The 71,278-nt window shown below is 44.1% G+C and overlaps 2 protein-coding genes and 1 long non-coding RNA gene across 6 annotated transcripts in view; all 3 read left to right on the forward strand.

Annotated features, from left to right (window-relative positions):
• Positions 1-1,150: 1,150 nt before the first annotated feature.
• LOC115900850 lies at positions 1,151-6,936 on the forward strand. The gene is made up of 6 exons (XR_004060500.1): positions 1,151-1,274; positions 3,336-3,374; positions 4,099-4,136; positions 4,351-4,472; positions 5,382-5,439; positions 6,330-6,936. It is a non-coding gene; the product is annotated as an uncharacterized LOC115900850 (long non-coding RNA).
• Positions 6,937-13,497: 6,561 nt separating this feature from the next.
• Positions 13,498-36,383, forward strand: ZNF875 (zinc finger protein 875). Of its 2 annotated transcripts, none has more exons than XM_010385656.2 (5): positions 13,498-13,654; positions 14,046-14,133; positions 25,747-25,873; positions 26,333-26,428; positions 34,046-36,383. In XM_010385656.2, exons 2-5 carry the CDS (start codon positions 14,101-14,103, stop codon positions 35,710-35,712), a joined length of 1,923 nt encoding a protein of 640 aa, XP_010383958.2. In that variant the 5' UTR covers positions 13,498-13,654; positions 14,046-14,100; the 3' UTR covers positions 35,713-36,383. The 2 variants fall into 2 exon arrangements, with proteins under 2 accessions (XP_010383958.2, XP_030798859.1); XM_030942999.1 differs by having other exon boundaries at positions 34,049-36,383.
• A 13,141-nt stretch (positions 36,384-49,524) lies between these two features.
• The window catches only part of ZNF527 (zinc finger protein 527), a 23,911-nt gene continuing 2,157 nt past the window's right edge, over positions 49,525-71,278 (forward strand). Inside the window, exons 1-4 of one of the 3 annotated variants that reach the window (XM_010385655.2) lie at positions 49,525-49,698; positions 54,478-54,549; positions 59,698-59,824; positions 61,239-61,334. In XM_010385655.2, coding sequence (XP_010383957.2) covers positions 49,546-49,698; positions 54,478-54,549; positions 59,698-59,824; positions 61,239-61,334 — 448 coding nt within the window. In that variant the 5' untranslated portion in view covers positions 49,525-49,545. Of the gene's footprint in view, positions 49,699-54,447; positions 54,550-59,697; positions 59,825-61,238; positions 61,335-71,278 lie in introns of those variants that run through there. The other 2 variants (XM_030943000.1, XM_030943001.1) reach the window with 2 other exon arrangements.

Here is a 71,278-nt window from a genome sequence, read left to right on the forward strand (position 1 = left end):
TGTTTTCCAAGCACAAATTTAATTTTTTTTTATCTTAACTAAGCACTTACCACACATGTGGCTGTACCTTGAGCTTGTTCAACGAACAAGACTAGCAGAAATTTATTTTTCCTCTTTACACTGTCACACCTAGATTTGTTCTTACCATAGATCTTAGCAACCTCAGCACACGACTTATTTTCCTTATTCAGTGAAGAATTTTCACATTTTCACTTAAAGAAAACACTTTAGGGCTCCTGTTCTGCATATCTAAATTGGCAGCATCACTACTCTTGCATTTTAGGGCCATCATTAGGTAAAATTAGAGTCACTTAAACACAAGCACTGTGATACTGCTGCAGTCATTCTGATAACCAAGTTGGCTACTCACGGACTATGGGTAGCGCATACAGCATGCATCTGCTGAACAAAGGGATTGTTCATATCCCAGGCAGAACAAAGCAGGACAGTGAGATATTTCATCACGCTACTCAGAACAGCCCACAATTTAAAGCTTATGAATTGTTTCTTTCGGGAATCTTGCATTTAATATTTTCAGACCACAATTTACTGTGGGTAACTGAAACTGTGGGAAGTAGAACCGTGGATAAAAGGGGACTACTGTATATCTTTCTGTATGTGTGCAAATACATGAATCGTGGAGAACATCATGGGAAGATGCTCATCATCTTGTTAACTCGTTATTTCAAGAGTGGAACTGGAGGGGGAATACTGCCTTTCTTTTATATTTATTTGTAATATTTCATTTTCATTATGAAAATGTGTTATTTTAGTATTTTTAAATATTAATAAAGACAGGCAAAAAAATATGTAATTTTAATTCAAGCTGAAATCTTCAAGGCAATCGTATATAATTAAATAGATAGAGCAAAGAGAACATTTTAAATTCCTGAAGGGAAAGGGGAAAAGAAAGCACAATGTAAAAACCAAGTGAGTCTAAAAGCAACAATGTATCATAATGCCTAAATTCGTGGGACCAATTCCAATCCAGTCCAAGAAAGCAGACACTGGCGACCAACATTCCCTTTCAGGCCCCTACAGGGTCAAGAGAGTGCTCCTGGAATAGATTGAGAAACTCGAGCAGGCTAAGTGAGGTGCCAGGAATAAAGACACCGCCTGACTGACACATTCTCCACTCTCCCTACACTCGCTCCTCTCCCCACCGCGCTTCCATCAGGCTCCAACTCTGCCCTCTTCCCAAGAGCCTCAGATTGAAACCTTGCAAGGAAGACACCGATTTCTCAGTCACAGGCTTGGTAACCCGAGCGGCAAAGGTAAATGATCTCGTGCTCCCCCTACTCCCCGCTACTCCCCTTCCCACTGCTGCCTAGCACCTGCCCCCTCCTCCATAATTTGAACTGTCGTCCCAGGACTTGGAGGCGGGTGGGCCCAAGCGCTTCTTAATGGCCAATATGGAGCAAACCTCCCCTATCTTGCACATCCATTGGCTAAAAGATCTGTCTACTTAAGTCTGACTACCACTTTCCCTTCTTTCTGTGTTGCCTGAATTCGGACTGTCTGCCTATTAACAGCTGGTCGCGTTTCCCATTGGTCACTGTTTCTGGAAGCCCGCCCCCAGGTATCCAGGAGCCCACCGCACACTGGGTCAGAAGCCGCCATCCAGGCGCACAGCGGGAATCGTGGCTCAGCAACTTTGGGGTGTGCGGCCGAGCGCCTGCCTAACATGGGACGCTGGAGGGTCAGCGTCGGGGAGTCCTGGCCTTCAGTCGGCCATCGCCACGGCAGAAACTGGGGCCCAGGCTGCGTCCAGGCCCTTTCCCGGCCGTCCACAGGTCTCATGGGCGCCCGGACTGGGTCTGATGTAGTTTCACGACCTCTGACCCATAGGATCTAGAGATTAAAGGTATAAAAACGGGGACTTTTCAGCCCACTCAGGTAAAACACCCTTTTATTTTTCAGCAGGTGTTTTGTTGCAGAATGCCCCGAGGGGAGGGAGTGACTGCCGGGTTTAGGTTTATTAAATAAAATAAACTCCTGGTTTACATTATGTTTATAATATGGCTCCCCGACCTTTAAAAAATCCCACTTTTTGCCAGTTGTATTATTTAGTGGGATATGTTCGATAAGGACAGCCAGTTAAAATGGCTTTTTGTTGTTGTTGTTGTTGTTACTAAATAAGCCAATTTTTAGTTTTGATTGTCCTAACAGCAACTTCTCAGGCTTAATGAAACACTTATTTTGAGACGTTTCTGTGAAAGGCATAGCAAGTTACTTTGGAATTGTTTTAAAGGAATTAAATTCCTGGTTTTGGTACCTTAGTAGCAGTTTCTCCCCCAATTTCTTTAAAATCTTATTTTTGGGGCACGTATAATATATAGAGTAACTTTTGTGAAAGAAACAGCCAGCTAAGGAGGTTTTGGGATTTCCTTTATGAAATATAATCCTAGTTTTGATTTTTTTTTTTTTTTTTTTTTTTTGAGACAGAGTCTCGCTCTGTTGCCAGTCTGGAGTGCAGTGGCATGATCTCGGCTCATTGCAACCTCTACCTCCCGGATTCACGTGATTCTCCTACCTCAGCCTCCTGAGTAGGTGGGATTACAGGCGCGTGCCACCACACCCAGCTAACTTTTGTATTTTTAGTAGAGATGGGGTTTCACCATGTTGGCCAGGATAATCTTGATCTCTTGACCTCATGGTTCGCCCGCCTCGGCCTCCCAAAGTGGGTTTTGATTTTTTTTATAATGGTAATGATTCTGTCTTCGTAACTCCTTTAAAATCTTAGTTGGTGGGCTGGGCGCGGTGGCTCACACCTGTAATCCTAGCACTTTAGGAGGCTGAGGCGGGTGGATCACTTGAGGTCAGGTGTTCGAGACTAGCCTGGCCAACATAGTGAAACCCTGTCTCTACTGAAAATACAAAAATTAGCCGGGCATGGTGGCGGGCGCCTGTAATCTCAGCTACTCAAGAGGCTGAAGCAGGAGAATCCCTTGAACCTGGGAGGCAGAGGTTTCAGTGAGCTGAGCTGAAGTTGTGCCACTGCACTCCAGCCTGGGCATAGAGCGAGACTCAGTCTAAAAAATATATATATATACACACACACACACACAGAGACACACATATATACATATAATATATATATATTATATATATATATAATTTTTTTTTCTTCAAATCCTTGTAAACCAGATTTTGGACTCACTTTGCAGGCTTTGCCAAATGGCCTTTTTACCCTCATGTATATTGCATTTTCTTTGGATATTCTGATGAATTCTCAAGGGGATTGTATTCCTGTATTTTACCATTCATGAGTTTAGAAGTGTGTTTACTTTCCTGAGTTTTCATTTTCTTTTTCTTCTGTTGTATGTAATTTACAGAACAAATACCCACCAGAACGGATAACTTGGATGTGGAAAGTGAGTTTCTTTGCGCTTATCAAGTGAGGGTGATTTTTAGTCAATGAGCATTCGGTATATGCCTGGGAAACCAACAGCCGCTATTTAGATTCAGAGCCAGCCTTTATCAGCTTTCTGATGCCAAACCCATCAGTTAAATATACAAACTTCTCTGTATATTTAATTCATCGTTAGGAAAATGGCGGCACCGAGGGTGACTGATTTCCAAGTTTACATCGGTTGCCCCAGGGGTAGTGCCTGGCTCCCATCTGGTCCTTACTGCTCTAACTTTGCCCTGTTAATTGAAGGAATGCTGCTATAAACATTTCCGGGACTGTTGCTGTCATTTACTGTCCCCATACTTTATAGAGAAGCCCATATTGTCAGCCTCTTCTTCTGCTTTCTGTCATTTCTAAACCACCTCACCCGAACTGGTGTAAATTTCATTGTGCGTGAGTTTGCACAGATGTAATTTGGCCTACATGTCTTCTCAAAGCCTAATGTCCACCTCCCACCTCCACTAGGATCTGGAGTCTCAGGACCCACTACCTCTGCCACCCACTGCAAGCTTGAACATTTCATGGTGGACACCCCTCCCTGACTTTGTATTAAAGTGGATTCTTTTGAGTCTTTTTCTCTGTGTGACTACTGTGCGTGGAGCCAGTGGGATTTGCCCTGTGATCCTGAAGGAGGGTCACAAGAGGCCAGACATCGTCAGGCAAATCTTATTTTTTTGTTCTTGTAGGTCCAGATTTTGGATGAATCTCTCTAGAGGTTGAACAGGTAAGGCTCACCTTTCAATAGTTACACCAAGAAAGGCCTAGCTGATGACTTAAGCTATGGTTTTGGGCTGCACGAGAGTGGTCAGGCGGACAGTGGGGAAGTCTACACATAACCCAAAGGGAAAAGAGAAAAGGCCCCTGAGAAACCAGGGCAAAGTCCCACAGTGTCTCTTTCCACTGGTGTGTGGGTTACCTTCCCACTATGTCCCCCAAAGGACATGAGGCCACAGACTGCAGTGCCCGTGAACAGAGGAGCTGTGGAGATGGAAGTTTGATCGGTCCCTTCAAACGCACACTCCGGTGCATGTGCGCCTCTTCTGATGCAGCGCCCCAATGGGTAAGCTCTGGGCTTTTCCACACAGTGGATTAGGAGTGGAAACATTCTGTCTGTTTCATGCTTGATGGTTTGGTTGTGACCTGATGTCATGGTGGTAATAGAGGCAATGATCCCAACAGCTTAGAACCATTCAGCTTGGCCAGGCCTGGTGGCTCACGCCTGTAATCCCAGCACTTTGGGAGGCTGAGGTGGGTGTATCACCTGAGGTCAGGAGTTTGAGAGTAGGCTGGCCTACATGGCAAAACCCCATCTCTACTAAAAATACAAAAATTAGCCAGGTGTAGTGGCGCACGCCTGTAATCCCAGCTACTTGGGAGGCTGAGGCAGGAGAATTGCTTGAACCCAGGAGGTGGCGATTTCAGTGAGCTGAGATCTTGCCGTTGTACTCCAGCCTGGGCAACGTAGCAAGACTCTGTCTCAAAAAAAAAAAAAATTGTTCAGCTTGTGGGTAGGTATTTGGGAAACAGTATATGTATTACCTAGTCTTAGTTATCTGCAGTGGTTTTTTTTTTTTTTTTTTTTGAGACAGAGTCTCGCTCTGTCGCCCGGGCTGGAGTGCAGTGGCTAGTTTTCAGCTCACTGCAAGCTCCGCCTCCCGGGTTTACGCCATTCTCCTGCCTCAGCCTCCGAGTAGCTGGGACTACAGGCGCCCGCCACCTCGCCCGGCTAGTTTTTTGTATTTTTTTAGTAGAGACGGGGTTTCACCGTGTTAGCCAGGATGGTCTTGATCTCCTGACCTCGTGATCCGCCCGTCTCGGCCTCCCAAAGTGCTGGGATTACAGGCTTGAGCCACCGCGCCTGGCCATCTGCAGTGGTTTTGTTATCTTTTGCATAAACTGCTGAGAATGTTTAATAATTGTAGATGATAGATCACTAGTCACTCTAAAATCTTCCCATTTCTTGGTCTAGAGCTGGGGCTGGATCCCTCAGCAACGAGGAGACCTGAAAACCAGAGGAAAAAAAGCAGGTACTCCCTGTAAACCACTCATCTGTGCTCTCTTCCAATTTATTCTCCTTTTGTTTACATAATTTTAAGGGGCTATAATCATCTTGTTTAGACCTCAGGATATAAAATGACACACCTGTAGACCTCCAGCCGTATCCCAAGGTTGTCTGTTTTTTTTGTTTTGTTTTGTTTTTTTAATTACTGCCAGGTTTCTTTTTTTTTTTTTTTTTTTTGAGAAGGAGTCTCACTCTGTCACCCAGCCTGGAGTGCAGTGGCCAGATCTCAGCTCACTGCAAACTCCGCCTCCCGGGTTTACGCCATTCTCCTGCCTCAGCCTCCCGAGTAGCTGGGACTACAGGCGCCCGCCACCTCGCCCGGCTAGTTTTTTGTATTTTTTTAGTAGAGACGGGGTTTCACCGTGTTAGCCAGGATGGTCTCGATCTCCTGACCTCGTGATCCGCCCGTCTCGGCCTCCCAAAGTGCTGGGATTACAGGCTTGAGCCACCGTGCCCGGCCGGCTACTGCCAGGTTTCAATTGTAGATAACCCCTAAGGAAATATTCCAGATTCCCTGAGTAGTTTCCAGGCTAAAGGCCTATAGGCTTCTTCTGTTTTTAGGAGGCGTTGCCATCAGAGAAAGACCTGATTTTGGATTTTTAGCTTTAATGCTTGCGAAAAGCTATAAAAATAATTTTCTACCCCTAGCTTTAAAGTACTGTTAGTGATAAATTAAAATTCCTTCTGAAGGATTAAACTGCCATTTCAGTTACCCTAATTCCAAACATTTTGGTTGTTAGAATTTTCTTTAATGTTCATAAAGAAGTGTTTTATATTTTCCATCGAGATTCATTCTCTTTAGCAGGTCATTTTGAGCTTTACTTTCTTAAATACTCAAATTTGGTTTTTCCTCAGACTTCTCTCTGCTACGGATTTCTAACTTAACAAGAAAGGCAACTTTTCATCAAAAAGGGCAAAGAACAGAGGGGACAGTAGAGGGCACCTTCAAACCCAGCATGGAAATAAGGTTCCTGCTTCGAAATGAAGCATCACAGCAAGCTCAGGTTTTTGATTTGGGCCCTCATTTCTCTTATAATTTGAACTTGTATTAGAGAGAAAGGGCCTGTTTCTTAAGCCAGCCGGTTTTCATACTGGATATTTATATATCATTTCATTTGTTCCTAAGTGTATTTCTCATTTCTGTTATGATTTGTTCTGTGGGTTGTCAGTGACTTAGCGGTATGTTTTTCACATGTTTATAAAGCTGAATAGTTCTGTGTGTCAGCTCAGCACCCCTAGTGTCAGCCATGCTCCTCTCCTGCTGTGCATAGATAGGGTCTGTCTACACCCGAATCTCCTGGGTTCCCGCTGTCAGCACCTGAAGGTACCCACCAGATGTGTCTGTCACTTCCCTCCGTCCACCTCTCTTGTGGTTCTCGTATTTCTGCCTCCCCAGAGACCATTTCTCTCTAGAGCAGTAGTTTCCAGTAGAAATACAATGCCAGACACATAGTCATTTTAGATTTTCTAGTACTCACTTTAGAAAAGTTAAAAAGAGGCTGGGTGTGGTGGCTCATGCCTGTAATCCCAGCACTTTGGGAGGCCAAGCTGATCCACCTGCCTTGGCCTCCCAAAGTGCTGGGATTACAGGTGTGAGCCACCGTGCCCAGACCTTTTTTTTTTTTTTTTAAGATAGGGTGATAGGGTCTCACTCTGTTGCCCAGGTTGGAGTGCAGTGAGTGGTATGATCTCGTCTCACTGCAACCTCTGCCTCCCAGGTTCCAGTGATTCTCCCACCTCAGCTTCCCTAGTAGCTGGGACTACAGGTGCTCACCACCATACCTGGCTAATTTTTGTATTTTTTGTATAGATAGGGTTTCACCATGTTGTCCAGGCTGGTCTCGAACTCCTGACGTCAAGTGATCCATCTGGCTTGGCCTCCCAAAGTGCTGGGATTATAGGTATGAGGCACTGCGGCTGGCCTTAGCAGTCTTTCAAGTGTTCAGCAGCCGCGTGTGGCACGTGGCTGCCTTATTGGACAGCACAGCTCTGGAGGGTGATTTTATGTACATCCCCACTGCTCTCTCTTCCTCCTTTATTCCCATCTACTTTCACACCCCCAATGTCTATTGGAGGGAGTCTATTGGGCGTGTGGAGCCTTTCCTGTCCCTAGCATGGATAACATCAGCAGGTGATGATGAAAGTGATAAATAGTATTCTCATCACAAAAAAAAGGTCAAGTATTTGAGGTAATGGGTGGGTTAATTTGATTTCATCATTCCACACTGTAATGAAAAATCATATCATCATTTTGTACCCCATAAATATATACAATTTAGAAGATAGATAAAGATCAGCCAAAAAAATTCTCTGAAATATTTTCGAACAAACATATACAATTTATGGAGTATAATATAATTTGTCAGTATATATATTTTCTTAATGGGGAGTCAGTTAATACAGGAAACAGCCCCTTGAAAGGGAGATACCCCCACACCCCTGGAGGGAGACTATTACCTCCCTCTCTCCTCTTTCTGTCTCATATTCCTTTAATTTGGAGAATCATTTCCAATTCCTTAACATCCTGCTCTGATTTTTTTTCTGTCTTACATTCAAGGGTCACAGTTTTCCTCTCACCCTCATTTCCATCTTTTCCCATAAGATGTGACGTGCCTTTTTGTCTTGGTTGGGCATTTATTTGCAATACAAGAATGATTGTTTTCTTTGATACATTAGTGACTTACTTTTCCTATTAAAATATATCTTTCTTAACAGAATTCCAAATTAATTCTAGAATTAAACTAGACAGCATATTTTTAAAGGTGTGTATAGAGCTCCTTATGTTTCTTCCTTGATTTTTAAAATAACATATTTACGTGTATATATTTTAGGATATAAGATCTCACTCTATGTGTTGCTTTGATTCATGGAACATTTTTGGTGATTATTTTTATTTTCTGTGTATTTTAGTGTTTCCATTAAACTATATTCTCATGTCAAAAATGAAAATTTATTTTTGCAAATTTCTATCTGAGTGATGGAATTATTTTAGTGTAGGAAAGGTTCATAAGGAATGGGTGTAGTGTTCTTTGTGTAATGTGTAATGCAGGAATGTAAAGTGTAATGTAGGAAAGTGTTCTTTCCTATGCTCAAATGGAAAATAATGAGGGGACACGATGTTAGAGCTGCAGGGAGAAGGGGTGGAAAAGAGGGATTCCAGAGTGCCAGGCACGCAGATTTTCTGGAAGGTTTCCATGAGGAGTGCTGTGGTTTGAGTGTGTTCCCTGAAGTTCATGTATGGGAAACTCAACCCCTGATGCAACAGCGATGACCAATGCAGCCTTTAAGAAGTGATTAGGTCGTGAAGGCTCGTTGACTTCACAGTGTCAATGCAGTTTGTCTCTACTGGGTGATGCATGCATATACATGTTTATGTGAACATATGAAGTCTGCATGTGTGGGCGAACTCTCCACATCATGTCATTTATTGTCCATCATTACATATCTGTGGGGTCTAGCACATTCCTCTACCTTATTTTCTGTCATTGTACCTACTTCTACCTGAACACGTATTAAATATCTTATTAAAAATACACAAATAAATTACGTTTCCTCGGTGTTTTTTTTCCCCCTCACATCGGGCCCTCTTCAGTGGATTTCAGTGTGGTACACACAGGTCTCAGGACCTTCTGGGAAGTTCCAACTTTTCCTGGATGCTCTCTCTCTCTGGCCAGCTCAGGCTGGAGCAGTGGGTGTTGGTGCCATCCTGTGGCTATAGGTGATAAGCCAGGCTGTGTTTTGACTGACCCCTAGTCTTGAACCCTGGAGTTCTCACATGCATTGATTTAAATGCTGTGTCTTTCTAAGGGCAGATTGTGCCCATTTTCCTTCTCTCCCTCCCAAGGCGCTGTTTCCTGTGTTTATTGACTTAGCGTTTAAAAAAATTATGTATATTGATGAATTACATTGTACTCCATAAATTGTATATGTTTGAAAAATAAAGAATATTTTTTCAATTTTTTGGCTGATTTTTATCTATCTTTTAAATTGTATATATTTATGGGGTACAAAATAATGTTATGATTTTTCAATACAATGTGGAATGATTAAGTCAAATTATCCTATCCGTTACCTCAAATACTTGACTTTTTTTTGTGATGAGAATGCTGTTTATCACTTTCACGCATCAGCTCCTGATGTCTTCCATGCTAGGGACAGGAAAGGCTCCACACTTGACTTTCCCTCCTGTTTTCTTTTTCTTTTTTTTTTTTTTTTTTTGAGACGGAGTCTCGCTCTGTCGCCCAGGCTGGAGTGCAGCGGCCGGATCTCAGCTCACTGCAAGCTTCGCCTCCCGAGTTTACGCCATTCTCCTGCCTCAGCCTCCTGAGTAGCTGGGACTACAGGCGCCCGCCACCTGGCCCGGCTAGTTTTTTGTATTTTTTAGTAGAGACGGGGTTTCACCGTGTTAGCCAGGATGGTCTCGATCTGCTGACCTCGTGATCCGCCCGTCTCGGCCTCCCAAAGTGCTGGGATTACAGGCTTGAGCCACCGCGCCCGGCCTCCCTCCTGTTTTCTTAGCCGCTATCAACCCTTGAATGTACCCTCCAGGATTGTCTGTCACCTTTTACACCTAGCCTGATCCTTGTGCACCCATGTTCCTCCCAGGGACTGTACTTAGGGAGTGACTTTATGCACAGAGTTCACATGCTCTTCCTGCCTCCTTCATCCCTATAATCCCCCATCTCAGCCCCATCTGATTATTTCTTCCCTCTCTCCTATACTGTTACGCTGTTGGTTTTCTAACCTGAAGGGTAACTGCTTACTCATTAGTTTTTTTGCCTTAATTTCTAAGTCATAGGCTACTTTCAGGCTAAAAGTTGTCCTCCTGTCATGGTTTCAGTCTCATTCTGTAAGTCTTGGTTTTCAGTTTTATTCATTTGAAATTAATCTTTAATAACTTTTTTGATTCATTGGTGTCAGAGTAATTCCCTCTCTTCCCACCACACCACCCTCTGTCCCCAAGATTCTGGAGGTTCTTCCCTTTTTGTGATCATTTTTACTTAAACCTTTGAGTTTTTCAAATTAGAAGTTTCTTCTATAAATGTATATAGAGCTTGGCCGGGTGCAGTGGCTCACGCCTGTAATCCCAGCACTTTGGGAGGCCGAGGTGGGTGGATCACGAGGTCAGGAGATCAATACCATCCTGGCTAACACGGTGAAACCCCGTCTCTACTAAAAATACAAAAAAATTAGCCGAGATGGCACCAGTGCACTCCAGCCTGGGCGACAGAGCGAGACTCTGTCTCAAAAAAAAAAAAAAAAAAAAAAAAAAATTGGTATGTAGAGCTAATAACTCCTTGCTTTTTTTTTTTAAATTCACTCTTGTTGCCAAGGCTGGAGTGCAATGGTGCAATCTCGGCTCTTGGCTCACTGCAACCTCCGCCTCCTGGGTTTTAATTGGCTCTCCTGCCTCACCCTCCCGAGTAGCTGGGATTACAGGCACTGACCTCGACACCCAGCTAATTTTTGTATTTTTAATAGAGTTGGAGTTTTGCCATGTTGGCCAGGCTCGTCTCAAACTCCTGACCTCAGGTGATCTGCCTGCCGGCCTTGGCCTCCCAAAGTTGATATGTTTGGAACTGAGGTAGCCTCATTCCACAGCTTTAGATCTGAAGTATTTTAACTATTGCTTCTTCCAGTGTATTTTCTGGTTTGCAGGGAAGTTTCTTTAACTCATCAGTGACACAGTGGTTTGTATGGCTTTTAATTTCAAAGAATATTTTTTTTTCTTTCTTTCTTTTTTTTTTTTTTTTGAGACGGAGTCTCGGAGTCTCGCTCTGTTGCCCAGGCTGGAGTGCAGTGGCCGGTTCTCAGCTCACTGCAAGCTCCGCATCCCGGGTTTACGCCATTCTCCTGCCTCAGCCTCCCGAGTAGCTGGGACTACAGGCGCCCGCCACCTTGCCCGGCTAGCTTTTTGTATTTTTTAGTAGAGACGGGGTTTCACCGTGTTAGCCAGGATGGTCTCGATCTCCTGACCTCGTGATCCGCCCGTCTTGGCCTCCCAAAGTGCTGGGATTACAGGCTTGAGCCACCGCACCCGGCCAAAGAATATTTTTTCAATTTACTTTTTTGTTTTTTGCTAATTTTTATTTATGTTAATTTTAACTAGACATGTTCCCTTAATGGGCATGACTAGATTTTTTTTCCCCACTGCATTTATAATTTAGATGGATTTTCACATCTCAAGCCAGTTAAGAGTGGAAAATAGGACTCCTTAAAGCACAGATATGACAAGTGGTTAAGATTTACGAGGGTAACTCAGGTGAGAGTGTATCATTGTACTTGGCACACAGCACTCAGTAACTGTCACCTTTGATTTAAATGAATGCAGCTGTAAATGCTTTCTTTGGTGTCTTGTTGATGTTTGTTAATTTCTGTAGAGTTTGATACAGCTCCTTTCACTGTTTATCACTTGACCCTATCACTTGAGAGTCCCCTTATCACTTGACCTGCTGTTATATTATGTTTGATTTATTACAAATACCCCATCAGCCTGGGTCTCTGTTTACTCCCTTTGTACACCTACATCTAAACATAGGGATTTGGATCATCTCAGGATCCCACATCCTCACTGCATCTCCACCCCCACCCCTACCACATCTTTCTGAAGTTTTCTAGTCCCTCCTTTTCATTTCTGCTCCTTAAAGCCCAGCCCCATGCCTAACTTTGGTTCCCACCAAGTTCTGTTACAAGCATTCTACATTTATAGATATTAAATCTTTGGCCAGGTCATTTACCTGGGCTGGAATAAGGCTCTTGGCTGATCCTCCTTCCTAAACACCCACCCAATGGGAGAGGCTGATATTCAACATGCAAACCTTGTTTTTTACTTCTCCAGGCAAAGGGATGTTGGAAGACATTCTGGAGGGAGTGGGGTGTGAAGATTTACAAATAATCTTTGAATATCTGCTTCATGATAGGTCTTGGAGGTGCCTTGTGGGTATGGCTTTGGAGGGATGGTTATGAGGAAATTGTGGATATTAAGGAAGTCAGGAAAGGAAAAGATCACTCACTCACAACTCAACAATTCAGAGAAAACTCATAAGGGACTTTCTGGCTGCTTGATGCCCAGAAGCCAGGCCCTCACTTCTGTAAATGCTGGGGACTGTGGATACAGAATTTAAAGAGCCACCAAAAAAAAAAAAAAAAAAAAAAAAAAAAAAAAAAAAAAAAAAAACCCTCAGTAATCAAGATAAACAGTATTTTAATGTAATATCTTTAAAAATAAAATCAAAGCAAAAAGAAAACACCCCCGTTGAACAAAACAGTCAGAATTATGCCTCCTTTCCAACACCGCCCCACCTCCACCCCACCCTCCAGAAGTTTCCTCCAAGCAGCACCTGTACCCCAGCCTCCAATAAAAACTTCGGGAATTTCCCGATCAAGCCTCGGATCCTCACCACCACCAGGGGATCTTTTGCTGTTCACCCCAAGTTCAGTCTGCATCCCCTGAAATCCTAGGGACACGCGACCAGTCTCCCCCATCTCCATTCCGGGAGTTTGCCCAAAGCCAATCCCGCTGTCCCCCGAAAATAGCCTTGGGGTTCCCTGTCCTGGTACACCCTCCTACTCTAGGGGACAAAGGGCCGGTGTCGCCTCCAAGCTGGGAGTTCCCGCAAAGCATCTGTCTCTCCCTGAGCCGCGCCTGTCCCAACCTGGCACCTGCTCGGGAAAGGGCGCATCAGGGCGGAGACTTGGGTAGTGAGTGCAGCTGACCTGCACCTGAAGGTCAGTGCACACTGGCCACCCGCAGAGCGCTGGGACCACATTTTCCAGAATCCTTCGGCCGTCCCGCGATGCTCTCGAGGTCAGCAGATCTCGTTGGCTTACAGAGGATGAACTTGTCAACGTCACTTGGGCATCTTAACAGTGGGCTCCTAAACTGGGTTGTGTGCGCTGTGCAGATGTCAGAGGCACCCTGTGTGGTGGGCAAAGCCAACTACTTCTCAGCCTCTCTAGCTTCGAAACTACAATCCCCAGGGGCCTCTGCGGTCACTTCCGCCCCCCTCCCTATCCTCCTCAATGTGTAGCGTTGACGTCAGAAGCACGTCCGGTCGGTGGGCCCGGCGCGTTAGGTTGGTTGGGATCCGGGAAGGCCTCCCTCTTCAGGTCTTTCCCACCCCTCTGCATCTTGTTACCTGACTTTCAGCTTCAAGATCAGCAGTGTGCACCCGCGTTCCGTGAGTGCCCTATAAGCAGTCAGCATGCCCCTCTGCGTGTCCCTGTGTTACTCACGGGGACGCAGGCTGGGAGCCGCAGAGCTGGCTCAGAACTCGGGCGCTCTCCTGTGGGCACCTCCAGGCCATTTTCCTTTCATTTGAGCCCACAGGGTTAGAGACAAACCCTCACTCTGTTGCCTGGGGACAAGGGCTTCACTCCCTGGCCCGAGCTTGCGGCTGAGCTTGAGGGTGCTGGGTCATCCTGGGCCCCATCTGGATGGGAATTGGCTGCCCCGGTGATTTCTGTGACATCCCCGACCCCAACTATGGGGCTCTGGAGCAGGCTCCGCTTCACCTCATGGGGAGGCAGTTTCCACCTAGGCCACTCTTTTATTTCTCTTTACATCCCCAGATCTGTCTTCTGAGACTTTGCCCTTCTCCAGGAAGAGCACGCAGGAGAACAGAAAATGGCCACAGGGCTCCCGAGAGCCAAAAAAGAGGTGAGAATTACCTGTAATTCCATCTTGGCTGTCAACAGAATGGGTTCCATTACCTTTTGTCCTGGAGGCTGCCTTGTTGGTATTGGGCAAAGTCATTACTAGTCTGTAGAACAAGGAGGAGTTTGATATAGTCTTGTAGAGCATCCGATTCTGTCGCTGTCTGGGGCGCCACTTTTAACCTGCACGGACCTGGTGGACAGAACAAAGGGAATAAAAAACAAGAGACAAAAGAGTATATTTGGAAGAAGCGGTCAGGGGGCACTTTGTCTCTAGTGGTCAAGGGCCCTGAGCTTTACACAACTCTCCTGTATTTATTGGTAAAAGAGATAACCAGAAAGGGGGATGATTGTCAGGTAATTGTCAGTTGGCCATTTGGTTCGCAATTGGGAGACTGCGAACAATGGTGGTTCGCTAAATTTCCTGGTAGATAACCTCAAGGACCCCAGCGCCAGGCAGTGATGGCCTTCAGCAAACCTTTTGGTGTCAGTCGCAGTGTGAGTTTGCTCACATCCTGCATTCATGATAAACAGTTTGCTGTTTGATTATATAACCTCCAGTGAAATGCTGAGTTGGGCATGATCCCCTTGGTCTTTTCGACTCCCAACATAGTCTGACCTGAATTTTACCTTTGAGATCATTCCTAGTCCTGGAAGAGTGGCTCATTCTGACGGGAGTCTTCCCTCAGCATTCCTTTCTGCTCCATACCACAGTCACTCATGAAATAGTTAATTGTGAACAACACATATGGAACAGTTTAAATAAAAGTAAAGAGACATACATGCATAATTGTTCGGTGATGTGGATGAAGGGCAGGGACAGCACAGATGCCTGTGATTTCAAATGCTTGGGGAGGACTCCTAGAAGTAGGGCTGTCTCAGTTGCTCCTGACTGGTTTGGTAAGTTGGAGACTGGGGGAAGGCATTCCAGTGGGGAGGTGGCAAGGAAGCATAGTTAGTTTCAGAGGCTGGACTGTTGCTACAGTGTATAAGGGTTATGGTGGCCAGTGGACTTGCTTAAGGTTTTTTGTTTTTGTTTTTGTTTTGAGAGGGAGTCTCACTCTGTCACCCAGGCTGGAGTGCAGTGGCTCCATCTTGGCTCACTGCAAGCTCTGCCTCCCAGGTGCACGCCATTCTCCTGCCTCAGCCTCCCTAGTAGCTGGGACTACAGGCACTTGACACCACGCCCGGCTAATTTTTTGTATTTTTAGTAGAGACGGGATTTCACCGTGTCAGCCAGGATGGTATCGATCTCCTGACCTCAGGATCCGCCCAGCTCGGCCTCCCAAAGTGCTGGGATTACAGGCATGAGCCACCACACCGAGCCCCTTATGCGTATTTAAAAATCAACCTTGGCCAGGTGTGGTGGCTCAAGCACCAACATAGTTGCCAGGCTGGTTAACAGTCATTTTTGATATGAGTTAACTTGGTTATTTCAGATATGCCTTGACTATTCTTATCAAGAAATCTGAGTGGAATTAGACAGGAAAAGAGATTTCTTAATTGTGGACTCCTGTGGTGGGGATTATGCATTCCTGGATGTTATCAGAGCAACCCTGAGACTTCTGTTTCTCATTTCTAAAATATTTAATTCATTTGAAAGTGTTAATACCAGGAATACATAAGAAATCCAATTCAAGACATTTCCCAAGGTAACACTGAATGTTTTTTGTGTGTACTTTGTTTTTTTTTGAGACGGAGTCTTGCTCTGTCGCCCAGACTGGAGTATAGTGGCATGATCTTGGCTTACTGCAACCTGTGCCTCTTGGGTTCAAGCGATTCTCCTGTCTCAGCCTCCCAGAGTACCTGGGATTACAGGCATGTGCCACCATGCCCGGCTAATTTTTATAGTTTTAGTAGAGATGGGTTTCGCCATGTTGGCCAGGCTGGTTTCAAACTCCTGACCTCAGGTGATCTGCCCACCTCAGCTTCCCAAAGTGCTGGGATTACAGGCGTGAGCCACCGCACCCAGTCTTTTTGTGTGTACTTTCTTCACCTCTCCCAGTGTTATCAGGGAAACATTCTTTCTGATTGGCTGGGAAAAGTCAGAAGTTTGTGGTAGCTGACTTTTTGCCACCTTCTTCATTCTCAGTAGGTCCACCGGGAACTGAATCCTGTACAGAAACAGAAACAAGATGTTCTTCAATGTAGCTTTTTAACAAAGTATTTACTTAGGAAAAATTAAAGGGCATGAGCATTTAAATAGTTGTTTAAGATGAAACCTCTGTGCCTCTCATGTCTAGCACACATGAAATGTCTGGTGCATGAAGGAATCACAACCTTAAATAAATGATTTGAAGGAACTAAGTAACAAACAAGTTTCCGTTGTTTGCTTTGGTGTGTTATTTTAGGCATGTGATTAATCACATATTTCAGGGGCATTGGGTAGAATTTCCAGGTACTCTTGATATGCACGACATCTGAATTATACAAAATAATTAAAGCAAGACTATCTTAGGACATTAGGTGTTACTGCCAAGGACCTTTGCCTAAGAGAATAAATTAAAATTTGTGTTAAATTTGTAACAATGAGATGAACTGGCAGGCACATTATGTTATTTTTTTCCTTAGCAGTTTTCCTTTTCCTTGATGCCATACAACAAACTTGAGTGTCTGCTATGTGCAGAACACTCAGGAGATTACGGTTAATGATGGGTAAAAGACAGCCTGCACACTCAGGAGTCTTCCATTTTTATTTTAGGATTCCTTTCTCACTGGGATTTGATTTTATTTTATATGCACACGTACCCCTACAAACACATATTTTGACAGGCCCTAATGGTAAAATCATAATGTAGTAAAGTTACTGGCAGTGTATCTACCCAGCCCTATTTTTAAAGGTGTAGGAAAAGCCAATACTTATCCCACTGAAAATAATTTCCATAGTAATCCATTGAATGAATGAACTCATCCATTGTTTCCCAATTTGTGGACTCCTGTTTCCAATATTTGACTGTTGCAAATAATACTTCTATGATCAGCGTTGTACAGGAAATTCTTATATAGGTTTTTATTCTCAAAACAAATTATGACAAGGTGAATAGAAATGACTGTTTTGAAGCATTGGGCAACCACACCAGTTGGAGATTTGAACCCTGCCAGTTCTTTTTTGTTTTTTGTTTTTGAGACAGAGTTTCGCTCTGTTGCCCAGGCTGGAGTGCAGTGGGGTGCGATCTTGGCTCACTGCAAGCTCCGCCTCCCAAGTTCATGCCATTCTCCTGCCTCAGCCTCCTGAGTAGCTGGGACTACAGGCGCCCACCACCACGCCCGGCTAATTTTTTGTATTTTTAGTAGAGACAGGGTTTCACCGTGTTATCCAGGATCTTGATCTCCTGACCTCGTGATCTGCCCGCCTGGGCCTCCCAAAGTGCTAGGATTACAGGCGTGAGCCACTGTGCCCCGCTGTTTTATTTTTTATTTATTTTTTATTTTTTGAGACAGAGTCTCGCTGTGTCACTATGTCCCACTGCATCAGACTGGGATTGATCTCGGCTCACTGCAACCTCTGCCTCACAGGTTCGAGCAATTCTCTTGCCTCAGCCCCTTGGGTAGCTGGGATTACAGGTGCCCGCTACCACACCTGGCCAATTTTTGTATTTTTCATAGAGACAGGGTTTCACCATATTGGCCAGGCTGGTCTCAAACTCCTGACCTCAAGTGATCCACCCTCCTTGGCCTCCCAAAGTGCTGGAATTACAGGCATGAGCACTGCGGCCAGCCCTGAACCCTGCCAGTTCTAAAGAATTTGAACTTCCAATTATTTCTTTCTTTTCTGAGACTCCCTTCTTCACCATGTGTTGCTTTATACTGTGCAGTTTTTATTTTATTTTATTCTATTCATTTATTATTATTTTTTAGATGGAGTTTCATTCTTGTTGCCCAGGCTAGAGTGCAATGTCATGATCTCAGCTCACTGCAACCTCTGCCTCCCAGGTTCAAGTGATTCTCCTGCCTTAGCCTCCCAAGTAGCTAGAATTACAGGCACACGCCACCATGCCCGGTTCGTTTTGTATTTTTAGTAGAGATGGGGTTTCACCATGTTGGTCGGATTGGTCTTGAACTCCTAACCTCAGGTGATCCACCCACCTCGGCCTCCCAAAGTGCTGGGATTACAGGTGTGAGCAACCACGCCCAGCCCTACTGTGCAACTTTTATTTGTTTTTATTTTAGTTATTACACTGTGCAGATTTTGATTACCAGGGTAGACCTGCCAACTCGGGTTTCTTTTCTCTCTCATGTGAAAGCTCACATAGTGTCCTGATTTGTTTCCAAATGTTGACTTGGTTCTTTGCCACCCACTACATGTTTCTGTAATCCTCACTTTCCCCAACATTGCAGTAACATCACTTTTCAGAAACCTTTAGTGCCTCATTTCAGTATCCTAGATATTTAGGACAGTCCTCATTTCAAATGTTGTATCCTATTGTCTGACGTCATGTTCTGATTGTTCGCTCTGAAAGTGTGTTTATTGTTACCACAGGGGAGTCATCTTATGTATACTTTTAACTTAGATACATTTACTTTTTATCCACTCAGCTGAAAAAAGAGGAGAAAAATAAAAGTAGGTCAGGTCAATCTGTTATTCTCTTTCCCATTTAATGAATTCATGCCCAGGAGTGAGAAATGGGAAGACCGAATCTGCTGCTCTCCAAAACTAGCTTAGGAGTTTCTGACATCATGGGCATCCCAGCAAGCCAATGGTCACATTAGTCACCAAGTATTTTTCGTATAACGTGATCCCTCTATCAGTGTATTAGCCTTTGCTGTATAATAAACAATCCTAAACATCAATGGCTTAAAACAAAATCACTTATTAGCACATAATTGGGTAGGTTCATATTTTGGGCTGGGCGCAGGTAGGTTTTGCAGGTTTCACCTGGTCTTGTCATTTTGCTGCAGTCAGCTGGCATTTTGACCAGGGCTGGAGGACTATCCATGCGTGACAGTTAGGAGGCTGGTTGGCTGGGGTGCCTAGTTTCTTCTTGGTTCTCTTCCATGTGGGCTTGGGCTTGGTCACACGGTCTTGGGTTTCTCTACACAGGAAGAGAGGACAGCCCCAGTTAACAAGTACTTTTAACATTTTGGCTTTTGTCATGTTCACTGATGTCCTTTTGGCCAAAGGAAGTCACATGGCCAAGTCCAGACGTCATCATAGGAGGGGATAACATAAGGGAGTAGATACAGGGAGACATGATTTATTGGTCCCAATGATTCATACCCTTACCATGTGCAAGATAAACTCACCCCCCTCCCAAGATCCCCAAAAGTGTCATCTTCAAATTCAAAAGTCCAGTATCTTATGTGTAACAGTCTGGATGTGGCAAAAGCTTCTTCAGTGGATCCTTTTTGAGTCAGATACTTGTATACTAAAAAGGCGAGTCATTTGTTTCCCTCCACCCCAAACGTGTCCTACCTAACATACAGCGGTGAGAGACACTGCAGTAGATGCTCCCATTCAGAAAGGACAGGAATTAGGCATGGAGGAGGCCTCTTAATTTTGAACTGTTTCAGATCCTTCGGACTTCCTTGAAAACTCTATGGGTTTCCCAGGTACCAGATTTGGGACTGCTCTATTAAGCAAAAGCTGAAATCACAGTCAAATAGGCCTCTCATCTTTGGCAAGATGTCAGTGCTATGGGACAATGCCCATACGAATCTCAGAAGCCTTTTTGTGTGGCTTGGAGACTCCACTAGGCATCCCCTTAACACTTCAGAGGTCCTAAAGTTTGGGTCTTTTAGGCAAACTCTTGATTTGATCTTTACTCTGAGTTTATTTTTTTATTTTGAGACATGTGCCAGCTGGAGAGACTGAAGATGTAAAACAATTTTATTTCCAAGCTAGCAAGTCCTGACTTGTCTATATTTCCTCTAAATTATGCTTGCAAGCTGTATAATTACTTCTTCAGCTCTTCTGTTTCTGGACATTATTATATGTTGCTAGAAACATCCAACTGAATTTTTTTTTTTTTTTTTTTTTTGAGACAGAGTTTCCCTCTTGTTGCCCAGGCTGGAGTGCAATGGTGCGATATCGGCTCACTGCAACCTCCGCCTCCCAGGTTCAAGCGATTCTCCTGCCTCAGCCTCCCAAGTAGCTGGGATTCCAGGCATGCACCACTACACTTGGGTAATTTTGTATTTTTAGTAGAGACGGAGTTTCTCCATGTTGGTCAGGCTGGTCTCGAACTCCTGACCTCAGGTGATCTGCCCGCCTTGACCTCCCAAAGTGTTGGGATTACAAATGTAAGCCACCACGCCCAGCCCAACTGAAGCTTTTAACAGGCTTTCTGGAGATCTCTTTAACTAGATCCAAAAATTCATCAGGTATATTTTCTGTTTTCCAAGTTCATGCAGACAGTAGCTTTGCTAATATATAATACGAGTTGCCTTGTTCAAGCTGCCATATCAGTTTCCTCACTCCTTTTCCAGTTCCCACTAGCAGTTTGTTTACTGCTTTTCCAACCTGTGTTAATAGTTTTCCTGGATGCTTTCCAAGCCTCTGCCCATGTCCTGCTCCCAGAGCTAATACCACATGTTTTAGGTATTTTGTTATGGCAGCACTTCACTTCTGTGTACCAACTTAGTGACCTAAAGAACACAGTGGCTTAGGCCGGATGCAGTGGCTTTTGCCTGTAATCCCAGCACTTTGGAAGGCTGAGGTGGGCAGATCACAAGGTCAGGAGTTCGAGACCAGTCTGACCAACATAGTGAAACCCCATCTCTACTAAAAATACAAAAATTAGCCGGATGTGGTGGCACATGCCTGTAGTCCCAGCTACTTGGGAGGCTGAGGCGGGAGCAGGAGAATCACTTGAACCCGGGAGGCAGAGGCTACAGTGAGCTGAGACCACACCATTGCACTCCAGCCTGGGTGACAGAGTGAGACTCCGCCTCAAAAAAAAAAAAAAAAAAAACTTAGCGGCTTAAAATGAAGTCATTTTTTCAAAATCCTGTGGGTCAGCAAGTAGGCCCGGCATGGCTGGGCTGATCCTCTTGGCATCCACATGTGGCTGTAGGCTGCTCAGCTAGAGCTGGATGGTCTCAACCTGTCTGGTGGTTGACAGCCTGGCTGGCTGGGATGCTTCGATTCCTGGTTCTCCTCCATGTGGCCTCTTCAGCAGGCAAGCTCAGGTTATTTATATGGTGGTCTTAAGGTTTCCTGGACAGAGAGAAGGCCAGCCCTGTACTCAGATGCCTCTCAAACATCTGCTTGCATCATGTTTGCTGATGTCCCACTGGATAAAGCAAGTCCCATGGCCAAGCCCAGGGTTAGTTTAGGAGGAGATTGCATGAAGGGTAGAAACAGGGAGGCATGATTCACTGGGGGCATCACTGTACCCACCCACTGGTTAGATACAATGCTTTTGGCCACAGGCAACAGTAAACCTAATTTAGGTTGTTCTAAACAATAAGTAACTTAGCCCATATAAAAGGAAGTTCAGAGAGAGGGTGTACTTTGGGATTGGTCCTTCAGCTCCGTAAGCTTGCCAAGGACTGGGGTTCTTTCGTCTCCACAGTCTACCCTGTTCTCTACAGTGTCAGCTTCATCCAGGCTGGTTCCCCTCAAAGCCATAGGATGTTTCCCAATAGCAACTTTGTTTAATTCTCACAATGGCCCTATAAGGTGAGTACTATTTTTTTTTTTTTTTTTTTTTTTTTTTTCTGAGACGGAGTCTTGCTCTGTCACCCAGGCTGGAGTGCTGTGGCCAGATCTCAGCTCACTGCAAGCTCCGCCTCCCGGGTTCACGCCATTCTCCTGTCTCAGCCTCCCGGGTAGCTGGGACTACAGGCGCCGCCACCTCGCCCGGCTAGTTTTTTGTATTTTTTAGTAGAGACGGGGTTTCACCGTGTTAGCCAGGATGGTCTCGATCTCCTGTCCTCGTGATCCGCCCGTCTCGGCCTCCCAAAGTGCTGGGATTACAGGCTTGAGCCACCGCGCCCGGCGGTGAGTACTATTATAATATCAATTTTATAGGAAATTGAGACACAGATACTAAGATATCTAGGTAGGTAAGATAGCTAAGAGAGGGGACTGTAATTTGAACAGTTTGTCTCCAAAGTTTGTGCTTTTAGCCACTGAGTAGTTGTTAAACTTTAGTGTGCATCAGAATTACTTGGAAGCCTTGTTCAAACAGGTTGCTGGGCTCCCCCTGCAGTTTCTGATTCAGTAGCCCTAGGATGGGGACTGAGAATTTTTATTTCTAACAAGTTCCCAGGGGATGCTAGTGCTGCAAGTTCAGGGACCACACATTGAGCCAGTGCACTAAGCCCTGCTGCCTTTTTGGGTAATCTGTGCCCATGTTTCTGAGCATCAGGAAAAGTGCTGACTTCCTGTGACTCCATCTTACAAATCAGAAGAAGTCTTTTGCTAGAATCCTGCAGTAAGACTTCTTGTGGCCTGTTGGTTACCATTCATTTTTCATATATTTGCTTTTCGGCTGGCAAGTGGATGAATTAACTCCCCCAAGCTTCTAGCTGTGTTTCTACTCAGTGGGAGAGATTTGGAGTGGAACATGAGGGTCAGCCATACAGTGTTTACAATGCCCCCTACAGGCATGGTTCACAGACAAACCATGAGTTGTTCCGGGGCTGGAGGAATAACCGGTTGTGTTAAATGTGTTAAAGTAACATTAGTTGCTCTGTAATGTAGCTCCTTCACTGGAGATTTTCAAGGGGTGTATGTGTGTATGTTCTGAGAAGGGGTTGTAAAAGCAAATCACAACAGCGACTAGGCAGGTACCTGAATAGTCTTTTTCTCTCCAGTGTTTAGTGATAAACAGTTTCAGACATATGGAAAAAACCAGGAAGCCTTATACATTGAACACTCACTTACCACCTAGATTCAACAGTGAGTACTTCCTTCTCATGAACTTTTCCTGATCCTCAATCCTACATGACCTCTCCCTCTTGAAATTTCTCTGACCCAGTGATTCACAACTATCACTCTACTTTTAGGAGCCTTTAGAAGTACAAAAGCCCCATCCCCTGTTTTTTTATTTTTTTATTATTATTATTTTTTGAGACAGAGCCTAGCTCTGTCGCCCAGGCTGGAGTGCAGTGGTGCCATCTTGGCTCACTGCAAGCTCCCCCTCCCGGGTTCACGCCATTCTCCTGCCTCAGCCTCCCAAGTAGCTGGGACTACAAGCACCCGCCACCACGCCCGGCTAGTTTTTTGTATTTTTAGTAGAGATGGGGTTTCACCGTGTTAGCCAGGATGGTCTCGATCTCATGACCTCCTGATCCGCCCGCCTCGGCTTCCCAAAGTGCTGGGATTACAAGCGTGAGCCACCACGCCCAGGCTTCCTGGTTTTATTGATTTGTGGTGGGACTCAAGAATCCATAATTTAAAACACCACCCAGGTAGCTCTGAAGTATAGCCAGAGAGAGATGAGGTGTGAGAACCAAAGCTGTCACTCATCTGTGCCCTTCTCTTGTGATTGAGTGCATTGGGAGTGGCTGGGTTTGGAGACAGCTATCAGTATAACTGGGTCTGGGTAGAGTCTTAAGGCCATTTCATAGTCCAGCCAGTGTAGAATAATGGAGCTGGTAGGGGACAGGAAATATAGGGAGGATTTCCGGGGAAGGGTACAGTGTGGAATTTGTTTTAGAGACAGAATGTCGTACCCTCAAGGAGTGATGGAGGCATTCTGAGAAGAGGATGCAAAATCAAACCAAAGAGACAAGGCATGTACCTAAATGAATGACACTGGTGAGGCAGTCTCCAATAGTGTGTTGCGGCTGATAGACCCCCAGCATGAGTCACCGTCAGCCAACTGTGGTCCTACAGCAGTGCAATGCCCAGGGGGGTCAGATTTATGGACTTTTAACAGAACCCACAGATTGAGATTTTCATATGAAATCTTCCAACATTTCATTGATATAAACACAAGTTTTAAAGCAGTATATGGGTCAAATTAAACCCCTCTATGGACTACAGATTGTACCCAAAGAGAGTAAGTGTTGGGCAGGGAAGAATCCCAGTGCTAGATTTCCAGACTCATTTGGAAATCTCACCGAACTTCCATGCCAAGGACGGTTATATATTCCCATCCTCCAAAGTACAGCTTTCTAGGTAGCAGAGATTCGTTTGAAACTTTGTTCCTTGTCTAATAATAATAAATCATTTTCGGTTATTTAAAAATATCAGACTGCTAAGTGTTTGCAGATTCTGTTGTAGACACCAGGGCAATCACAGTGATCCAGCCATGCACATGGAACTGATGTCTAGTGGGAAGTCAGAAAATAGAAATGAATATCATGTATTATCTTAGAGTTAAGGGAACACAGTAAAGCAGGCGAGGGGAATGAAACCCGTGTGAGGGTGTGGAATTTTACATAGAACAGCCAGGGACTGCACCAGGCATTTTTTCTGAGCCCTTCACAGTAATCCTAATCCTAACCACAACCCTTTGAGATAAGCACTGTTATTTTTAGTTCGCAGGAGAAACTGACGTGCTGAGCAGCTAATTCAGTGCCTGAGGTTACACTAGTTGGGGACAGAGATGGTCTCCAAATCCAGATAGTGTGGTTTGAGTCCACACTCTTCATCACCACCCACTTTCCCTCCTTAGGCCTGAGCAGGCAAGTGGCAGCATTTGGTAGAGGAAGGAGTGAGTCCTGCTGTAGGAACTATATATATTGGTGAGTTATTTGCTCCCAAACCCCAGAGGCGCCACTGCTTCAAGTAGAACAAATACTGAGACCAAGTAGTCTCAGAAAATTTTCAAACTCAGCAAGATGATTCTTTACTATTTAGTTGTGCTTATGTGGTGTCTTCTTCTCCCTGCCTAGTTTTAAAACTCCCTCTAGGTAAGGGCTTTGGTTTTGTTTGCTTTTATCTTCCATAGCAGCTAGCCTGGGATATTGACAGTAAGTAATAGGTGCATAAATGATGCTGGCTGGGCAGAGATAGGAGAACAATGGTCTTTCACCCCTTGGTGCCAAGGTCACAATCCAAAGTGGGGTCTAGAAATCTTTTCTACTTCCCTTAGGGAAGCCTTTCGACCTCTCATTCTTCTTTCTTTTCTTTCCTTTCTTTCCTCTTTCTTTTTCTTTCTCTTTCTTCCTTCCTCCCTTCCTTCCTTCCTTCCTTCCTTCCTTCCTTCCTTCCTTCCTTCCTTCCTTCCTTCCTTCCTTCCTTCCTTCCTTCCTTCCTTCCTTCCTTCCCTCCTTTCCTTTCTTTCCTTTTTTTCCTTTCTTTCCTTCCTTTCTTTTCTTTCTTCCTTTCTTTCCTTTCTTGTCTTTCTGTCTTTCTTTCTTTCTTTTAGATGAAGTTTTGCTCTTGTTGCCCAGGCCAGAGTGCAATGGCATGATCTCAGCTCACCACAACCTCCACCTCCCAGGTTCAAGTGATTCTCCTGCCTCAGCCTCCCAAGTAACTGGGATTACAGGCACCCGCCACCACGCCTGGCTAATTTTGTATTTTTAATAGAGACGGGGTTTCTCCATGTTGGTAGGGCTGGTCTCGAACTCTCGACCTCAGGTGATCCACCCACCTCAGCCTCCCAAAGTGCTGGGGATTACAGGCATGAGCCACGGGGCCTGGCCTTGGCCTCTCATTCTAAACTATGGGAGGGAAAGACAGGCTCCTGGATGAGCAGAGGTGTGTTTTGTGTTAAAGGCATTCGTGGCATTCAGGGATGTGGCTGTGGACTTCACCCAGGAGGAGTGGAGATTGTTGAGCCCTGCTCAGAGGACCCTGCACAGGGAGGTGATGCTGGAGACTTATAACCACCTGGTCTCACTGGGTAAGAACGGCCTCCTTTGGCACTTAAACTCTGTCCTACAGAGTATTTTCCACTCATCGTGAGGAAGGGCTACCTGCAGAGCACCTTTCCCTTAGAGTTGAGCTTAAAAACAGTTTACCTTTTTCCTCTGGGTAAATCTGGATTTAGTAGAATTGCAAGCTGATAGATTGATTTATTCATGTTATGGATGACACTGCATTTCCAGGCCTGTTTCCCAAGGCTTGCGCTCTGTCTTTATTTTGCTCCAGACCCAGGAGATTTTTCATCCATCAAGTGTTCATAATATGCTGTCTTTCTGATTGGAGTCACCTTTCCTTAGTCAACCCTTCTACTTCAGAGAGAGAACTATTCATAGGTCTTTTGTTTGTCTGGGTTTCCTCACCCATTTCAGCTCTGAGTTCTAGAATGCCCTCTTGAGCCCATAACCAACAATGTCCTCATTTTCTTCCCTATGAATAGAAATTCCATCTTCCAAACCAAGACTCATTGCTCAGCTGGAGCGAGGGGAAGAGCCCTGGAGAGAGGAGAGAAAATGTTCGCTGGACCTCTGTCCGGGTGAGTGTGAGTGTGGGGTAGATGGGATAATCTACAGCTTGGCAGATAGGGAAGGAGGAGGCATCTCTCAGATACTGGGAAGAAGCTCTTCTCCAGGCCTCCGAAGCCAAGAGAAAGGTTGCCTGACATGGCCTTCCTTCCGGAACATAATCTTCAGTTGAGGGAGGGACTTCCCTGGTTCCCTTGTCTCTTTCCTACACCAGGAAGCCTCCATTCCTCATTTGTCTTCTCCATAATGCTTAGTCTTTCCTCATTCACAGTCTTCTTTCTCACCCGATCTTAAAAACTGCATCTACCCCATGAATGTTAAGTCTACGACCCTTCTACTTTCTAGCTACTCTTATGCTAAGATTAATTGATTATCTCCACCTCTGCAATTCCCATAATTTATTACACAATACTTAAGCTATGACTAATAATAAAATACATACTCATCATACTCATGGCCAGGCGTGGTGGCTCAAGCCTGTAATCCCAGCACTTTGGGAGGCCGAGACGGGCGGATCACGAGGTCAGGAGATCGAGACCATCCTGGCTAACACGGTGAAACCCCGTCTCTACTAAAAAAATATAAAAAACTAGCAGGCCGAGGTGGTGGGTGCCTGTAGTCCCAGCTACTCGGGAGGCTGAGGCAGGAGAATGGCATAAACCTGGGAGGCGGAGCTTGCAGTGAGCTGAGATCCGGCCACTGCGCTCCAGCCTGGGCGACAGAGCGAGACTCTGTCTCAAAAAAAAAAAAAAAAAAAAAAAAAAAAACATACTCATGTGCCAATGGCCCAGCTTAAGAAATAAAAAATTACCTAAACAGTTGAAACCCCATTTCCCCTTCCCTGACGGTATCCTATACCCATCCCTCCAATGGAATTGTTTTTCAATATTAGGGATTTGTAATTCTCATGCATAGCCTTATTCTTTCTTTCATATGTATGAATCGCTAAATCATCTATATTGTTGTTTGGCATATTTTAAAACTTTATATCAATGTTGTCATATTATGTATACCTTTCTGTACTGTGTTTTCTTCACTGAAACTAATTTTGTACTATGTTGGTATATGTAGCTCCGCTTCATTCATTTTTATGGCTATATAATATTGTATTATATGCATAATTACAATACAATTCATTTATCCATTCCATTTTTGTTAGACAGTTACATTTTTAACAGTGTATTCTTTTGACCAATTAAAGAATGCTGCTGTGAAACTTCTCATAGATATGTCCTTGGGCACATAAGCACCCGTTTATCTAGGATATGTACCTAGGAATAGGACAGCTGAGTGAAAGAATATGCACCTGGTCAATCTGACAAAGTAATGCCAAACTATTCTCCAAAACTGTTGTATTAGTGTTCTAGGGCTGCCACAACAAAGTGCCACAAACTGGCTTAAACAACAGAAGTTTATTTTCTCACAGTTCTGGAGGCTAGAAGTAGAGGTCAAGGTATTGGTAGGGTTGGTTCCTTTTGAGGACTGTGAGGAAGAATCTGTCCCATGCCTCTCCTCTAGCTTCTGGTGGTTTGCTGGCAATCCTTGCTGTGGAGGAGCAGCGCCCCAGTCTCTGCCTTCATCTTCATATAGCATTCTCCCTGTGTGCTTGTCTCTGTGTCCACATTTTCATTGTTTGTAAGGACATTATTCATATTGGATTAGGGCCCACTCTAATGACCTCATCTTAACTAATTACATCTGCAACAACCCTGTTTCCAAATAAGTTCATCTTTTGAGATATTAGGGATTTGGACTCCAATATGTCATTTTTGGGGAAACAGAATTCAATCTATAGCAATTGCTCACGCTCACATAGCATTTTATTGTATGAGGATTCTAGTTGCCCTGCATCCTCCCTAATACTTTGTGTGGTCAGACTTCAGGTTTTGATCATCTTTTGGGTATGAAATAGCCTCTCATAGCAGTTGTAATTTAATTAGTTTTGAGTTTGAGCATCTTTTTATATGTTCATTCCTTGACTGGCCTTGATGTTTGCTCTTCTGTGAAGCCTTTTCCATTCTTTTTGCCTTTTCTTGTTGATTTGAATTTGAATTTTTAAAAATAAATCATGGAGATGAACTCTTTATCAGATGTTCCAATCTGTGGCCTACCTACTTGCTTTTTTAATTTTTTTATTGAGATGGAGTCTTACTCTGTCACCTACCCAGGAGTGCAGTGGCATGATCTCGGCTCACTGCAACCTCTGCCTCCCAGGTTCAAGCGATTCTCCTGCCTCAGCCTCCTGAATAGCTGGGACTACAGGCGTGTGCCACCACACCTGTCTAATTTTTGTATTTTTAGTAGAGACGGGGTTTCACCATGTTGGTCTGGCTGGTCTTGAACTCCTGACCTCAAGTGATCCACCTGCCTTGGCCTCCCAAAGTGCTGGGATTACAGGCGTGAGTCACTGCGCCTAGCCTCTCACTTTTTAAAATAGCTTTATTGAGGTTATAATTTACATGCCATAAAATTAGTTATTGTATGTATACAGTTCAATAATTTTTTTTTTTTTGAGATGGAGTTTCGCTGTTGTTGCCCAGGCTGGAGTGCGGTGGCACGATCTCATTGTCCTAGAGTCCTAGAGACATTGTCCAAGTCCTAGAGAAAGCAGTCATGCAAGAGAGAAAAATAAAAGGCATCCATATAGGAAAAGAGGGAGTCAAATTATCTCTGTTTGCCAAGAATCTGATACGTAGAAAATCCTATACCTAGAAAATAATCCTATACCTAGAAAACTCTAAAGACCTCAGGTGATCCGCCACCTCAGCCTCCCAAAGTGCTGGGATTACATGTGTGAACCACCGCACCTGTATGTGTACAGTTCAATAATTTTTAGTAAACTTACAGGGTTATATGATTCTCACCTCTATTCAACATTTCTATCACACCAGAAAGTTCTCATGTGCCCATTTGCATTCATCCCTCCTCCCATTAGAGGAAACCATTGATTTGTTTACTGTCTATAGATTTGCTATTTCTAGACATATTATATGAATGGCATTGTGAAATACATAGTCTTTCCTTTTTAGTTTTTTTTAAGATGCAGGCTTGCTGTCGCCAGGCTGGAGTACAGTGGTGCAACCTCCACCTCCCGGGTTTAAGTGATTCCCCTGGCCCAGCCTCCTGAGTAGCTGGGACTATAGGTGCACACCACCACACCTGGCTAGTTTTTTGTATTTTAGTAGAGACAGGGTTTCACCATGTTGGCCAGGATGGTCTTGATCTCCTGACCTTGTACTCCACCCGCCTCAGCCTCCCCAGAGTGCTGGGATTACAGGTGTGAGCCACTGTGCCAGGCTGAAATATATAGTCTTTTATACTTGGATTCTTTTGTTTAGCATAATGTTTTTTATGTTTATTCAAGCTGCAGCATGTATCAGTAATGCATTTTTTATTGCTATACAGTATTCCTTTGTATGGATATACCACATTTTGTTTTTCTGTTTACCCATTGATGGACATGTGGATTGTGTCCACTTTTTGACTATTGTGAATAGTGTTGCTATGAACACTCATATACCAGTCTTAGTGTGGACATATGTTTTCATTTCTCTTGGGTAGATAATTAGGAGTATAATTGCTGGGTTGTATAGTATGTTTATGTTTAACCTTTTTAAAAATTGGGGCTGGGTGCAGTGGCTCATGCCTGTAATCCCAGCACTTTGGGAGGCCGAGGTAGGTAGATCACCTGAGGTCAGGGGTTCGAGACCAGCCTGACCAACATGGTGAAACCCCATCTCTACTAAAAATACAAAAATTACCTGGGCGTGTTGGCAGGTGCCTGTAATCCTAGCTACTTGGGAGGCTGAGGCAGGAGAATCGCTTGAACCTGGGAGGCGAAGGTTGCAATGAGCTAAGATCGTGCCGCTGCATTCCAGCCTGGGTGACAGAGACTCCATCTCAAAAAAAAAATTGGGGCCGGGCGCGGTGGCTCAAGCCTGTAATCCCAGCACTTTGGGAGGCCGAGACGGGTGGATCACGAGGTCAGGAGATCGAGACCATCCTGGCTAACACGGTGAAACCCCGTCTCTACTAAAAAATACAAAAAACTAGCCGGGCGAGGTGGCGGGCGCCTGTAGTCCCAGCTACTCGGGAGGCTGAGGCTGGAGAATGGCGTAAACCCGGGAGGCGGAGCTTGCTTGCAGTGAGCTGAGATCTGGCCACTGCACTCCAGCCCGGGTGACAGAGCAAGACTCCATCTCAAAAAAAAAAAAAAAAAAAAAAAGGAAAAATGTTTTCCAAAGTGCCTGTACCATTTTACATTTCTATTACCAATATATTAGGGTTTTAGTTTCTCCACATCCTTGTCAGCACTTGGTATTGTCACTGATTTTGATTATAGACATGCTAGCAGTGTGTCGTGGTATTTCATGTGCATTTAATGCATTTCCCGAATAGCTGATGATGATGATCTTTTCATTGTTTTTTTGTTTTTGTTTTTGTTTTTTAGGCCTAATTTTTGTATTTTGTGTTTTTAGTAGATACAGGATTTCACCATGCTGGCCAGGCTGGTCGAGAACTCCTGACCTCAGGTGATCCATCCATCTTGACGTCCCAAAGTGCTGGGATTACAGGCATGAGCCACTACGCCTGGCCCTTTTCATTGTTTATTAACCATTTGCATATCTTTTTTAGTAAAATGCTTATTCAATTCTTTTCTTCATTTTAAAATTATATTGTGTTCTTATTGAATTGTAAGAATTTTTAGTATATTCAAGACACAAGTCCTATATCAATATAGGATTTTCAGATATTTCTCCCTGTCTGTGGCTTATCTTTTCATTTTCTCAATGGTGTCATTTCAGGTACAAAAGTTTTAAATGCTGATGAAGTTTAACTTACCACTTTTTAAAATGGTTTGTGCTTTTGGTATTGTAACTAAGAACTTTATTCTTAACTCAAGGTTATGAAGATTTTCTTCATTGGTTTCTTCTAGAAGTTTTATAGTTTTAGCTCTTACATTTAGGGCTACAATCTATTTCAGTTAATTTTTGTGTATCAAATTAGGTGAAAGTCAAAATTCATTTTCTTGCATATGAATATTCAGTTGTCCTCACAATCTCATATAAAGAGTATCCTTTCCTCCATTGAATTACCTTGGCACCTTTATCAAAAATCAGCTGACTGTGAATCTAAGTGTTCATTTCTAGTCTCCCGATTTTGTTCCATGATCTCCATCTTCCTCCTATGACAGTAGCACACTATCTTCATTACTATAGCTTTATATTAAGTCTTGAAGTTAGAAGTGTACACTCCCCAACTTTATTTTCTTTTTCAAAAATTGTTTTGTCTATTTTATGTCCTTTGAATTTCAATGTAAGTTTTAGGATCAGATTGTCAATTTCCAAAAGGGAAAAAAACCAAAAGCCTGCTGTGGTTCTGATACTATGATTATGTTGAATCTGCAGATAAATTTTGGGGAGAATCACCATCTTAATAATAGTGAGCCTTCCAGTTTATGACTGTCTCCCTATTTATTTGGAGCTTTAATTTCATTCAACAATGTTAATTTTCTTTTTAAAAATCTGTCTTCTTTTCCTCCTTTCCTTTCCTTTTCTCTTTCTCTTTCTCTTCTCTTTCTTTCATCCCACTATGTTGCCCAAGCCAGCCTCAAGCTTCTGGCCTCAAGAATCCTCCTGCCTCAGCCTCCCGAAGTGTTGGGATTACAGGCATGAGCCACTGTACCCAGCCTTAATTTTCAGTTTACAAACTTTGTGCTACTTTATCACATTTATTCCTTAGCATTTTATTATTTTTATGCTATTGTGAATAGTATTGTTTTGTCAGTTTCATTTTTAGAATAGTCTTTGCTAGTATATAGAAATATAATTTTTTTTATATATTTATCTTATATGACCTAAGTACAATTATGACTTCTAATTGCTTTTTTGAAATTTTATACATTCAAAATTATATAATCTGTGAACAAAATATTTTTTTTTACTTCTTCCTTTCCAATTAAGATGGCTTTCATTTTGTTTTCTCCTCCTCATTTTGTTTGTCTCCTCCTTTTTTTTTTTTTTTTGAGACAGAGTCTTGCTGTGTCGCCAGGCTGGAGTGCAGTGGTGCAATTTTGGCTCACTGCAATGTCCGCCTCCCGGGTTCAAGCTATTCTTCTGCCTCAGCCTCCCAAGTAGCTGGGACTATATAGGTGCATGCCACCATGGCCACCTAATTTTTGTATTTTTAGTAGAGACAGGGTTTCACCATGTTGGTCAGGATGGTCTTGATCTCTTGACCTCATGATCCGCCCGCCTCAGCCTCCCAAAGTGCTGGGACTACAGGCATCATATTTTAAGTTTTTGAGAACACATGCAATATTTGTCACTTCTTCTTTCTTCTCCTCCTTTTCCTTCTCCTCCTTCTTCTTCCTTCCTTCCTCTCTTTTCTCTGTCTCCCTCTTTTGAATTCAACCCCTTAAAAAGGTAAAAACCATTTTTAGCTGGCAGGCCATACAGAAACAGGTTTCAGGTTGGATTTGCCCTGTCAGGTGAGTTTACCAACTCCTGCAATAGAAAATGTAGCCGGGCGCGGTGGCTCAAGCCTGTAATCCCAGCACTTTGGGAGGCTGAGACGGGCGGATCACGAGGTCAGGAGATTGAGACCATCCTGGCTAACACGGTGAAACCCCATCTCTACTAAAACAAAAATACAAAAAACTAGCCGGGCGAGGTGGCGGGCGCCTGTAGTCCTAGCTACTCGGGAGGCTGAGGCAGGAGAATGGCGTGAACCCGGGAGGCGGAGCTTGCAGTGAGCTGAGATCCGGCCACTGCACTCCAGCCTGGGCGGCAGAGCGAGACTCCATCTCAAAAAAGAAAAAAGAAAAAAGAAAATGTAATGCAGGCTGGGCATGGTGGCTCACGCCTGTAATCCCAGCACTCTGGGAGGCCAAGGCGGGTGGATCACGAGGTCAGGAGATTGAGACCATCCTGGCTAACATGGTGAAACCTGGTCTCTACTAAAAATACAAAAAAAAAAAAAAAAAAAAAAAAAAATTAGCCGGGCGTGGTGGCGGGCACCTACAGTCCCAGCTCCTTGGGAGGCTGAGGCAGCAGAATGGCATGAACCCGGGAGACGGAACTTGCCGTGAGCCGAGATCGCGCCACTGCACTCCAGCCTGGGCGACAGAGCAAGACTCTATCTAAGAAAAAAAGAAAGAAAGAAAAAAGAAAATATAATGCATAGGGCTGGGCACAGTAGCTTATGCTTGTAATCCCAGCACTTTGGGAGGCTCAGGCTGACCTGAGGCAGGAGCTCAAGACCAGCCTGGCAAACATGGGGAAACTCTGTCTCTACTAAAAATACAAAAATTAGCTGGGCGGGGTCTTGGGCACCTGTAATCCCAGCTACTCAGGAGGCTAAGGCTGAAGAATCGCTTGAACTCAGGAGGCGGAGCTTGCAGTAAGCTGAGCTCACACTACTGCACTCTGGCTTGGGTGAAAGAATGACTCTGTTTAAAAAAAAAAAAAAAAGTGTAATGCATGATGTGAAACGAAAAATAGATGCTGGGAAGGATGTTTACCTGGGGGATAGCTTGTGATGTAAATATATTATGAATGACCAATGGGCAAGGCAAAATTGCCTACACAGCCCTACCTATGACCCCTCTGAAAATGTTCTTTCTTCAGCAGAATCAAAGCCAGAAATTCGACTTTGTCCCTCCTGCCCTCTGATATTCTCCAGTCAGCAAGCTCTCAGCCAACATGTGTGGCTGAGTCATCTCTCTCAGCTGTTTTCAAGTTTATGGACAGGAAGTCCTCTCCAGCTGGGTAAACACTATCGGGAAGATCAGAAACAACAGCAGGATCCATTCTGCTTGAGTGGCAAAACAGAATGGATTCAAGAGGGAGAAGATTCCAGACTCCTGTTTGGGAGAGTAAGCAAAAGTGGCACTTCAAAGGCACTCTCCAGCCCACCTGAAGAACAGCCAGCGCAGTCCGAAGAAGACAACACAGTGGTGGATATAGGACCCAGCCCTGAAAGGAAGGCAGACCTTGAGGAAACAGACAAAGTATTGCATGGTTTAGAAATCTCAGGATTTGGAGAAATCAAATATGAAGAGTTTGGGCCAGGCTTTATCAAGGAGTCAAACCTCCTTAGCCTCCAGAAGACACAAACTGGGGAGACAGCTTACATGTACACTGAGTGGGGAGACAGCTTTGGCAGTATGTCAATCCTCATCAAAAACCCAAGGACGCACTCTGGGGGAAAGCCTTATGTGTGCAGGGAGTGTGGACGAGGCTTTACCTGGAAGTCAAACCTGATCACACATCAGAGGACACACTCAGGGGAGAAACCTTATGTGTGCAAGGATTGTGGACGAGGCTTTACTTGGAAGTCAAACCTCTTTACACATCAGCGGACACACTCAGGGCTCAAGCCTTATGTGTGCAAGGAATGTGGGCAGAGCTTTAGCCTGAAGTCAAACCTCATCACCCACCAGAGGGCGCACACTGGGGAAAAGCCTTATGTTTGCAGAGAATGTGGGCGTAGCTTTCGCCAGCATTCACACCTGGTCAGACACAAGAGGACACATTCAGGAGAGAAGCCTTACATTTGCAGGGAGTGTGAGCAAGGCTTTAGCCAGAAGTCACACCTCATCAGACACTTAAGGACACACACAGGAGAGAAGCCTTATGTATGCATAGAATGTGGGCGTCACTTTAGCTGGAAATCAAACCTCAAAACACACCAGAGGACACACTCAGGGGTTAAACCTTATGCCTGCCTGGAGTGTGGGCAGTGCTTTAGCCTGAAGTCAAACCTTAACAAACACCAGAGGTCACACACAGGAGAGAAGCCATTTGTATGTAAGGAGTGTGGGCGAGGCTTTACCCGGAAATCAACCCTCATCACACACCAGAGGACACACTCAGGGGAGAAGCCATTTGTATGCAGGGAGTGTGGACGAGGATTTAATGATAAGTCCACCCTCGTCTCACACCAGAGGACACATTCAGGGGAAAAGCCTTTTATGTGCAGAGAGTGTGGCAGAAGGTTTCGGCAGAAGCCTAACCTATTTAGGCACAAGAGGGCACACTCAGGTGCCTTTGTGTGTAGGGAGTGTGGGCAAGGCTTTTGTGCTAAGTTAACTCTCATTAAACACCAGAGGGCACACTCAGGGGGGAAGCCTCATGTGTGCAGGGAGTGTGGACAAGGCTTTAACCGGCAGTCACACCTCATTAGACACCAGAGGACACATTCAGGAGAGAAGCCTTATATTTGCAGAAAGTGTGGGCGGGGCTTTAGTCGGAAGTCCAACCTTATCAGACATCAGAGGACACACTCAGGATAAAAACTTTATGTGTACAGGGAATGTGGTACAGCCTTACCCAGGAGTCATACTTCATCAGACACCAGAGGATGCACACAGCACTGTGGCTTTGTCAATCATTACTAGATACCAAAGTGGAGACATTGTATGTGTGATTGTGCATGAGACTGTACTGGTAAGACTTGTATCTCCATCCACCTGAAGGAGAATTGCTGGCTCATTTTCAGGAGCCCTGCCCTTCCTCACTGGGGATGGTGGGTTGTGAAAGCCTGGTCAGGTAATGATAGTGGCTGGAGGCAGTTCAAATGCCCAGGCAGGTAGGGGTGGGTACCTGGTGAAACACAACCTTAAAGCTGAAGACAGTCCTGGCTAAATCCTCATACTAAATTGAGAACCTGTCTTCCCATTTGGTGTGCTTTCATCTGATTAATCCCAACCCTTCACCTATTTTGCATATACCTGTCCTTTCCTAATTGGTTTTTACACTGCTGTGTCAACCTTTGAGTGGTGCCTTTGCATACTTACAAACCAATCGACATGTACTCCCCTATTCTGAGCCCATAAAAGACCCAGACTCAGCCACAGCGGGAGAGAAATCACCCTGCTGTGGGAGTTGGGGACCACTCCCTGCATCCCTCTCCACTGAGAGCTGTTCTTTCACTCAATAAAATTCTTTTCTACCCATCCTCACCCTTCAATTGTCAGTGTATCCTCATTCTTCTTGGTCTCGGGACAAGTGCTCAGAACTGCTGAACGTGGGTATAAGCTATAATAATACAGGCAGCCAAGAGGGTGGGGCACCTCCAGTGGCAGGCCCAGGGCTAAGTGAGGTCAAGGCGGGGGGTTGTCCCCGGCTGTGGAGGTCCTTGGCTGAACGTGGGTATAAGCTATAATAATACAGGCAGCCAAGAGAGTGGGGCACCTCCAGTGGCAGGCCCAGGGCTAAGTGAGGTCAAGGCGGGGGGTTGTCGCCCTCTGTGGAGGTCCTTGGTTGGCAATGTGGCTAAGAAAAATCCTGTGTCAGTAACTTTGATGGAGAGAGTAAGTTTAAATAGGTTGAAATGAGGAAATGAATACTATTCCAGTATCATTTTGCAGGTACACTTGAACATTCCTTCCACTGTATACTGGATGTTACAGAAGCTGTTGCCGGTATGAAGGAGGACCAGAGAGACCACAGGGTGAGACAAGACGATTTATTGAGTGCACTCAGACCCAGAGGATTAACATCCAAAAATTGGGCCCAGAACAAAGACAACATTTGACTTTTATACACACTTCTAAAAGCGTGTGGGCTAACTTGAAACAAGCTTACAGTGGTGCAAAATGTAGTGGTGCAAAAGCCAGGATACAGAGGCAGAACAAAGGCAGTTAATCAAATTGTGACAAGTACATAACTCAGGATCACATATGACCCTTGCTTATGCAGCCCAGATGGCTGTTACCTTGGTTTGTTCAAAAGAGCCTTGCATGGGCTTATCTCATAACCTTTGCTGTGGCGCCCAGATGGCTGCAGCCCAGGCCTGCTCAGGCATATCTTTTTTTTTTTTTTTTTTTGAGACAGTCTCGCTCTGTCGCCCAGGCTGGAGTGCAGTGGCTGGATCTCAGCTCACTGCAAGCTCCGCCTCCCGGGTTTACGCCATTCTCCTGCCTCAGCCTCCCAAGTAGCTGGGACTACAGGCACCAGCCAACTCGCCCGGCTAGCTTTTTGTATTTTTTAGTAGAGACGGGGTTTCACCGTGTTAGCCAGGATGGTCTCGAACTCCTGACCTCGTGATCCGCCCGTCTCGGCCTCCCAAAGTGCTGGGATTACAGGCTTGAGCCACCGCACCCGACCAGGCATATCTTAAAACTTTCACTGTGCTGCTTAGATAAAACAGAATACTTGAAGTTACTAGTTACAGAAAACAGGAATCTATAACCTCATAAACTTGCAGAGCAAGGTACAATCACACGGAGGGAGGTGGGATTCTAAGGGGAACTTTTCTTATCCTTATGTTGATGGAGTGCTGGGAGAGTCTCCATAGCACATTCCTTCGAGCCTTTGCTGCTTAGATAATGTTATCGAGACTTTGCCTGGGTCCAGGCTTTGCCTGCTGCCGCCTTTAGGGTGAGTCAGCCTAATACAGAAAGCTTGTTTTTCTCTTTTTAAATTTTATTTTCTTCTTTCTCTCATTTCTGCCTCAAAACCACAACACTAGAGCTTGTCTTTTGATGTCCGTCTGTCCTAACTGGGAACAAGAGACTTGGAAGACACCATGGCTGATTTACTCCGTGTTCCCCAGACCATGACCCCACAGAGTCAGCCTCAGGGGAGAGTTTGGGGATTGCTTAATTCATGGAGACAGGCGTAGTCCATGGGTAGAAGATCGTTTTATTATATAATATCTAGGTGACTGCAAGTATCCTAGCTCTAGGTTTTAGGAAGAGGTCCATTTTCAAAAATACCTTACCTTTGCTTAAGCCTTCTGGGGTTTTCTCTGGTTTCTGGGTTGAATCCACATTGAAGATATTTTTATTGGCTGATGTATTTAGACTAGAAGTGTATTGTGTGTTTTCTTTATAAAAACACAATATGCAGAAATAGAAAATGAAATTACTTTCTATTCTTTGAATTACCAAACAACATCCTACAGGTAATTCTTGAGTTTAAATATTTCCAACCATTGTAAAATGTACCATTCTTCTGGTTGGGAACATACATGTTTTTTAATGGCAGTGTTCAACAAATTAACTTAAAATACTAGGTTAGGTCCCAGTTTTGTTTTGTTTTGTTTTGTTTTCATGGAACTAGACTGAATGATTCTGAATTTTATTCAGATAATTAAATTTCCAAGAATCAGTAGGAAAATATAGAAACTAGTAACATGTCTTTGTTCACATATAAGTTTTTAGAATAGCTGTTTAGAATCATATTTAAAAACATAAAAAACAAACCCATCCATATATGAGCATTTTGAAAGTGACCAAGCAGGATCTCAAGTCGATGTGAAAATGGCAATCACGAGATTCAGTGTTTGTGTTGGTGGCTATCAATTTAGGGAAAAAATAAATGTGTATCCCAAAGTCACAGTATCCAAAGGAATTAGAGTTAGGGCATCACTGTCCAAAATGATATGAGATGTTAGGGTCTTAATTTTTGTTCAACATCTGAGTGAGCAGAGTGAGAAGATCTGGTAAAAAATTATGAAGTGTTATCCTAGGTGGAGTACTTGGCATGGCCTGTTTTTCCCAGCCCTCCCCCATGGCAATTCATGGGCTGGCTTTCATACTTCTCAACAGAAAAATACTTTGAGGCCGGGTGCCATGCCTCACGCCTGTAATCCCAGCACTTTGGGAGGCCGAGGCGGGTGGATCACAAGGTCAGGAGTTTGAGGCCAGCCTGGCCAATATGGTGAAACCCCATCTCTACTAAAAATACAAAAATTAGCCAGGTGTGGTGGTGGGCACCTGTAGTCCCAGCTACTCAGGAGGCTGAGGCAGGAGAATCACTTGAACCTGGGAGGCGGGGGTTGCAGTGAGCTGATATCGCACCACTGCACTCCAGCCTGGGTAACAGAGCGATACTCCATCTCAAAAAAAAAAAAAAAAAAAAAAGAAAAAGAAAAACAAAAATACTTTGAGATAAACTATTTTATAATAGTTTTAAAACTATTGAGTTTTAATTCCCTAGAGTCTTAGAATTTAATTATTCTCTTCCATAAAATCATGTCACAAAATGATTTCAAAGGTAAACATGTTCTTTAGTGTTTAACTTTTAGAAAGAATATCACAGCTTTCAACTTTTTATTCTTTTTAAAGACCAGTGTGGCTGGGTGTGGTAGATCACCCCTATAATCCCAACATTTTGGGAGACCGAGGCAGGTGGATCACTTGAGGACAGGAGTTCGAGACCAGCCTGGACAACATGGTGAAACCCCATCTCTACTAAAAATACAGAAATTAGCTAGGCCGTGATGGTGCATAGCTGTAATACCAGCTACTCAGGAGGAGAATCACTTGAGCCCAGGAGGCGGAGATTGCAGTGAGCTGAGATTGGCCACCGCACTCCAGCCTGGGTGACAGAGTGAGACTGTCTCAAAAATAATAATAAAGGCCAGTGTGATAGTACACAGCTTTCCATTTAATTCATACATATAACTAAGGTTTTGTCTTTAGTTGTTAAAAACTGCTAGCAAAAAATAGAACAAATGCTACCTGAAGACTCAAATAGATTTAAAAATATACCAACTCTGTTCCATGTAAACCCTGGAATATGGTTTCTATGGAGCCACACAAAGAGAACAGGAATTCTAAGAAAGAGGTAGAAAGCTACATTCTATCCTTTGGCCCAGCCCCAGCCCCAACCCTGTTGACATTAGGCCCTCTGCTCAGAACCTCTCAGGAGAGAACACTGAGGCAGATAACCTGAGCTGTCCACCTGGACCTGGCCTGGTACTAAAATCTGCGTGCGAACTTGGAAGTTGATTAGGAGGGAAGCATCACAAAGTATTCAGTTATGTGGTTTCTTCTGAGTCTGCTGTTTTGATGATTTTCCAGTCTGTGTCTAGAAAGCCATTCACTATTGTCTTATCTTTCCCATCTGAGATGACAGCTCTAAATGTTTAAAACAAACAGAAACCTGTCCCAGAGTAATCACTGTCCATCCTACCATTCTTACGGTAAGTAGTAGACTACACTGCACAAAGAAAATTTTGAAGAACAGATGGTAAACAGTATGAGACAGGCCGGGCGTGGTGGCTCAAGCCTGTAATCCCAGCACTTTGGGAGGCCGAGACGGGCGGATCACGAGGTCAGGAGTTCGAGACCATCCTGGCTAACACGGTGAAACCCCGTCTCTACTAAAAAATACAAAAAGCTAGCCGGGCGAGGTGGCTGGCGCCTGTAGTCCCAGCTACTCGGGAGGCTGAGGCAGGAGAATGGCGTAAACCCGGGAGGTGGAGCTTGCAGTGAGCTGAGATCCGGCCACTGCACTCCAGTCCGGGTGACAGAGTGAGACTCCGTCTCAAAAAAAAAAAAAAAACAGTATGAGACAATATCACCTCAAATCCACAAGTCTGTTATGGTGACCATTAAAATGTTCAATTTTCAAAGAGGTCATAGTAAGTTTTTAGTTATTTATTTATTTTATTTATTTGTAAATTTTTATTTATTTATTTGTTTTTATTTATTTATTTATAAATAAATAAATTTTTATTTATTAATTTATTATTTATTTATTTATTTATTTATTTATTTTGACAGAGTTGCACTCTGTCACCCAGGCTGGAGTGCAGTGGTGTGATCTTGGCTCACCGCAACTTCCGCCTCCCGGATTCAATTGATTCTTCTGCCTCAGCCTCCTGAGTAGCTAGAATTGCAAGTGTATACCACCATGCCCAGCTAATTTTTGTATTTTTAGTAGAGACAGCGTTTCCCCATGTTGGCCAGGGTGGTCTTGAATTCCTGACCTTAGGTGATCCACCCGCCTCGGCCTCCCAGAGTGCTGGGATTACAGGCATGAGCCACTATGCCTGATCTTAGTAAGTTTTACAATAGCTATTTCATTTAGTTCTAATTATTATGTAACAGTGGTTATCTAAGTGTGGTCAGATAATGTTTGGGGGTCAGGCGCAGTGGCTCACGCCTGTAATCCCAGCACTTTGGGAGGCTGAGGCAGGCGGATCACTTGAGGTCAGGAGTTTGAGACCAGTCTGGCCAACATGGCAAAACTTCATCTCTACTAAAAATACAGAAATTAGCCAGGCATGGTGGCGCACACCTGTAACCCCAGCTACTTGGGAGGCTGAGGCAGGAGAATCACTTGAACCGAGGAGGTGGAGGTTGTGGTGAGCCAAGATTGCACCACTGCACTCCAGCCTGGGCAACAGAGCAAGACTCCATCTCAAAAAAAAAAAAAAAAAAAAAAGACCAGAAAGAATGAAAAACAAAACAAAAGTATTTCATTCCGGAACTAGACACAGAATGAAGACATTGTGTGAGGACCTGAGCCATTGCAGCCGCCTTGCAACCACATAAAGCAACACTGCCAATACATTGAGGATTGCAGAGCAGGAAGAAGGATTCTTGCTACAATTGGTCAGCTGCTAAGTCAACTGAACTTGCTAAGTGGCGAAATAAATATATTTACTGTATAAGCTACTTTCAGTTGAGCATTGTATAACTTCCTATTAAAAGCATCTTAATTGAAATTCCCAAATTCATATGTCTAGTACCAACATTTCACTGAGCTCCACACACATATATCTAAATGCCTACTTGATATCACTCTTTTGATATCCAACAAGCATCTGTGACTTAACATGATACCTCATCACCCACCCCATCCTAGATACCTGCCACATACTCATTTTCCCCTATCTTAGTAAATAACACTACCATTTATCAAGGGGCTCAAGACATTTAGGCATTATATTGAACTTCTCTCTTTCCCTATATTCACAACCAAGCATCAGCAACTTCTGTTAGTTCTACACTCAAACTGTATCCCAATCTGACAATTTCTCATTGCCTCTTCCAGTGATGACCCTAATTCAAACCACCATCATCATAAGACCAGTGGTCTCCAAAATAGTTTATACATAAACAAGCCTGCCACTGACATGTAGAGACCTGGGTCAACAGTACAGATGGAGGTCCCCAGCCAGTTCCGTTCTGTTCCCACCGCCATTCTTGTCCCACATCATAAGAAGTCTTCTGTTCCCACATGTGGACACTCCAGTTTGCATATCTAAGCTCTGTCCAGCCTTACCAAATTGCTCTCATGTGGCCACATTTTGTGGATAGGCAGCACATTGCATCTTTGGAAGACAGATCACGGGAAGGGACTTTGGACGCAAGAGATAGAGGCTCTGGAAGCAGGCTGGAGTCCATTTGAACAGGAAATCCAAGGGATTTGGATACCCAGAGCATAGTCTGAAAAGAAGGTGAGATCTTCACAGGCATGTTTCTGCCTGTGGACTTTCACCAGGAAGGAAACTGCTTGACTAGAGGAGGGCCAAAGTGTGGCCTTTTGTATATTTAATAATACTAAAATGTTAAATATATTATTTTGACCAATTGAGAAATAATAATTATAATAATAAAATAGGCCAGGAGTGATGGCTCATGCCTGTAACCCTGGCACTTGGGGAGGCCAAGGCCGGCAGATCACAAGGTCAGGAGATGAAGACCATCCTGGCCAACATGGTGAAACCTCGTATCTACTAAAAATACAAAAATTAGCTGGGCAAATTAGCCGGGCGTGGTGGCGGGCACCTGTAGTCCCAGCTACTCGGGAGGCTGAGGCAAGAGAATGGTGTGAACCCAGGAGGCAGAGCTTGCAGTGAGCCTAGACCTCACCACTGCATTCCAGCCTGGGCAACAGAGCAAGACTCCATCTCAAAAAAAAAAAAAAAAATTAGCTGCGTGTCTGGCGGGTGCCTGTAATCCCAGCTACTTGGGAGGCTGAGGCAGGAGAATCGCTTGAACCCAGGAGCTGGAGGTTGCAGTGAGACACTGTTGACAGAGGGAGACTTCATCTAAAAAAAAAAAATAATAATAATAATAATAAAATGAATCTTTATAATTTTTTTGACACTTAGAACCTTTGGTAGGAAGAAAAAAAGTACAATTTCATTTTTGTTACAGTGAAGTAAAATGGTAATTAGTTTAAGACTTTTAAGGGAAGCAATTATTATTATTATTTTTGTTTTGTCTTGAGATGGATTGTCACTCCATCATCCAGGCTGGAGTGCAGTGGTGAGACCTAGGCTCACTGCAACCTCTGCCTCCAGGGTTCAAGCGATACTTGTTCCTCAGGCTCCTGAATACCTGAGATTACAGGCGTCTCCCACCAAGCCTAGCTAATTTTTGTATTTTTAGTAGAGACTGGGTTTCACCATGTTGGTCAGGCTGATCTCAAATTTCTGACCTCAAGTGATACGCCCACCCTGGCCTCCCAAAGTGCTGGGATTACAGGCCTGAGGCACCGCACCTGACCTATCAATTATTATATTAAGATAAAATTTCAGGCCGGGCACGGTGGCTCAAGCCTGTAATTCCAGCACTTTGGGAGTCCGAGACGGGCGGATCACGAGGTCAGGAGATGGAGACCATCCTGGCTAACACGGTGAAACCCGTCTCTACTAAAAAATACAAAAAACTAGCCGGGCGAGGTGGCGGGCGCCTGTAGTCCCAGCTACTCGGGAGGCTGAGCCAGGAGAATGGCGTAAACCTGGGAGGCGGAGCTTGCAGTGAGCTGAGATCCCGCCACTGCACTCCAGCCTGGGCGACAGAGCGAGACTCTGTCTCAAAAAAAATAAAAATAAAAAAGTAAAATAAAATTTCAGTGGCAAAAGTGGAATGGAAATGATTATAAGAAAAAGATACAGGCCGGGCGCGGTGGCTCAAGCCTGTAATCCCAGCACTTTGGGAGGCCGAGACGGGCGGATCAACGAGGTCAGGAGATCGAGACCATCCTGGCTAACATGGTGAAACCCCGTCTCTACTAAAAATACAAAAAAACTAGCCGGGCGAGGTGGCGGGTGCCTGTAGTCCCAGCTACTTGGGAGGCTGAGGCAGGAGAATAGCGGGAACCCGGGAGGTGGAGCTTGCAGTGAGCTGAGATCCCGCCACTGCACTCCAGCCTGGGCGACAGAGCGAGACTCTGTCTCAAAAAAAAAAAAAAAGAAAAAGAAAAAGATACAGTGCATGCATGCACCTATAAATGTTAAAAAAGAGCTGGCTCATGTATGTTTAATGAATGATGGTGGTTATAAAATTGCAATGATATTTAGATTCCACTGCATAGGTTTTAAAGAATGATATTAAAATCTTTTTTTTTTTTTTTTTTTTTTTTTTTTTTTTTTTTGAGGCGGAGTCTCGCTCTGTCGCCCGGACTGGAGTGCAGTGGCCAGATCTCAGCTCACTGCAAGCTCCGCCTCCCGAGTTTACGCCATTCTCCTGCCTCAGCCTCCCGAGTAGCTGGGACTACAGGCGCCCGCCACTTCGCCCGGCTAGTTTTTGTATTTTTAGTAGAGACGGGGTTTCACCGTGTTAGCCAGGATGGTCTCGATCTCCTGACCTCGTGATCCGCCCGTCTCGGCCTCCCAAAGTGCTGGGATTACAGGCTTGAGCCACCGCGCCCGGCCTTTGAGCCACCGCGCCCGGCCAAAATCTTATTTTATTTTTATTTATTTATTATTACTTTTTTTTTTTTTTTTTTTTTTTTTTTTGAGACAGCGTCTCACTCTGTTGCCCAGGTTGGAGTGCCGTGGTGCGATCTCAGCTCACTGCAAGCTCCGCCTCCCGGGTTCACGCCATTCTCGTGCCTCAGCCTCCTGAGTAGTTGAGATTACAGGCGCCCGCCACCATGCCTGGCTAATTTTGTTTCTGTATTTTTAGTAGAGACGGGGTTTCACTGTGTTAGCCAGGATGGTCTTGATCTCTTGACCTCATGATCCGCCCACCTTGGCCTCCCAAAGTGCTGGGATTACAGGCGTAAGCGGGATTACAGGCGTGAGCCACCACGCCCGGCCTATTATTACTGTTTTTTGAGCTAAGAGTCACACTCTGTTGTCCAAGCTGGAGTGCAGTGGCATGATCTCGGCTCACTGCAACCTCTGCCTCCTGGGTTCAAGCGATTCTCCTGCCTCAGCCTCCTGAGCAGCTGGGATTACAGGCACCCGCCACCACACCCGGCATATTTTTGTATTTTTAGTGGAGACGGGATTTCACCATGTTGGCCAGGCTGGTCTTGAATCCTGACCTTAAGTGATACATCCGCCTAGGCCTCCCATAGTGCTGGGGTTACAGGCATGGGCCACGGTGCCCAGCCTAAAAATCTTATTTTAAAATATCAGTATTAAAAATATGCTAGAGGCGGCCGGGCGCGGTGGCTCAAGCCTGTAATCCCAGCACTTTGGGAGGCCGAGGTGGGCGGATCACAAGGTCAGGAGATCGAGACCATCCTGGCTAACACGGTGAAACCCCGTCTCTACTAAAAAATACAAAAAACTAGCCAGGCGAGGTGGCGGGCGCCTGTAGTGCCAGCTACTCGGGAGGCTGAGGCAGGAGAATGGCGTGAACCCGGGAGGTGGAGCTTGCAGTGAGCTGAGATCTGGCCAGTGCACTCCAGCTTGGGTGACAGAGCGAGACTCCGTCTCAAAAAAAAAAAAAAAAAAAGCTAGAGGCTGGGCACCGTGGCTCATGCCTGTAATCCCAGCACTTTGGGAGTGCAAGGCGGGCGGATCATGAGGTCAGGCGTTCGACACAAGCCTGGCCAACGGGGCTAAACCCCATCTCTACTAAAAATACAAAAATTAGCCAGGTGTGGTGCCACGTGCCTGTAGTCCCAGCTACTTGGGAGGCTGAGGCAGGAGAATCACTTGAACTCAGGAGGTGGAGATTGCAGTGAGCCGAGACTGTGCCATTGCACTCCAGCCTGGGTGACAGAGTGAGACTCCATCTCACACACACACACAAAATGCTAGAAATGATATCTTTGCATTATTTAACAATGTGAAAAGGCTTTATTATTTTTTGAAATTGTTTCAAGAGGAATAGAGCAAAACATTTTAAAGACCACTGCTCTGATAAAGGAAGATCAGCCTTATTACCTTCATGGGCATGTATGCCAAAGAGAAGTAAATAGTGTTGCTTCCTGTCCCATACCAGCATATCTGAACTTTTTAAAGTTGTCACACCTCTGTACTCCAACTCCCCCAACTGTAAGATTGGATAAAAATATTAATTTTTTAGTATTGTAACAAATGAGAACATTTACAAAGGAAATTACACAGTTCTTGGATCTTAGAAGTCACCCATTAAATGCAAACTATCTTCTCCACAATTTTTTTTTTGAGACTGAGTCTCGCTCTGTTGCCAAGGCTGGAGTGCAATGGCTTGATCTCAGCTCACTGCAACCTCTGCCTCCTGGGTTCACGCCATTCTCCTGCCTTAGCCTCCCAAGTAGCTGGGACTACAGGTGCCTGCTACCACGCTCAGCTAATTTTTTTGTATTTTTAGTAGAGACGGGGTTTCACCATGTTAATCAGAATGGTTTCGATCTCCTGACCTCGTGATCCACCCATCTTGGCCTCCTAAAGTGCTGGGATTACAGGCGTGAGCCATCACGCCCGGCCGGATTTTTTATTTATATGGGTTTGAAATTCATGAATTATTGTGTAGAGAGATTCTTCACTAGCATTAATACTACAGTATGGATTCATTTAAAATATCTTAATAAGAAAGGCCAAAGAAAATTATGCTTTATCTTTCTCTAGGCACTAGACTGCCAAAACCAGTTACTGCCAGGCTGAGACCCCCTCCTCAGAGCTCTTAGGTTGTGGCAAATCCATTTCTTCCTTTTTGTTCTCCAAGCTCTAGAGTGTTAGCTGTTTCCTCAAGTTATAAATCTCTCCCTTTGTGCTCTTTCAGCCCTTCAACATTATGTCATCAGTTTCCTGTAATTAAATTCTTGACTAGACCATGATGAACAGAGCACTACCATTATTTGTTTTAGCAGTGCAGCCACATGGTTGGCATACTTTCAGAACCACTGCCTAATCTGTGGAAATGACCGAACTCAAACTAGTGTTGGACTTGGTGATATAAGAAAAATAAAGGACAAAAGTCCTTCCAATAATCACTGACATATAAGGAGACAGTCATATACACCCCTACAAAAAATTAAAAACTTTTCCAGGCATGGTGGCATGCATCTGTGGTACCAGCTACTTGGGTGGCTGAGGGGGGAGGATTGCTTGAGCTCAGGAAGTCAAGGCTGCAGTGAGCCAAAATGGCCCCACTGCACTCCTGGGTGACAGAGACCCTGTCTCTACAAAAAGAATGGAGAATCTTAAATTTCAGCACCTTGGTATGAAACATCCAAGATCTCTAACTTTCCTGATAATTAAGTCCAGAGAAGAACTGTTTAATCTAATTGTCAAGTACCAAACCACAATTATCATCCAAAAAACACTGAATCTGTAAACTTCCCCATTAAAGCAACCCAACCATTACATGTTTGTAGAGCCTTTAAAAAAAAAATCTGATTTCTTCTGAAAGTAATAAAGCCCAATTTCACAGAGTAAACAGCAATCAGTTCTAACATCCACGCTCCTTTTGTAGAAGATTCTCTAGCCTTAGCAATTAGAGGGCTCTCTGTGGCAGGGGATTGGAGGACGTATTTTCCAAGGAGGCATTCTCAAGAACTTTCCCTTGCTTCCACATAAGAATCTTGACTTACTAGGATCTTGACATGGATGCACCTTTCAGATCTTTCAGGGACTGGGGATGGGGAAGAATGCTGCTTTAGTCTGGAAGTTTTTCACTCAGGGGCTCACATTCTTGTCCTGACTGTGGGCAGTTTTCTTAAAGCTGGGCCCTAAAGTTGTAGAGTGAAAAGGTGGAAACAACAGCAGGAGGAACACCAGGGCTATCGACTACCAAACTACTTACGGCTCTGGTGCAAACAAGCAACCTCAGAGTAATGAAATCTAATCACCCTTCTGTGACTGGCATCACATTAGGTACAGGCAGAGATGGGGCATACAAATAAGGATAACAGGCCGGGCGTTGTAGCTCATGCTTACGGTCCCCTCACTTTGGGAGGCCGAGGTGGGCGGATGGTTTGAGGCCAGGAGTTCCAGACCATCCTGGCCAACATGGAGAAACCCCTTCTCTACTAAAAATGCAAAAATTAGCTGGGTATGGTGACGGGCTCCTGTAGTCCCAGCTACTGGGGAGGCTGAGGCACTACAATCGCTTGAACCTGGGAGGCGGAGGTTGCAGTGAGCGCCAAGATAGCCTCAAAACAACAACAACAACAACAACAACAACAACAACAACAACAACACAAACCCGGAACAACAACAACAACAACACAAACCCGGAACAACAACAACAACAACAACACAAACCCGGAACAACAACAACAACAACACAAACCCGGAACAACAACAACAACAACAACAACACAAACCCGGAACAACAACAACAACAACACAAACCCGGAACAACAACAACAACAAACCCGGAACAACAACAACAACACAAACCCGGAACAACAACAACAACACAAACCCGGAACAACAACAACAACACCACAAACCCGGAACAACAACAACAACAACAACACAAACCCGGAACAACAACAACAACAACACAAACCCGGAACAACAACAACAACAACAACAACACAAACCCGGAACAACAACAACAACAACACAAACCCGGAACAACAACAACAACAAACCCGGAACAACAACAACACAAACCCGGAACAACAACAACAACACAAACCCGGAACAACAACAACAAACCCGGAACAACAACAACAACACAAACCCGGAACAACAACAACAACAACAACACAAACCGGGCCCATGGCAGGAGTGGAGGTGAAGGAACAGTGAGACCGAGAGACAGTCAGATACACACATCGGATCAGTGGTATCCTCACAGTAACAGAAAGGGTCACCCCCAATGTCAGCCACAGTCTCTTTCATCCACAATCACTTTCACATTCAGCTACCCACAATCACAGGACGTGATTTAAAATACAGAAGCTCCCTGCACTGACAAAATCCGCCGCTCCTTTAGTGGGCAAGCCTAAAGGTGTGCAGCAACAGTCACACACGAACCACCACAACCAAGCATTCAACCAGTCAGCCCAGCGGGCAGCCTGGCCGCTCTGCCCCACACAGCAGCTCACGCTCACTCGAGCGCCAGGGACCGCACACAGCCCTCTCCTGTGCCAGCCCCCGCGGCGCAGGCGCGCAGTGGAGGGGGCCGCGGGGTTCTCTGGGAGGTGTAGTTCAACGATGACGGCAGTGTCGCAAAGCATTCTGGGGCTCGTGGTTCGCGGGGTCCATGGGGAATGCGGTGTCGCTGGCTCAGATCTCGCAGAGCTCAGAATCCTGCACGGCTCAGTCCTCGCCTCGCTCCTCCTCGCGGAGGATTCTGGGAGGTGACGTCGCGGGTCTTGGTCGCGGGGCCCGTTTGCAGAGCCCGCGGCGCCGGGAGGTGAGTGGGGCCGGCCCCCGAGCGAGAGCGGGAGGTCAAGGGCAGGCTCCGGGTGGACCGGACGCACCAGGGATGGGAACCCGGCAGGTGTCGCTGGGGAGGCCGTGTGTGTTTCACTGTGTTACCAACTATGTGACAGGCTGCGGGTGTGACAGAATGTGATCTTGTGTCACTGTGTGTGTTTGTGCGCGTGCGCCCGGTTGTGTGTGACTGTAACCATTTGTGTCTGGGGTTGAAACTGAATATGTGCGTTTGTGTGTGACTGTCTCTGCAGGTGTAGCTGTGTGTTTATGAGAGGCTGGGGTGTGACATTGTGTAAATGCATGTGTGTTTTTATGTGACCACCTGTTTCTGAGGATACAACTGCGTTTGAATGTGTGTGACAGCAAGTGTGATTGTGCGACTATGACCATCTGCCTCTGTAGGTATAGTTTTGTATGGGTAATTGTGACAAGATGTGTGACTTGTGTGGTATGCTACTATGTGTGTGATTGTGTGTGATTGTTTATCTCTTTTGGTGTAATTGTATGTGACCATCTATCTTTGTGCTTATGTGGCTGTGTATTGTGTGAGATTATGGGTGTGTTTGTGTGACTCTGTATATGTTTGTGATTGGGTGAGAGTTTGTGTGTGTATATGAGATTGTGGGATTGACTTAGGAAGCACAGGAATATTAAAATTGCCCAAGTTCACACAGTTAACAAGTGACAGCACCAGAACTCAAACCCAAGCAGTTTAGCTCTAGCTGTCTCGCTTTTTTTTTTCTTTTTTCTTGAGATGGAGTCTCACTCTATTGCCCAGGCTGGAGTGCAGTGGTGTGATCTCGGCTCACTGCAACCTCTGTCTCCCAGGTTCAAGTGATCCACCTGCCTCGGCCTCTCAAACTGCTGGGATTACAGGTGTAAGCCACCACGCGAGGTCTTTTATTTTTTTTTCCCAAGGTAGGATCTTACTGTCATCTAGACTGGAGTGCAGTGGTGTGATCACAGCTCACTGCAGCCTTGACCTCCTGGGCTCAAGCAAACCACCTGCCTCAGCCTCCCAAGAAACTGGGACCATAGGCGCGTGCCACCATGCCTGGCTAATTGTTTTTATTTTTATTTTTTGTAGAGACTTCATGCCATGTTGTCCAGGCTGGTCTGAAACTTGGGCTCAAGCAGTCCTCCCACCTTGGCCTCCCAAAGTGTCGAGACTATAGGCCTGAACCACTGTGTCCAGCCGAGTTCTCCCCTTTAATTACTAAATTCCCTTGTTCTTTCCCATGTTGAGAGGGTGAAAAATGGTAGCCCTGGGTTTTGAGGGTTTTGGAAAAGATGATCTGGTCTTGGAGTAGGAACCTTCAGAACAGGGGAGCTTAATATGAGTCTCTTCCTTCTATCCCATTGTGAGTGACAGGCCTCAGTCTAAAAACATTCTAGTGAGGCCATCCTCAGCTGCTTCTGGGGGAGGGAAGCCCAATCTGAAAGCCCAGTCTTCCTCTCCTTAGGTTATTGAGTTTGAGATTTTAGCTTTATCCTTCTCAAAACTCTTCCATATTTGGTACTGAGAGTCTGGACCCATGGCTCTTTTTCTGATGTACCACGTGTGCTGAGTTTTTTATTTTGACCTTCTCAGTTGATAAAGAAAAATATTATTTCATTTCCAAATGTGTGTAGAATCCAAGCAGGAACAAGGGTGGCACCTTTCAGCCCTAGGTGTTCGCTCATGCAATCTTCACAGTGGAAAAGAAAGTTTCTGAGAGATGGATTAACTTGCCTGAGATCATGTAGCCAATGAGGGAAGGAGTGGAAAGTCAACCTGGGTCTGGGTGCTACATAAAAACAAAGTTTTCTTTTTTTTCATCATACCTTCTTTTTAGAGTCTAATGGCTCATTCCAAACTTTTATATTGCCCAGGCCAGGCATGGTGGCTCACGCTTGTAATCCCAGCACTTTGGGAGGCCTAGGTGGGCGGATCACTAGATCAGGAGTTCAAGACCAGCCTGGCCAACATGGAGAAACCCCGTATCTACTAAAAATACAAAAATTAGCTGGGCGTGGTGGCATGCGCCTGTAATCCCAGCTACTCAGGAGGCTGAGGCAGGAAAATCGCTTGAACCCAGGAGGTAGAAGCTGCAGTGAGCTGAGATTGCACCACTGCACTCCAGCCTGGGCAACAAGAGTGACACTGCATCTCAAAAAAAAAAAAAAAAAAAATATATATATATATATATATATATATATCCCAAGATATACACAGCTATCAGAACAAAACAAACTGAAGTTTCTTTTATGCAGGCACTGCTTAAGGCTTCTGCTACCAGATTCTAAGACTGCATTAATTCTCTTCTCAGGTTGCAGAACCTTTTTTTTTTTTTTTGAGATGGAGTGTCACTCTTGTTGCCCAGGCTGGAGTGCAGTGGTGTGATCTCGGCTCACTGCAACCTCCGCCTCCTGGGTTCAAGTGATTCTCCTGCCTCAGCCTCCTGAGTAGCTGGGACTGCAGGTGTGTGCCACCACGCCCAGCTAATTTTTGTATTTTAGTAGAGAAGGGATTTCACCATGTTGGTCAGGCTGGTCTCAAACTTCTGACCTCGTGATCTGCCCCCCAGAGCCTCCTACAGTGCTGGGATTACAGGCATGAGCCGCTGCACCCTGCTGCAGAAGCTTCTATGGACAATTTCAAGCTGCACTACACTAAGGAAATAACTGCTAGGGACTGAGTTGTCTAGTGCAAAGTAGTCCAGAATTGGGGGGTGAAATTAGGGGGTGATGTATACTGAATTCTAGGTCAACCACAATTGTCCCTTGCTTTCATTCTTTCTTTTTGAGACAGAGTCTTGCTCTCTCCTGTAGGCTAGAGTGCAATGGTGTAATCTCGGCTCTCAGCACCCTCTACCTCCCGGGTTCAAGCAAGCCTCCCACCTCAGCCTCCCAAGTAGCTGGGACTACAGACACATGCCACCACGCCTGATTAATTCTTCTACTCTTTGAGGTGATGGGGTTTTGCCACGTTGCCCAGGCTGGTCTTGAATTCCTAGGCTCAAGTGATGCCCACCTTGACCTCCCAAAGTGCTGGGATTACAGGTGTGAACCACCGTGCCCAGCCTGTCCCTATTTTGATGATGAAGAAATGTTGACCCTAAGAGGACAAGGAACTTACTTCAGACTGCCCAGTTTGTAGTTCCTTTAGTATTAAAATTTGGCAATGTTTCCCTCAGGCTGCATTTCCGTAGGGAAATAAAGGTAACATCTGCCATCTCTAAAGATGCCTCTCTAAGGAATATATGGCATTGATCACTCAGGTTGTGTTGAATATTCCCCATTCAGACGTCGTGCCCTTTCAAAAGAGGACTGGTTTTGGGGTCACATGTCAGTTGGACCCCTGACTTTGAGTTGGTTGTTTAAGCTTCTGGAACCTCCCTTTTACTACCAGTAAAGTGGAGATATTAATACCTATCTTTATAGTTTTGTGGAATAGTAGTTCTGAGGATTAAATGAGATAATGACACAATGAGATACCTGTGTGTGACAGTCTCTGTCTTTGTGCTAATATGGCTGTGTGTGTGAGAGAGATTGTGCCTATGATTGTGTAAATGTGTGTATGTTTGTGATTGGGTGAGAATTTTATGTGTATGTGAGATCATGGGATTAATTATGTGGGATCTAGTCTGATTGTGAGGCACAGGAAAATTAAAATTACTTGCCCAACACAGCATGGGTTAACATGGTATATTTATATTACATGAGGCACAGTAAAATTTCTTCATTTATCTAATACTTTTGAGAAACTACCATGGTTTGGTGGTGTTCTGTCATTAGAATACACCAGTGAACCAAACAAAACCTAGTTCTCTTGGATCTTATAATCTTGTATGGGAAGAGAAACAATGAAACAAAGCTATATGTAACATGTCCAGTGGTGATAAATGCTAAGACGAAAAATAATACAGTGTAAAGAAAAATTGAGTACCTGAAACAGGGGTTCCCTTTAGGTAGAGTTTTCAGGGAAGTCCCTCTGATGAAGGGACACCTGAATGCATATAGGAATAAAGAGGAGTGGCCCATACTGGTGTCTGGGAGAAGGTTCCAGGCAGAAGGAAAAGGTCACAACCCTGAAGCCTGAAGGAGGGGTGTACACAGTGTTTGAGTAACAGTAGAAAGACACGTGTGCCTGGAGTGTGGCCAGCAAGGGGCAAAAGGGTAGGAAATTAGGTCAGAGGTGCAGCCAGGGGCCAGATCATGAACCACCTTGTTGGCCGTAGGACAGACTTTGGATTTTGTTGAGTTCACGCTAGGCGTCCTTAATATAAGTCAAGACTTTGAGAGTTAAGTTCAGCTTTGGATTCCCCCACGCCACCGGCTACCAGATCTTGGAAAAGGTGAGGCTGGCCCATGTAGGGAGAAGAAAGGGGCAATAGTTCCATTTTGTGGGTCTTTTTTTGTTTTTTGTTTTTGAGACGGAGTCTTGCTCTGTCCCCTTGGCTGGAGTGCAGTGGCGTGATCTCGGCTCACTGCAAGCTCCGCCTCCCGGGTTCCCGCCATTCTCCTGCCTCAGCCTCCGGAGTAGCTGGGACTACAGGCACCCGCAACTGCGCCCGCTAATTTTTTGTATTTTTTTAGTAGAGACGGGGTTTCACCGTGGTCTCGATCTCCTGACCTTGTGATCCGCCCGCCTCGGCCTTGCAAAGTGCTGGGATTACAGGCGTGAGCCACCGCGCCCGGCTTCCATTTTGTGGGTCTTGGACCAAAAACATAGGGCTGACACACTATCATTTCTTCCTTAATTCTCCCTTCTCAGGACTGTTCTTCTTCAGAAGAGAAAACTGAAGAAGGAGGAATGGCCGTGGGGCTTTGTAAAGCCATGTCCCAGGTAAGCATGCTCTTTCGCTTTGTTTTCAGACATTTGACCCATTTTTCAGGACTTTGGAACCGCAGGGAAAGTCACAAATACCCAATGAGCACCCCCTCCACTTCTCTCTCTCCATCTTTTGTTCATATAATCCTTCTACAAAACATTTAATATCTTTTTTACTCAGCGTTAGGCTCACCTGTGTGATGGAGCAGAGCTGTCCTCTTTAGATGGATGATGATTTCTTGAGTTGGTGATGAGGTGCAAGTGAAATAAGGGATAGAGGTTGATTACTGAGTCATCTATTAAATAGGGAGGTCAAGGATGGCCTCTCTGAGAAAGTGACATTTAGCAAAGCAAAACTTCAGTGAAAGCAGCAAGTAAGTTTTGTGGAGATCTGGGGAAGAGCTTTAAAAGAAGGACTACAAAGTTATTATGGTGGGAGCATGTTTGGTGTGTTCCAGGAATAGCAATGAGTCTGTCCTTGGAGAGATGATCACTATGATGTCAGGTATAGCTGGGGACCAAATTATGTAGGCCCTTTCAAGTCATGATCTGAACTTTGAATTTGGTTCTAAGTGAAGGAGAGTTAAGTTCATTGGAACATTTGTGATCTGATTTTATTTATGCCTTAAAGTGAAAACAGAAAGCAGGAGAGTAAAGGTGGAAGCAGGGAGGACAGTCAGGAGACTCTTTTAGTAATCCAGACAGGAGGTGATAGCAGCCTGGACCATGGTGGTGGCGTTGGAGCTAGTGAGATTCTGGGTATACATTGGAGATAGAAAATGCGATTTGATCAAGGATTAGTTGTGGTGTGTGAGAGGAAGAAGTCAGGATGCTTACAGAGATTTTTGGCTACGCAGCTACATGAATAGGCATGCCATTTACTGAGCTGGAAAGACAATGTGAAGTGGGATGGACATCAAGAATTGAGTTCTGAAGGCTGGGCATGGTGGCTCATGCTTATAATCCCAGCACTTTGGGAGTCTGAGGCAGGTGGATCACAAGGTCAGGAGATCAAGACCATCCTGGCTAACATGGTGAAACCCTGTCTCTACTAAAAATACAAAAAATTAGCCAGGTGTGGTGGCGGGAGCCTGTAATCCCAGCTCCTCGGGAGACTGAGGCAGGAGAATGTCGTGAACCCAGGAGGTGGAGCTTGCAGTGAGCCGAGACTGCGCCATTGCACTCCAGCCTGGGTGACAGAGCGAGACTCCGTCTCAAAAAAAAAAAGAATTGAGTTCTGGATATATTTAGAGACCTTTTGGATATCCAAATGGAATGTTGATTATACATCTGGAGTTCAGGACTATAGATGTGAATTTGGGGGTCCTTACAGTGTTTTTTCTTCCTCTTCCTCTTCCTTTCCTCTCCTCCCCTCCCCTCCCCTCCCCTCCCCTACCCTACCCTACCCTACCCTCCCCTCTCCTCTCCTCTCCTTTCCTTTCCTTCCTTTCTTAGACGGAGTGTTGCTCTGTCGCCCAGGCTGGAGTGCAATGGTACAGTCTCGGCTCACTGCAGCCTCTGCCTCCTGGGTTCAAACGATTCTCCTGCCTCAGCCTCCTGAGTAGCTGGGACTACAGGCACATGCCACACGCCCAGCTAATTTTTGTATTTTTAGTAAGGATGGATTTCACCATGTTGGCCAAGATGGTCTTGATCTCCTGACCTTGTGATCCACCTACTTTGGCCTCCCAAAATGCTGGGATTACAGGCATGAGCCACTGCGCCTGGCCATCCTTAGTGTATTTAAAGCATGAGACAGGGTGAGATTATCTTGAGGGCAAGGTTGTGGTGAATGTAGGTAGGAAATAGGTCGTAGGACTGAGTTTGGGATGTTCAACATTTAGAGCCACACAAGAAGAGGAAGAACCAGCAAAAGAGACTGAGAAGAGCTGATGTAGAAGGAAAACCAGAAGAGTGTGGGTTCTGGAAGCCAAGAGGAGAAAGTGTTTCAAGGATGGGATGATCAACTGAGCCAAGTTCCTCTGAGAGGGACTGAAGAAGATGAAGACTGAGAACTCACCGTTGGATTTGGTAACATGGAAATATTCTGGACAAGAGCTACTTCATTGAATGACTGGGATGAAGACATCATTGTGGTGGGTTTAAGGGAGAATGGAGGCCGGGTGTGGTGGCTTATGGCTGTAATCCCAGTACTTTGGGAGGCCAAGATGGCGGGACCATCACCTGAGCCCAGGAGTTCAAGACCCACTATGTATGCAGGGCAACATAGGGAGACTCTGTCTCTAAAAAAATATTTGATACTAAAATCCAAAAACATAGGCATGGTGGCAGATGCCTATAGTCCCAGCTGCTTCGGAGACTGAGGTGGGGGGATCACTTGAGTCCAGGAGTTTGAGGCAGCAGGGAGCTATGATTCATGTGGTTCACATTCCAGCCTGTGTAACAGAGACAGAGTGAGACCCTGTCCCAAAAAAAAAAAAAAAAAAAAAAAAGGCCAGGTGCAGTGGCTCATGCTCATGCCTATAATCCCAGCACTTTGGGAGGCTGAGGCGGGTGGATCACCTGAGGTCAGGAATTCAAGACCAGCCTGGCCAACATGGCGAAACCCCATCTCTACTAATAATACAAAAATTAGCCAGGCGTAGTAGCACATGCCTGTAATCCCAGCTACTCTGGAGTCTGAGGCAGGAGAATCGCTTGAACCCAGGAGGTGGAGGTTGCAGTGAGCTGAGATCGCGCCATTGAACTCCAGCCTGGGTGACACGAGTGAAGCTCCATCTCCAAAAAAAAAAAAAAAAAAAGAAAAAAGAGAATGGAAAACGAGGAAGGTGAGAACAAAGACAGTGAATTTAGATTTACAATAGTGTAGCCAGCAGGCACATATGAGTACTCTAAATTGTGATATGCTGTAAGTGCAAAGTATATACCAGATTTTGAAGATTCAGTACAAAAAAGTGTAAGAAATCTCGTTAATTTTTTTATATTATTACATGTTGAAATGATAACATTTTCGATATATTGGGTTAAATAAAAATGATATTTTTTTCTATTTATTTTTTTCTGTGACTACTGGAAAATTTCAAATTACATATGTGACTCAAATATTTCTGGTGGATAACACTGATCTAGACAACTCATCGGAAGAGTTTTGTTATTAAGAGTAGAGAAATGGGAAAATAGCTAGAGTGAGATCATGGAAAGGGAACTTATTTATTTATTTATCTATGTATTTGTTTACAAGATGGAAGATATTGCATCAGTTTTTTTTTGCTGATTGGAATGATCCAGTAAAGTGAGAATAGTTGGTAATACAAGGGAGAGAGGTGAAAATGTCTTTGTGTGGGCAAGTGGAGGGACTGGTCTTCGAAGCCTAGAGTTTTATCCATAGTCACAGAGGGCAGACAGAATATACAGCTATCAGTACAGATACAGAAGGGTAAGTACGTATGGTGGCTGGAGGATGAGGAAGTTCAAAGTGAAAATGAGATGAGTTGATGGTGGTTCGAGAGAGAGTAATGAAATAGTTATCAGGAGATGGGGAGAGTGAATTTATCAGGGACGCATAGTAGAGTGGTTTTGCAGTACTTTTGAGGACTCTCTGGCCATATGTGAGAAGTACTTTGTGTCAACATGTTTTATCAATCAGGGTTCTAGCAAGGCAATCAAAAGGTGACTATTTACAAGATATTATCAGGACACAGAGAAACTATGAAGGATCGTGCTGTACTCCGGGGCTCATAACAGCATAGCTCTCTTACTTCTAACCCTAGATCTTTGAATCCAGAGACAGAGAGTTGGGTGGAGGGGCCCCCTGACAGGTGCTCTGAACTTTGATTGAAAGACAGAGACCACCCAGGGTGGTGCTCCCACCCAGGGAGGGAGCCAGGGGACTAAGTATTCTGCCTTACTTACCTTCCTTTCATTTCTTGCTTATGGCTGAACCCAACATAATATGGGATGGGACAAGGGAGTTTATTGATGCAGTCAGCCTCCTAGGACTCAGAAAAGAGTAGAGGAGCACATGGAAGTTATACAACACTCTGGAGTTGTGTAATTTTTTCCCTAGACACATTCAGCCCTATTTCTACTTTGCAGAATAACCATATTTGAATTTTTTTTTTTTTTTTTTTGAGATGGAGTCTTGCTCTGTCACCCAGGCTGGAAGTGCAGTAGCATGATCTCGGCTCACTGCAGCCTCCTCCTGCCCATTTCAAGCAATTCTCTGGCCTCAGCCTCCCAAGTAGTTGGGACTACAGGCACATACCACCACGTCCAGCTAATTTTTGTATTTTTAGTAGAGACAGGGTGTCACCATTTTGGCCAGGCTGGTCTCTAACTCCTGACCTCAGGTGATCCACCTGCCTTGGCCTCCCAAAGCGCTGGGATTACAGGCATGAACCACCATGCCTGGCCTGGTATTTCATTATTTTTGATAAGAAAAAGAGAACATATTGTACAGACTGGAACCCTATCATTTTTAGCACTGAATACTTTTTCTTCGTATGGACATTTTATAGGAAACATCATCATTTATTCCCTGAGTAGCAAATGTTTACTGAGTTTACAATGTGATCAGTTTTGTAATAGACACTGGATATATATCAGCTTATAAAACAAATATCTCTGCCTTCATTTAGCCTACAGTTCAGTGCTATAGCCTGAATTCTGTTTTTGAACATGTAAGTTTTTTCCAGATTTTTTGCATAACCTTCCAATGAAAATTCTATCTTAAGTCGCTTCACATATACTTCATTATTTCTTCAGGATATGTTCCTGGACATTTCTCCTTACATATAAAGTCTAACTTTCAGGCCATACCCTTTTGTTAAAGCCCAATTCAAGGCCTTTCTCCTATTGTGCCCACCTGATGTCTCAGTTTGGGAAATATAAAGGAATCCCCCATATAAGATTTTCTTTATACTTAGTATATGTAACATACAACTTAGTCTTTGCTGTTTCTTGTTATAAGCTAATTTTGTGTATATATGTCTTTTTTACAAAAATGTAAAATTATCAAACGGTGAGTCTGTTTCTAATACTTCTCTTCTCTTAAAGTATTTGACAAACCTCAGCATGTAATTGTTCTCCAATAATTATTTTCCTTGCATCACTTAGAGCTTTGAACTCTGGCCAAATGCATCTTTTTGGCTAGGACCATATGGGTGTCTGGGCACCTGGTGAACAAGAATTTTTTTATTTCAGGGGTTGGTGACCTTCAGAGATGTGGCACTAGACTTTTCCCAAGAAGAGTGGGAATGGCTGAAGCCGTCTCAGAAGGATTTATACAGAGATGTCATGTTGGAGAACTACAGGAACTTGGTATGGCTTGGTAAGGATGTTTCTCCCCCATCATTTAAAAATCTTCCTCTGGAGTGTTTTTGCTTCCTCTGTTGAGAATATCTAGGACATCTTAAGACCTCTTAAAAGCACTTACTTGCCTTTCTACTTCCTGTCCCCACGAAATGATTTGAAATATGTATATATTTTTAACTTTTTAAGTTTCTTAAATTTTAATTAATTAATTAATTTACTTTTGGCAGACATTCTGAACACATTAAGTAATTTCTTTTCTTTTCTTTCTTTCTGTCTTTTTTTTTTTTTTTTTGAGACAGAGTCTTGCTCTTGTTGCCCAGGCTGGAGTGCAGTGGCGCAATCTTGGCTCACTGCAACCTCCGCCTCCCGGGCTCAGGCAATTCTCCTGCCTCAGCCTCCTGAGTAACTGGGATTACAGGTGCCCACCACCATGCCTGGCTAATTTTTTTTTTTTTTTTTTTTTTTTTTTTTTTTTTTTTTTTTTTTTGAGACGGAGTCTTGCTCTGCCACCCAGGCTGGAGTGCAGTGGCCGGCTCTCAGCTCACTGCAAGCTCCGCCTCCCGGGTTCACGCCATTCTCCTGTCTCAGCCTCCCGAGTAGCTGGGACTACAGGCGCCCGCCTCGTCGCCCGGCTAGTTTTTTTTTGTATTTTTTAGTAGAGACGGGGTTTCACCGTATTAGCCAGGATGGTCTCGATCTCCTGACCTCATGATCCGCCCGTCTCGGCCTCCCAAAGTGCTGGGATTACAGGCTTGAGCCACCGCGCCCGGCCCGCCTGGCTAATTTTTGTACTTTTAGTAGAGATGGGGTTTCTCCATGTTGGCCAAGCTGGTCTCGAACTCCTGACCTCAGATGCTCGGCCCTCCTCGACCTTCCAAAGTGCTGGGATTACAGGCGTGAGCCCCTGCGCCTGGTGTATGAATTAATTTCATAGAGTTGGAAATGGGTAGTTCCCTTTGCCATAGAATGGTGGTTTGGAACAGCAACATCAGCATGTCCTGGGAGTTTGTTAAAATGCAAATTATGAGGCCCCATTCTAGACCTACAAAATCAGAAACTTTGGGAGTAGGCTCAGTAGTCTGGGTTTTAATAAGCTCTGCAAATGACCCTGATGTCTATTAAAGTTTGAGAGCCACTGTAGTTTCTGACGCAGTAGTTCTGGGTTGGGGCCTGATAATATGCATTTCTAATTAGTTCCTAGGTGATGGCTGCAGCTGCCGTAGCACTTTGAGAACCACTGTCATGGCAGAAGCTTCATCCTCCTCCTCATCCATACAAGCATCATTCCATTCTCTAGCCCTTCCTCTAATGTCCATTCTTGCCTGATGATCGAGAGATTGGGTCTGCGTCCTAGAACAGCTGTGGCATGTTGATTTGTTTGTCTGTATGCCTGTCTGTCTCTTGCTCTCATTTTCTTCCCCTGTGAACAGGACTCTCCATTTCTAAGCCCAACATGATCTCCTTACTGGAGCAAGGGAAGGAGCCGTGGATGGTGGAGAGAAAGATGTCACAGGGTCACTGTGCAGGTGAGTGACAGATCACCAGGCAGGGAGGACTATTGTAAGGTACTTGACCACGTAGTAAGTAGGAAACTCTTTTGGGCTTCAGGTGGGATGAGAGCTGAAATCTCCTTAGTATGTGCTTCCCTAGAAACCTCACCACACCCTGGGGTTTTTTCTTTTTCTTTCTAATTATGCTGTCTAGTCTTCCACCTATACCTTGAATCTCAATCCTTCTCAGCTCTTCTTTTCCCTTTACAGTTAGAATTATATTATTATTTTTTAAATTTTTATCAGAATTGTGAAAGACATGTACGCACATTGTTTAAAAAATCAAGTAGTAGTATTAGGTTGGTGCAAACATAATTGCCGTTTTGCCAAAAAACACAATTACCTTCCCACCAAAAAGCCTGTACAAGGCTTTTTCCCTTAAAAAAGGAATTCTTGTTCCTGGCTCCCCAGTTTCCCTCTTCCTAGAGCAATCCACTTTCTTTTCTTTTGTAGTTTCTTTTGGTGTTCCCTTCATATCTCCAAAAATATGTTAATGTTGCTACTCTTCTTATAAGAAAGTAAGGAGGCCGGGCGTGGTGGCTCACGCCTGTAATCCCAGCACTTTGGAAGGCTGAGGCAGGCGGATCACGAGGTCGGGAGATCGAGACCATCCTGGCTAACATGGTGAAACCCTGTCTCTACTAAAAATGCAAAATATTAGCCAGGCATGCTGGCGGGCGCCTGTAGTCCCAGCTACTCGGGAGGCTGAGGCAGGAGAATGGCGTGAACCCGGGAGGCGGAGCTTGCAGTGAGCCCAGATCGTGCCACTGCACTCCAGCCTTCTGAGACTGTGTCTCAAAAAAAAAAAAAAGAAAAGAAAAGAAGGAGTTAGCACTTTCTTCTCCTGAATTCAACACATGTGCACACACACAAATACACACATTTCCCATCCCCCATCATCTCAATGTTATAATTTTGATTAAGTCACTATTCAGCATTTATTTTATTATGGCCATTTAGTGCTAGTCATAGCTGTGCTGTGCATATGCCAAGTTACTTTTTCTCTACACCTTTTTATTTTCCATGGAGTTAATAATGACTTGGGAATTTTGTCCTTTTTTTGTTTGTTTAGTTTATATGTACATATCCCTAATCCAATTCCCGACTTACCATCAATTGTCTGAATCTTTCAAGATACTTGGATATATTAGGTGATCTATTGACTTCATCTTCTTGGAGTAATCTCTCCTGGAACCCTCAGATATGCTTCACTCTGCACAAATGGCTCATTATATTTGCATGCACTCAATTTGGATCTATCTGATTTATCTAGTATTTTCTTATAACTGGATTGTGGTAATGCATTTTTGCAAAGAATGTCACAGAAATAATGTTGTTTCTCTCTCAGTGCATCATTCCAAAGGATGCATAATGTCGATAATGTCTTAGTATTGGTGATGTTAACTTTGCACACTTAGTGAAGGTAGTGTCTGCTTGGTTTCTCCATTATAAATTTCTTATTTTTCTATTTGTAATTAAGAAATATCTTGGGGGAGATACTTTGAGATTATTCAGTTTCTTCTGTAATTTTTGCCCATTTATTTAGCATTTATTGCTGGATCTCTTCAACTGTTATTACTGTGGTATTAACCTAATGTTGATTTTTTTCAATTTCCCTCTTTTCTTTATATATATTAATTGCGATTGTTCTGTAGGAAGAGCCGCTCCTTCCAATCCATTTACTTACATATTCAATTATATTTACAGATTTTTTTCTATGAGGTAAACCTAATTTACCTCATAAAATGTAATGACTTCATAAAATTTAAATGGATTTATTTTTAGATTTATGGATTTTTATTTCTATGAAGTAAATCCAATGAATCATTATTTTGTTTCTCAAATCATTCCAGCTTTGAATGTTGGAATCTCCTTCACGTTGGTTCCTTTGACCTTCTGACATGCCCCCATACAGTTTTTGAGCACGTCCTTCCTTCTGGCACAAGGTATTCCAGGTTCTCTTATTTTCTTTGCCCCAGCCTTGAATCAACCACTTCTCCAAGGAGCCCTCATTACTTTATTGGGAAATGGTGTTTAGAAACCAAGCTAGGTATGCTCTAGGCTACTGGGATGTCACTAGGCTACTGGCCCTGACAGCAGCTAAAGCTGGGAAACTAGATAGATAGATAGATAGAGAGAGAGATAGAGAGATAGAGAGATAGAGCTAGGAAATGGATGGATAGATAGATAGATAGATAGATAGACAGACAGACAGACAGACAGACAGATAGATAGATAGATAGATAGATAGATAGATAGATAGAGCTAGGAAATAGATGGATAGATAGATAGATAGATGGATAGATATTTACACACACACCCCTATATTTATTTCTGCCTCTATCTTTTTTCCATTTTTTATTATCTCTTTTTATCTACTAAAACTATCAGTTTATATTAATAACTTGATTTATAGTCCTGCTTTACAGGGTTTATTGTAGCCTTCCTCCTTTACTTATTTGTAATTTTTTTCTGATAATGAGAAAAAATATATTTACCTATTTGTTCAATTTTAGTATACACATTAAGTACTTTCAGAATTTCTTTTTTTTTTTTTTTTGAGACGGAGTCTTGCTCTGCTGCCCAGGCTGGAGTGCAGTGGCCGGATCTCAGCTCACTGCAAGCTCCGCCTCCCGGGTTTACGCCATTCTCCTGCCTCAGCCTCCCGAGTAGCTGGGACTACAGGTGCCCGCCTCGTCGCCCGGCTAGTTTTTTTCGTATTTTTTAGTAGAGACAGGGTTTCACCGTATTAGCCAGGATGGTCTCAATCTCCTGACCTCGTGATCCGCCCGTCTCGGCCTCCCAAAGTGCTGGGATTACAGGCTTGAGCCACCGCGCCCAGCCTGCTTTCAGAATTTCTAACCTATTTCTCTGTGAGAAACAAATTTAACAACTAGATTTAGGTATTCGTATATAGTACTTTTTGTTTCAGTCTTACATTGTCCAGTCAAAATACTATTTCCAAAATTACTTAGGTTAGTTATTTTAGGTCCATTTGTTACTGTTTTTTTTTTTTTGAGATGGAGTCTCCCTCTGTCCCCAGGCTGGAATGCAGTGGCGTGATCTCAGCTCACTGCAACCTCTGCCTCCCAGGTTCAAGCGATTCTTCTGCCTCAGCCTCCTGAGTAGCTGCGACTACAGGCATGTGCCACCACCCCCAGCTAATTTTTGTATTTTTAGTAGAGACATGGTTTCACCGTGTTGGCCAGGATGGTCTCAATCTCTTGACCTCATGATCCGTGCCAGCCTTGGCCTCCCAAAGTGGTGGGATTACAGGTGTGAGCCACCCTGCCCAGCCCATTTGTTACTGTTTATAACAAATGTTCTATTTTGCATTCCTACTACGTCCTGGTTAGTTTTAATTTTTTTTTTTTTTTTTTGGTATCTAAAACATTACTATGCCTCTAAGATCAGAGCTATATAAAATAGTATAAAATAGATCTCCAAAAAGTATTATGCCCTCCTTGTTCCTACTACTTTATTCTTTTTCCCTACTTCTTCCTACCCATTTCCCACCCACCCCTTGTATGTTACCACTTTCCTTAGTTTCAAGTTTATCCTTGAAATTAATGTTTCTCTTGCACAAATTAGCAGTTACATGTATAGTTTCTTGTATATTCTTTATATGGCAAATAGTGTGCTATAGATACATTTTGCTTTTATCACTTAGAAGGAAATCACTTTATATTAGTTCATGAAGATCTTCCTCATTTTTTTTTTTTTTTTTTTTGAGACAGTCTCGCTCTCACCCAGGCTGGAGTACAGTGACAGGATCTTGGCTCACTGCAACTTCTGCCTCCTGTGTTCAAGCAATTCTCCTGCCTCAGCCTCCTGAGTAGCTGGGACTACAGGTGTGCACCACCATGCCCAGCTAATTTTTGTATTTTTAGTAGAGAAAATGTTTCACCATGTTGATCAGGCTGGTCTTGAACTTCTGATCTCGAGTAATCTGCCTGCCTCAGCCTCCCAAAGTGCTGTGATTACAGAAGTGAGCCACCATGCCCTGCCCTTCTTCATTTTTTGACTGCTTCATAATACTTCATTATGTGCCTGTTATCATAATTTATTCAACTACACTAATGTGTGGTCATTTAGTGTTTGCAATATTTTACAGTCGCAAAAGATGTTGTGATGAATAACCTTGAACTTATATATATTTTTTATTGTTGAGGCTGTATCTTCAGCATGGGTTCCTAGATGTGGAATTGCTGAGTAAGTGCATATACAGTTTTTTTTTTTTGAGACAGAGTCTCGCGCTGTCACCAGGCTGGAGTGTAGTGACCCAATCGTGGCTCACTGCAGCCTCCTCCTCCTGGGTTCAAGTGAGTCTTCTGCCGCAACCTCCTGAATAGCTGGGACTACAGGTTTGCACCACCATGCCTGGCTAATTTTTGCATTTTTAGTAGAGATGGGGGTTTCACTATATTGGCCAGACTGGTCTCGAACTCCTGACTTTGTGATCCACCCACTTCAGCCTCCCAGAGTGCTGGGATTACAGGCATGAGCAACCACACCTGGCCATACATATGTAGTTTTATAAGGAATTGCTACATTCCCTTCCAGAAAAGTTGTCTGCTTAGTTTTTTTTCCTGCTGTAATAAATTAGCACACATTTAGTGACTTAATACAACACGAATTTATTATAGCTCTGGAGGTCAGAAGTAAAAAGTAGGTCTTACAGAGCTAAAATCAAGATGTCAGCAGTGTACATTCCTTCCTAAGGCTCTATGGGAGAATGTGTTTCCTTGATTTTTCATGCTTTTTTGTTGTTGTTTTGTTTTGTTTTGTTTTTTAGATGGAGTCGTGCTCTGTCGCCCAGGCTGGAGTGCAATGGTATGATCTTGCCTCACTGCAGCCTCCGCCTTCTGGGTTCAAGTGGTTCTCTTGCCTCAGCCTCCCAAGTAGCTGGGATTACAGGTGCTCAACACTATGCCCGGATAATTTTTGTATTTTTAGTAGAGACAAGGTTTTGCCATGTTGGCCAGACTGGTCTCAAACTCCTGACCTCAGGTGATCCACCTTCCTTGGCCTCCCAATGTGCTGGGATTATACAGGTGTGAGCTACCACGCCTGACTGATTTTTTTTTTTTTTTTTTTTTGAGACAGAGTTTTGCTGTTGTCGTCCAGGCTGGAGTGCAGTGGTGCAGTCTCGGCTCACTGCAAACTCCACCTCCTGGGTTCAAGTGATTCTCCTGCCTCAGCCTCCCAAGTAGCTGGGACTACAGGTGTGTGCCTGTACACTTTTGTACATTGTATAAAAATACAAAATTTTTGTATTTTTAGTAGAGACGGGGGTTTCACCATATTGGTCAGGCTGGTCTTGAACTCCTGACCTTGTGATCCACCTGCCTTGGCCTCCCAAAGTGCTGGGATTACAGGCGTGAGCTACCGTGCCTGGCCTATTTTCAACTTTTTTTTTGTTTGTTTGTTTTTGTTTTTTTTTTTTTTTGAGGCGGAGTCTCACTCTGTCGCCCAGGCTGGAGTGCGGTGGCCAGATCTCAGCTCACTGCAAGCTCCGCCTCCTGGGTTTACACCATTCTCCTGCCTCAGCCTCCCGAGTAGCTGGGACTACAGACACCCGCCACCTCACCCGGCTAGTTTTTCGTATTTTTTATTAGAGACGGGGTTTCACCGTGTTAGCCAGGATGGTCTCGATCTCCTGACCTCGTGATCCACGCATCTCGGCCTCCCAAAGTGCTGGGATTATAGGCTTGAGCCACCGCGCCCAGCCTTATTTTCAACTTTTTAAGATAACTTTAAGTATAGGGCTTATATGCAATACAGATTTGAGTTTTACTTTATAAACCAGTCTGATTATCTTTTCATTTTAATAGGTGAAAGTCTAATTACATTTCTGATAAATTTGGGCTTAATCCTATATATTGTCTTATGTTATATTTTCTGGGTTTTACAGTTTTTAAAAAGCACTTTCAGGCTGGGTGTGGTGGCTCATGCCTGTAATCCCAGCACTCTGGGAGGCTGAAGTGGGTGGATTACGAGGCCAGGAGTTCGAGACCAGCCTGGCCAACATGGTGAAACCCTGTCTCTACGAAAAATACAAAACTTAGCCGGACGTGGTCGTGTGTGCCTGTAATCCCAGCTACTCGGGAGACTGAGGTAGGAAAATTGCTTGAACCCAGGAGGCGGAGGTAGCAGTGAACCGAGATTGTGCCACAGCACTCCAGCCTGGGCGACAGAGCAAGACTCCATCTCGGAAAAAAAAAAAAATAATAAATAACTAAATAAAAAATAAAAATAAAAAAATGAGCCTGGCATGGTGCTGTGTGCTTATTGTTCCAGCTACTCAGGAGACTGAGGTAGGAGGGCCACTTAAGCCTGGGAGTTCAAGGCTGCAATGAGCTATGATAGCGCCACTGGACTCCAGCCTAGGCGAGGTGACAGAGCAAGACCCTGTCTCAAAACAAAACAAAACAAAAAACACAATGTGTACCTTGAAGTAAAATTGCTGGAACGTAGAAGTGCATGTTTTAATTTACAAGATGCTCAACTTGTTCTGGGAAGTGATTGTATCAGTTTATGCTCGTACTAACAATGACAGTGTCTGAGAATGGCTTTTCCTTCCTCTCTTGATATTCTTCAACTTAAATTTTTGATATTGTCCTTAATATTGTCTAACTGAAATTTCTGCTGATATGAGGAAGGGAAATGCTCTTATGGTTTTAATTTACTAGTGGTATTATTGAGCATCTTTCCAGGAATGCATTGTCTATAAAGTTTTTCTCTTCTGTGAATTACCTGCTCATACATTTTTTTGTTTTGTTTTTTGAGACAGGTTCTCACTCTGTTGCCCAGGCTGGAGTGCAGTGGCATGATCTTGGCTCACTGCAGCCTCTACCTCCTGAACTCAAGCAATCTTCCCACCTCAGCATGTGCACCACTGCACCTGGTTAAATTTTTTGTTTAGTTTTCTTGTACAGATGAGGTCTCACTGTGTTGCCCAGGTTGGTATACAACTCCTGGGCTCAAACGATCCTCCCATCTCGGCCTCCCAAACTGTTGGGATTACTGGCATACTTCCATTTTGGAGAATGTGTCTTTTTCTGGACATTATTCATTTTTCTATAATACATGTGTTAGTTGTTTTTTCTCAGATTGTCCCTTGCCTTTTGACTTTGTGGTGTTTTCTCCCACACGCAAGTTTTCAAGGTTGATGTCAAATTCATTCCCTTCAACCAGATGTGGTCAGGATGGTAGTGAGGAGGCCGTGCTCCCCTTCACTGTGTTCTCTGTGTCTTGCAGGTTTTAATGCTCTAAGTGTGTTTCTCTTGATATTTTTTCTTGACCTTTTCCACAATGATAAAGAATTTTACAAGTCAACCCTGGTTGAGTTCTTTCACAGAGATTTTGGTGGAAGAAAGGTATAAAATGCAAGGGCTTAGGTCCTATTACTGGTTTTGGAATGTTCTTTTTTTGGTCATAATTTTCTTTTATGTTATTGATTACTTTTGTCCAACTTTCTTTAAAATAGTTTTCTTAAGTTCGGAAATAAAATCCTTATGGAATTCTGGTTGAAACTGACCTGATATAAATTAACCTGAGGTAAAAATGTATGCATATATTATTTTTTTGTTTTCTTGCAATTATATATTACATTGATTCATTTAAATCTTGCTTAGAAGAATTTCGTACCATTTTATAGGACTTTTTGTGTTCTTGCCAACCATACTCCCTTCTCTCTTCAATTACTTACATAGCAGTTGTCATCTCAACTCACTGCCTTCACCTCAGGTTCTCTTCCACTGTCTTATCACTTGCAATCTGGCTTCTGCCCCTCTAGTTTAGCTAAATGCAGGTACCCTTCTTCATTTTCATATTCCTGAGCTTATTGAGATGTATAAGATAGTTCTTACCACTATCCATTTTCTCTTTTCAAAACTGTTCTCTCCCTTTAACGGACTCTTTCCCCTGTTTTTCTGTTGTTTCCTCATTTACCATAAGATCTTTGTGATATTAATGTGGATCTCTGTCCAGTTCTGTCTAGTAGAACTTTCTTTTTTCTTTTTTTTTTTTTTTTTGAGACAGTCTCGCTGTGTCGCCCAGGCTGAGTGCTGTGGCATGATCTCAGCTCACTGCAACCTCCGCCTCCTAGTTCAAGGGATTCTCGTGCCTCAGCCACCTGAGTAGCTGGGATTATAGATGTGAGCCACCGTGCCCGGCTAATTTTTGTATTTTCAGTAGAGACGGGGTTTCACCATGTTGGCCAGGCTGGCCTTGAACTCCTGGCCTCAAGTGATCCACCAGCCTCGGCCTCCCAAAGTGTTGGGATTACAGGCGGGAACCCCCATGCTCGGCCTCTAGTAGAACTTTCTGTGATGATGGAAATAATCTATATGTGTGCTTTCTAATACAGTAGCCACTACCCACATTTGGCTTTGGGTACATAAAATGTGGCTAGTGTGACTAAGGAACTTTTTAAAATGTTATTTAAATTTAAATTGCTGCATATACTTAGTGGCTACCATATTGGATAGCATACAGTCTTTTAATCAAGGGGATCCAATCTGTAAGTCTGTGTGTAAAGATAGTGGTTGGAGCTTCAGGCACCTCAGAGTCTCCCATGTTGGAAAATATCTGTAGTCTTCTCCCCCATCAGGCTTCTTTTATTCAGCATTAAGTTAGTTATTGTATAAATCTGGTATTTGCCTGGAGTAAAGACTTATTTTTGGTAAGATGGAGTATAGTGGCTTCAGGTGATGATGCCTACAAGAGATGAGATCCAGGCAAGTGAGTGAGGGAACAGTAGTAGTTGTATTTCTAGGGAAAGAATGAATGGTATGGACCTAACAAAGGATAGGCGAACAAGGCCTCTCAGGCCTGGGTATAGACAGGTAAGAAAATCCAAGGCGGTGCTTAGGACAGACTGATAGGGATGAGGCTTTCCTTGGGTGAAGGGTGTATTGGAAAGAAGAAAGATACAGATGAATAATATTTCCTTTTCAATTTTGTTCTGACCTATACTAGAGACAGCTTTACTTTTCAACAGATGAGAAACTGTTATGGCAAAGACTGTATCTATTTAACCCCCAAATGCCAAAATATGTAGTTCTAAAATAATCCCTAATCACATCTAAACATGAAAATGTCTCTGTCACTGAATAGTCACTATATTTTGGAATCCTGATTATAGCCTTGAACACCAAGCTTATATTCTCCAAGCATTATTCCTTAAGTAAGCTAGTGAGTTTTGATCTCTTTTTTCCTGACACTTACACCTGTAATAATCTGTATCATATTAGCTTATCCTTCATTATGTGCCATATGGAATTATCATCTGCACAGGCTTGAGCTCTCAGAATTTACAAAATGTAGAAAGACCCTGTGTCAGGCTTTCCCGCCTTTAGTAGGTACTTTGGACCTACTAATAGGTTCTATGTATTTGAACATGTTGGCTGATTATTGTGGTGTGAAAAGGACTTTCTCATTTTTTGAGATCATCTTCTAAAAAATAGTTTTCTTTCTATCTTACTCCAACCAATATCCTCTCCTGAAATATCACATATCTTCTCAATAGACATCATTTTCCCTGAATGATGAGAAAAGCTGATGGACCTAACAAAAGATAGGTTTATTTTAGTCACTGAGAAAAAATATATGTAAATTTTCCCTGGACCCTGATAAAAATCTTAGAAGTTGTTGAACAGCATTAATGGGAAAAGATGCCATGAGATTAATCTGGCAGCAGTCATCCATTTAACAACATGCTGACACTGTCCAAGGCATTGGGTGCAACAGTCGAAGAAAAAGGAGTGAACATCAGTCCCTGCCCTCATGAAGCTTTCAGTCTTATGAATACCAATGCAGGATGAACTGGAGGCTGTAAAGACTAGAGGCAGGGAAACTGGCTGTGATCTAATCAGACATCCTCAATTCCTTATCGTGTTAGCATTTAGCTTTGCTTG

This window comes from Rhinopithecus roxellana, chromosome 12, assembly GCF_007565055.1.
Source record: "Rhinopithecus roxellana isolate Shanxi Qingling chromosome 12, ASM756505v1, whole genome shotgun sequence".
Classification (NCBI taxonomy): Eukaryota; Metazoa; Chordata; class Mammalia; order Primates; family Cercopithecidae; genus Rhinopithecus; species Rhinopithecus roxellana.

Bases quoted from the DNA above. Each gene is read 5' to 3' on its own strand.
- ZNF875 (XM_010385656.2), top strand. From the start codon at position 14,101: ATGGCCACAGGGCTCCCGAGAGCCAAAAAAGAG. The intron at 14,134-25,746 runs GTGAGAATTACC...TTTGTGTTAAAG, and splicing joins TCCCGAGAGCCAAAAAAGAG to GCATTCGTGGCATTCAGGGA. The intron at 25,874-26,332 runs GTAAGAACGGCC...CCCTATGAATAG, and splicing joins TAACCACCTGGTCTCACTGG to AAATTCCATCTTCCAAACCA.